Source organism: Poromitra crassiceps (assembly GCF_964638095.1).
Source record: "Poromitra crassiceps genome assembly, contig: HAP1_SCAFFOLD_276, whole genome shotgun sequence".
Taxonomy (NCBI): Eukaryota; Metazoa; Chordata; class Actinopteri; order Beryciformes; family Melamphaidae; genus Poromitra; species Poromitra crassiceps.
The window spans coordinates 176,696-248,784 of record NW_028152124.1 but is presented as its reverse complement, the minus strand read 5'-3'; positions in this window follow the sequence as shown (position 1 = coordinate 248,784).

Genomic DNA, 72,089 nt, shown 5'->3' with positions numbered 1-72,089 from the left:
CTCCATTAACTATGACATTAGCAGTACTCTTGCGTCCAACTAGCCCTTTTGGAATCTTTCTGGCAGGTTCAACCCTCTGTTCTTTTAGCATTGCTTTTGTTTTAGTGCTTTGCTTTTGGTTGGGACTATTCTGTTCATCGGTTCCTATTCGTCCCTCCACAGGAGCCGCTCTTAGTTTAAAGTGTCACTGGATGGGTTTTTCTTATCCCAAGCCTGTTGTTTTTCTTTCAGCTCTTTCCTCTTAGCTTCTACCAGTGTAGGGTTTGGAGGATTGCTACAGCTGGTGGCGATATGGCCATCCTCCCCACACTTAAAACAATACCATGGCCTTGGCCTAGCTGGTGTGGGCTGGACTGATGACTGATATCGTGGGTTAGGCTGGTTTTCATTTGTCCTTGTCTTATGAGTCTTGGCCGCTTTAGCTTTTACATTTTTATCGCCTTTGGAAACTGAGAGAGCTGCAAACTGAGTTTGAAGACTGGCCATCTGTTTCTTAATCTGCTCCATAGCTAAAGGCATACTGTTATCCTGGCTTTGTACATCAAAACTGTCTACCTCGTTGACACATACAGCTTGTGTATTAGCCTGCACTTTTGCCTTTGTGAATCCTAAGTGTTGCTTCATGCGACTAGCCTTAGCTGCTTGCTTATCCTCTTCCGTGCGTAACAACAGCAAAAACTCTGAGAAGGTGGGTGGATTATTTTGTCTCTGCTCTAGCTGGAGCGTTGCAATTAAGGTGTTGTTCCAGCACCCTCTACAGAATTGTTTGAGTACCGGTAACTGCTTGTCTGCGTCACTAGCACTTACAGCTCTTTTTCTCACAACTGCACTCAAGGATGATTGCAGCCTATGAAGATAGCTAGACGGCTTCTCTCCTGAATTCTGGTGAGTATTGAGGAATTTAGCGAACAACTCATCTCCATCTTCAACTGTTGCATATGCTGAGTCAAGCAACTCCAGGTAAGCGCGTGGAGTAGCCTGGGGACCTAAAGGCTTCACTACATTAGCAGCGGGAGGTAAGAGGCTGTCGACTATTCTTCTCACTAACTGTGAATGGGAAACAGTGGGGTCGGTCAAATAGAAATCAACACTAGTTCTCCAGGTGTCGTAGTCGACTTCATAGTGGGGGCAAGGGACTTTTCCTGAGAAGGACCTGAGTTTAGCAGGTGAGTGGTATTGCGATGCCATTTCTGTGTTTTTCACAATGTGTTCCACTACTACTCGCTGTACTTCAGGTGTACTGAGATGATCGGGAGACAAGGCGAAGCTATGCATGGTCTCTCCTACAGCGGGTGACGCAAGTGGAGCTGCAGATTCAGTATGAGACTGAGTTTGAGTGGTCGGTTTTGGGTCTTTGTAGTAAGGATATTGTTCCACTTGAGCTTGTGTGAGATTGGGCTGAGCTCCGGAAGTTGGAAGAGGAGTTATCAGGTTTTCAGTCTGTGGTTGGATAGTAGTGTGCCCACGAGCTACTTCAACTTCTTCCTGTCGGGGCCGTTGTCCAGTAGTTTCTGTTATTCTGGACAATTCCTCTTGCAAAACTTCCGCAAAAGGCTTTCCACTCAATTTGGCTATGGCTTTAAGCTCAGACAGGAATGTATGAGTGGTTGCTGTACCTGCCTTACTGCTGTAAATACTAGCCAGGGTTTTCACATGGTGAATGATCAAGGGGTCTGTTGTACTTGGCCTAACTAATGGCAAGTTGGGTTCAAGTGTATGTACTGCTTCACCTGAATCAAACTCAACAATAGCATGTTGGTGGAATTCAGATTCAAGACTGTCAATCTTAATTATCCTACTAATTGACCCATATTCCTTTAGGATATCGAAAATTTCCTCATCTTCAGCGGTTAGCGCCAATCCACTAATTATGAGCGAGTTTGGCACCTTGATATTTTCTCTTTCAACTATCTCCATTTTAAAGGTGTAGTACTGAACCCTCTATTTTCAACTAGAAAAATACCAAAAATACCAAAATACAATTCAATATGTTGATCTGTGACATTCATGTATGGTCACAGTCTATCCACAGAGCTCCTAGGCTGGCTCGCCAAGTTTTATCCCATGTAACCCACTCTTGGAAATTACACTCTACTCTAGGTCCGGAATGAGCTCAAAGACATAGACTGTAGGAACCATAGATGGATATCAGACAACCAGGTAACTTGGAAAAGTATAAATTTAGTGAATATAAATTGGCAGAATGATTCACAACAGGTTAATGACAATTCAAGAAAAATAACAAACTAAAATAAGAAAATGGGCCCTCTATCTAATGTGTCTGTCCGTCGCTTAGTCAATGTCCGTATGTTCTGTGATCACTTTTTGTTATTCGTCTTGTTCCAATATTTTGCTTTGGTCACTGTTCCTGTGACACAGTCTCTGGCTATAGCTAGACAGAGTGCACTCTTTGGGTGTATCGCCCTGGTGACTTTCACCACCCTACCACCAGGTGGAGTTGGAGATGGTGAGTAGTCGATTCTGGTTCTAGGTGGAATCCACTGGGAGGCTCGCCATCAATGGAATCTTCTTCAAGGTGGTTCTCATCTGTCCATAAGAAGACCTGACCTGTTTTATGCAAACAGGACTTTAAGTATTTTCTAACTATTTGTTGTTCAACATAGACTAAAGCATAATATCCATGTAACACTAAGCATCACTGTACAGTATAATACTCAATGATAACATGTTAAGGCCTTTCATTAAACTTCAGTTCAATACTTCTCAAATCAATATCAAGATCCTTGTACTTATAATTATTGCAGCATATAGTCATTATATACCATAGTACAGATTAAACATAAATGAATACGGTAGCTTAACCATTTGGCTACAGCATTAAGCTTTAGCTCAACCAACTGTAAACTACTGTAGTGTAGGCATCAGGCACATGTTCTACACATTACCCTGAGAATATTGCAATGCCCTCTCTGAAAGTATAAATAGCAGCAACATAACTTAAATTACCCACAGTAAATACATTCACATCATCAAAATAATACACAATAACAACATTAACATTCACCTCACAATTGAATAGCACTCAATTGCTACTATCAGTGGCGTAAGGCTTGACTAGTTTAACAACACATGGTGCTGGACCGTAACGTTCACACAATTGAATAACCTGTAGGCCACGAGCCGTGGCACCGCACCCATGCTACTAGCAACATTAGCCACATTAGCACATTCAACTAGCTTACCGAGATATGGAAGGGGGAAAATGGGGTTTTCCACGCTCCCGGCTCCTTCTACTTCAAGTGGCTATCTTCTGTAACAGTTAGTCAGCTTGCAGATTTTACAGACTGCTTAACTTTTCAAGTTATAAATCAGATCAAGGTGCTATAATCTCAATTCAGACGAACATTTGTTGCTGTGCTCTGAGCATGGTCTCGCTGTGTGTTTGCTGCGCAGTGAGCATGCGTGGCTGTCGTCTCTCAAACGCAGGCACGTCAGGATCTGTCAATCATTTTTAGCTAGAGGCGGGACTTAACCATGTGTGTGTTCTAATAGGCTGGTCATGTTTCTACTTGTCCAATAAGAATCAAGACTAGGGGAAACGGTAACAGTAAATAAATACATTATTATGTTAACCCTTTGTTGTCACTGGGTTACAGTGACATCAGACAATTGATTCTCCGTGAAGTCGGGGTAGATTTCTTCCCGTCGGGACTTCGACTTTGAGTGGCGTTCCAGTGTACTTTCTCTAGTAGGTGGTCAGAAAATCCCAGCATCTGAGTTGTCTGGAATGCAGCATTAGTCCTGTCTGTCTGTCTTTGTCTTTCATACTGAACAGTTCAGATGCAGCCAGGGATGCTCTGTATATGTTAGGCAGGCATAAACTTTATATAGGCAGACGGAACGTCCGTTACATAATGTCACTATATACTGCAAAGGCTTGAATCAATGGACAAATCAATGAATCAACATTGTGACATTATTTTTATTTCAATGAATTTGAATGTCGTGGGTCCCTAGATTTCTGTGACGTCAAAATACGGTCACGAGCCAAAAAAGGTTGGGAACCACTGCACTATATCAATCCAATCCTTCGAATCACTGGTCCACATTACTGGTTTATTGTGTATTAATTCCTCTGCTATTTTAATACTGGTGTATGGATTTTATCTATTCATTGTGTATTTTTTAACATCTGTCACAAATAAATTCATTCAGTCATAAATCCCATAACATGATGCGTCCATGGCGTATCGTCTCCAGAGTCTCCACCCTAGAAACCCAGCATTCGCAGCGCACGAGTTTGCTGATTTTAGGAAAGTGAATTATATGAGACGCTGTCTGTTGGACAGCTGCTCTTTTACTGTATTTCAATTCACATGAATGAAACGTTAATATTTCTTCAGTAGGTTTTAGTCGTCAGAGAACTGCTTGGATCCTACAATCACTGTTCAGCTACATTATTCTTATTAGTATGATTGTTTTTGTGGGTGTTCCCCGTCTTACCTTATGTCTCTGTTTGATGATGTCAGAGCTGATTGGCAGAGAAGAAGAGACATCTGGCAGAGGAGGAGAGGAACACTGTCAAGATGAATTCTTCAGAAGAGGTGAGAGAAATATATCACTGATGTTGCAACACACACACACACACACACACACACACACACACACACACACACACACACACACACACACACACACACACAGTCTCTGTCCTGATTCTTTCTTTATATCTGTTTTATGGAAACAGAAAGACACCAGTGGACCCAGACGTCACCGCTGTGATCAGTGTGACAAAACATTCACAAGACTTCACCTGTTAAAGCGACATCAGAGAGTTCACTCAGGGGAGAAGCCTTACTCCTGTCAAGAGTGTGGGAGCTGTTTCAGTCGGTTAGCTCACCTAACAACACATAAACGCATCCACACTGGAGTTAAACCCTTACTCCTGTCAAGAGTGTGGGAGCTGTTTCAGTCGGTTAGCTCACCTAACAACACATAAACGCATCCACACTGGAGTTAAACCCTACAGCTGTGACCAATGTGTGAGCAGGTTCAGTCGGGTAGATAACCTAACAACACATAAACACATCCACACTGGAGTTAAACCCTACAGCTGTGACCAATGTGGGAGCAGGTTCAGTGAGTTAGGTAGCCTAACAAAACATAAACGCATCCACACTGGAGTTAAACCCTACAGCTGTGACCAATGTGGGATCAGGTTCAGTCAGGTAGGTAGCCTAACAACACATAAACACATCCACACTGGAGTTAAACCCTACAGCTGTGACCAATGTGGGAGCAGGTTCAGTGACTTGGGTAGCCTAAAAACACATAAACACATCCACACTGGAGTTAAACCATACAGCTGTGACCAATGTGGGAGCAGGTTCAGTCACTTAGCTCACCTAACAAGACATAAACGCATCCACACTGGAGTTAAACCCTACAGCTGTGACCAATGTGGGAGCAGGTTCAGTGAGTTAGGTAGCCTATCATCACATAAACTCATCCACACTGGAGTTAAACCGTACTACTGTGTCCGCTGTAAGAAAGTGTTCAGACACTCAAAGACTCTGAAGAAACACAGCTGCATCTAACCTGCTGAAGAGCGCCTCCACTGTCCGCAGCAGGAACAAGCTTCTCTCTGTCCTATATGAGTAAGCAGGATGTTGGTAAACAAACGCCTTCAACAGACTTTCGGTTACAACTGCCGTTCATTTTAAACAGCAGTTCATGGTGAAACCATGCCCTCTTTGAACTGTAATGACTCCTTCATACTTTAAGCTGGAGGCTCCATTCACGAGTCAGCACTTTTAGGACTCTATAATATTAATTCAGCTTTAATTTATCTTTTGCTCTGTTTGAGATTTTACAATATGCTTTTTTCAGCCTGTCACGGAAAAATAAAAACTCCACAAATTGAATAAAAATCCAAGACAGCAGAGCAAGGTTAAATTTGCTGTTACACAGCCTTTAATGGGACCCATTGAGTGAATGGCCTCCCTTGAGTGTGTCTCACTCTAGCAGGCTGAACTTTTTACTAAATTCACACATTTTAACACTGCGACAGTTCACACAACTTTAACACTATATACATAGAAGCCTATAGCTACTTCTGCTCTCACTCAGAATGTCAAAATATAAGCGATGTGATGCATAGTTTTTTGAGATATTAACGTTTGTTTGGCACGAGCTTTTCAGCTTTATTTCATACCGCAGTGGCACCCAGAAGTGTTTTGTTGTTGTTGTGATGTCACGCTGATTCGTCCTATTCACCTTATGTAGCCACGCCCATTTGACCTGGTTGTGTGGCCGTATCAAAACTTCCGGCTAAAAATAATAATAAAATAAAATAAAAAATGGCTGCGCTGCTCCAATATCATCTAACTCTGAATTAACTAATAATTTAGCCAATTGTATGTAACATACCAAATAAAAGCAAATGGCAATGTCTAAGAATGCAACGCCATGTAACTGGCTCGTTAAGTCTCGCATTCCAGGGAATTACGTTAACATTTGCGGGTCTTTATTGACGTTAATGGCTCGCGCTGCTATCGCGCTGCCTCGGAGGAGAGACAACTATCTGAAGCTTTCTTTGTTGGAGTCCAGGTATGTCCAGGTATGTCGGCGGTTAAGAAAACTGAGACCATCTCGGCTCATGCTCTATCTCAAACCCTCCACTTTGTAGCTCTCACTGAGACCTGGATCATTCCTGAAAACACTGCTACTCCTGCCGCTCTCTCTGCTGCGTACTCGTTCTCCCACACCCCCAGAGCCTCTGGTCGTGGAGGAGGCACTGGTATCCTCATCTCTCCCAAATGGACCTACACTGTCACCTCTCTCTCTCATCTGTCTATCTCATCTTTTGAGTCCCATGCAGTTGCCGTATCCCTACCCATCAAGCTCAACATTGTGGTAATCTACCGCCCCCCTGGTCCACTTGGTGACTTTCTGGACGAGCTGGACACCCTCCTCTCCGTCTTTCCTGAGGATGGCACTCCACTCATCCTTCTGGGAGACTTCAACATCCAGCCAGTAACCTTACAATCTCTGCCTTTCCTTAACTTCTTCTCATCCTTTGACCCTTACCTCTCTCAATCTCCTCCCACTCACAAAGCAGGGAATGTGCTTGACCTGGTCTTCACCAGATCCTGCTCCACCTCTAATCTCACTGTGACTCCTCTTCCGGTATCCGACCACCACTTTATCACCTTCTCCCTTCCCATCCCCCTCCCCTCCTCCCACCCATCTCCCCCTCACTCTACCACCACCCGACGCAACCTAAAAACTCTCTCACCCGACTCCCTCTCTTCTACCGTCCTCTCCCTGCTTCCCCCTGCCGAGCAATTTGCTCTCCTGTCCACTGACGAGGCTTCCACCACTCTTCTCTCCTCTCTCTCCTCCGCTCTTGATTCTCTGTGCCCACTCACCACTAAGCCTGCCCGATCTTCTCCCCCTTCTCCTTGGCTGACTGAATCTCTGCGAACTTTTCGAACTGAGCTTCGGGCAGCTGAGAGAAAATGGAGAAAATCACATCTCCCTGAAGATCTCTCTTCCTACCACCTTATCCACTCCAACTTCACTGATGCTGTCTCCAAAGCAAAAACCTCCTTCTTCATCTCTGAAATCCAGTCCTCTGCATCCAATCCCAGTAAACTGTTTTCCACCTTCTCCACGCTCCTCAACCCTCCCTCCCCTCCCCCTCCCTCCTCCCTCTCTGCTGATGATTTTTTAACCTTCTTTACTAAAAAGGTGGATGACATCAGCTCCTCCTTCCATCCTCCAGGCACCCCCACTAACACTCCTGACTCCAATCCTGCTTCCCGGCCCCCTGTCCCTGGATTTCCTTCCTTCTCTCCCCTCTCTCCCGATGAGGTGCTTAAACTCATCAGCTCGAACCGAGCCACCTACTGCCCCCTCGATCCTATCCCTTCCTCTCTCCTCCAAACCATCTCACCTAACATATCTCCCTTCCTCACGACCTTCATTAACTCCTCTCTGTCCTCTGGTCTTGTTCCGCCTGCTCTAAAGACTGCAAGAGTCAAGCCTCTGCTTAAGAAACCCTCCCTTGACCCTACCGCTATTCAGAACTACAGACCTGTCTCTCTCCTCTCATTCCTTTCCAAAACCCTTGAACGAGCAACGTCCGAACAACTTTCTCTCTATCTCTCCCAAAATGACCTCCTGGACCCTCTGCAGTCCGGTTTCAAGGCTTCTCACTCCACTGAGACAGCTCTTCTTGCTGTCACAGAGGCCCTTCACACTGCTAAGGCCTCATCCCTCTCCTCTGTTCTTGTCCTCCTTGACCTGTCTGCTGCCTTCGATACAGTCAACCACCAAATCCTTCTTTCCACTCTGTCTGACCTAGGCATTTCAGGTTCTGCACTCTCCTGGTTTGCTTCCTACCTCTCGAACCGCTCATACCAGGTCTCATGGAGAGGGTCCCTCTCCAGATCCTGTCCCCTTACCACCGGTGTCCCCCAGGGCTCAGTCCTTGGCCCCCTACTTTTCCTTCTCTATATCAGATCTCTTGCCTATGTGATCTCTTCTCATGGCTTTTCTTATCACTGCTATGCTGACGACACCCAGCTTTTCCTTTCCTTTCCCCCCTCAGACACTCAAATCGAGGCTCGCATCTCTGCATGCCTCAAAGACATTGGCGACTGGATGTCTGCCCACCACCTCAAGCTCAACCTTGGTAAGACAGAGCTACTCTTCCTCCCAGGAAAAGACTGCCCTCTCGTAGATCTCTCCATCTCCATTGACAACACCACTGTACTTCCCTCCCAAACAGCTAAGAACCTTGGGGTGATCCTTGACAACCAGCTGTCCTGCTCAGCCAACATAGCTGCTTTCTCACAAGAGAAGCAACTCAACTCCTGGTCCAGTCTCTTGTCTCCTCCCGCCTGGACTACTGCAACGTGCTCCTGGCCGGCCTACCTGCCACCGACATCCGACCGCTTCAGCTCATTCAGAACGCTGCAGCCCGTCTCGTATTCAACCAACCCAAATTCTCTCACGTCACTCCCCTCTTCCAGAAGCTCCACTGGCTTCCCATCTCGGCCCGCATCAAATTCAAGACACTGGTACTGGCCTACCGGGCAGTACACCAGTCAGCTCCCCTGTACCTGCAATCTATGGTCAGGTTCCAAACCTCTCAGCGCTCCCTTCGCTCCTCCACCAGTGCAGGTCGCCTCGCCCCTCCTTCGCTACGGGGGCTCAAAAGTCGCTCATCCCGATCTCGACTCTTCTCGTCCCTGGCACCTCAATGGTGGAACGAGCTTCCACCTTCGGTCAGGACGGCTGAATCACTGCCGATCTTTCGGAAAAGACTAAAGACGCACCTTTTCAGGCTCCATCTGGGCCCTTCTTGATCTAACTTCGTTCTCTCTCTTTCACCCAAAAAAAAAAAAAAAAAAAAAAAAAAAACTAACCTTAACTTGTACCACTAACCTAAACTTGTACCACTGTTCCTTCAGAAGTTGTAGTTATCACAGACTGTGCTCCATAGTAGATTGCTCTATTGCTGACAAAAATGTGTTATTGTAAGTCGCTTTGGATAAAAGCGTCTGCCAAATGACGTAATGTAATGTAATGTAATGTTTTACAAGAAAGTGCTCGTCATTGTCGACGATAACGTTGACCTGGCTAACAGTGGATACTCGCTTGCTTGCTGTGTACCGGCTCAAAGTAGTAGGCTACGTTCTTTATTTTACCCCTTCACTGTCCGCTCCAAAAACAACTATTTTATTTTGCGCCGTGACCGCCGGAAGTGTTAGAAGGACCCGGAAGAATTTGGTCCACTGTAAGGTCTGAACATAAGGTGAATAGGACACCAGAGATACTCAACTTGCAGGCTGGGGCCAGATGCAGCCTGCGATAGGGTGCCAAGTGGCCCCCCAAACATTTTCTAATTCACAATGAAAACTAACGTTAAATCAAGTTTGACTGAGCTCCAGATAAATTGTCAAATATCGCCGCCTGCTCGCAGTGTTGTTGGGGGTAATGCCTTACAAAAGTAACATACTGTATTACATGTAATATATCACTTTTACCAGTAACTCACTATTAGAACTTATTACTTATAGGAGTTCAGTAATATTATACCAGTTACTTTGTCAAGTTACACACATTTAGTTACTTTTTCAAAGCACATATTTAAATAAAGATACAATCATTTCCTAATCAAATTGTGTGTTTTTATGCAAATAACCACTATAGATGACAATAACAAAGGAAAAGAATAACATTTAGAATTTTGGATGGTTTACACTGACTTCAAGAAGGTTGAAATAAGTTTTCGGGATATTCAGTGGTGGCGATGTCATTCTGCTACTGCTGTTATTTCGGTGAAAGTAATGCAAATATAGTGTAATAAGTAATGAGTTACTCTAATCAAATGAGTAATATGTAGTATATTACATTTTGCTATGTGAAAACATGTTATTAAAATGTACCCGTAGGCCTAATCTGTACACTAGAAGTCTCAGAGGTGTTGTTATTAGTGGCCGGGCCAGCGAAGCGGCAGGGCCACTTATTGTATTTGCCTGTATTATTTATTTTTTTTCTTCCTCCCGGGAAGTTCGACTTCCCATGGATGAAAACTAACCAAACTTTGCACAAAGGTCCAGTCCCATGCCAAACGTCTTTGACACAAATTTGGGGCCAATAGTCCTAACGGTGGCACGACAGCGACCGTCTAAAGTTTAAAACTTAAAAAATTCATAAAAAATCAGGCATACGTGCTACGGCTTTGCAACTTTCACCGAAATGTGTGCCTAAATGAGGGGAAACTTTTGTACAATGCAACCTATGGCCAATTATGAAGTTTAAAGACCGCAAAACTGCAAAAACTGCAAAAACGAATTAAACCCTACTCCTCCCACATTTTTTCTTCAAACGACACCAAACTTCAGTATCTGCATCGTTAGACTGTTCTACACAAAAGTATCAAACCAGATTTTCGATCGGTCAAAAATGGAGCCCACAGTGCATCAAAACGTTGAATTCTGGCCCCGTGTATAGCCTAATTACCTTAATTACCTTTGGCAATTAGGTTGTATTTGTGATGTCATCAGTCAGTCAAGCAATTGTGATGCCATCACTAATGTCACTCGAGCAATCGTGATGTCATAATACCTTAAAGCCTTGAGACTTGCATGGGGTTTCGAAAAATCTTGCAGTAAATTAGCTGTAATTCAGAAACCATAACAGCTACAGCTACGAAACTTGGTAGGGAGGTGCACAGAGGGGCCTTTTATTCTACACGAAAGAATTACACAAATTGAGCAGATGGTGGAGCTATAACAGCCCTCTTTACATTCTGGTCCATAACTTCTGAACCGTATGGTCTATCATCAAACTTCTTTTTTCCCTGGATTCCTTGGGTCCTTCCGCATCTACTCATCTAGGTCACGCCCATTTCCGTCTGACTAGATTTTCCGCCATTTTGAATTTGGTCCAAAACAGTTTTTTTGCGATTCCCCCTTGAAATTTTGTCCAGTCTTCACCAAACCAAAGCACACATCATGTGATGAGTGTCCTGCACAACACTGTTTCGTGGTATTTGAAAAAAGCACACCGTTGCGATATAATCGACTTCCAAACTTCTGTGGGTGGGGCCAATTTCACAAGAATCACCATAACTCTAGAACACAATGTGCGATCCTAACCAACCTTGGTCCAGGTGTGGAAGGATGTACTCTGAGCCTATAGGATAAATATTGTGTCATTTCGCCTTTAGGGGGCGCTATAGCAGCATTCAGTACCTGTACCTTCTAAATTGTTTTATTTTGAAGGGCGGCAGGAAGTGCTGATTCATTGTCATTATGGCCAACCTTCCTTCTTGTATTGACACTTGACACTTCTGAGCTGATTTCAAGGCTCAAGGCTCAAAGCCTTGAGACTTGCCCGGCCACGACCCATTGCTGCGCAGCAGCTATAATTATGCATTGATTTTCTGGCTTGAAACCAAATTGGGTACATGGCCTAAAATAAGTTTGACCCCTGCCGTAAAGGCTTTTTGTTTGGGACAGCAGAGCCGTATGTCTTGGACAAGTCATATTTTCAACATATTTCTAATTCTTTGTATAATTAAAGGAGAATTTCGGTTTTTTACACCACGGTCCTCATTTCCAGCTTAAAATATGTTTTACTCACCCAAATACGTTTGGCTTCATTCGGATGCCCACGGAAGATTTTGAGCTCGGAGTAGTATCCTCAAACAGGCTATAACGAGAGCAAACGGGGCAAGGTGCATGCGCTCTGTAAATGTCACTTTTTCTGTCACATCGCGGTTCATTATGGTTGTAAATATAATTATGAGAACATGAAATCGATATCTAACTAACCATCCTCTGCTGCGAGTCCCGACAGACCACTCCGTTTGCTGTCCGGGTGTCCATCACATAGATAACATCTCCTGCTGCTGTTTGTTGTTGTCGATATGTGGCCTGATTCCACATGAGCGGTAATGGAATTGAAACGTCCATAATCTTGACATCAGATATCTATAATAATGCCAAGCTAGAAGCTAAGCTAACAACAACACAACAGAGAGCGAGTCAACTCTGTAGCCTGTACTACGAAGCTAGTTTAATGCCTTATCCGAGTAAGTTTGAGTTTAAACCTGGTTTAGCCGTACTACAAAGCAAGTTAACTTTCAATCACCATGGCAACTGACGCTGCAAAGCTAACCTGGTCGCGACCAGGTTAGCTTCAGAGGATAAGATCAAAATCCATGACAGACCCATATAATCGGCTCTCTGGAGTCACATATAAGATCGCCATATGAAAAATAGATTGCAGTCAACTGAGAATATAACAAGAAAAACATTTGTGGCTCTGTAGGCTACATAATTAAATTAAGCCTACTTACCACTTTATGTCTTAACAGCTCAACGATGCGTGGAGAAATATGATCACTATTAATCACCGCGGCGCATATCATGAATGGACCCTCAAATATATGCCAATATATGAGCAAAAATAGGCTAGTTTTTATCAATGATAACTATGCCTGCATCGTCTCAATTCAGTTCAGCAGTTTTCTCTTTTATAGTAGGCTATTAGGCTTTATACTAGGCTATTTTATATATGAATTATTCGATCAGTGCAACCACACACATGAGTGATAGAGATCATTATTCATTGAGCATGCGTTTCTAAATCTATGGTCTAAATAGGCTTACAGATTGTGGAAATGTATAGACTGAGATTACATTTGTTGCTGCTGTATCAATGTATGCAGCTGTATCAGACAGAAATCGCTGATCAAAGTAGCCTAAATCAAATGACTGATGTGAATACAAGCTGCTGCTTTAGACAGCCCTTCAGCAGACTATCCAACGCGGATTTTCATTCTGACATTAAATCGCAGATACATTAAATATCCGCTAAAACTCTGATCATGCACTGCGCTTTCATGGAACGAGGAAATGGGTGTGGAAATGGGTGTGGGCGTGGATCAACTCAGCTGTTCATAATGTGATTGGCTAGCACACCTCTTTCGCGTGGACGCGCGCCTGTGCACGAGCGAAAAACGTGCGCGTGCACAGGCAGATCCCAGGTCCACTTACCTAGTAAAAAACCAGCGTCGTAGTATCAGTTAACTAGATAGCTTTGATCCTGTTCAGTCAAACCAGATCAAAGGGACTTATCGCGGATCTGTTAAACTAGTTTCGTAGTACAGGGCTCGGATCTGCCCCGGATGGGGTTACAGTGCTTATCTTCTTCTTCTGTGGTTTCTCTGAAGAAGCTTGTGTGGAATCAGGCCACAATCAGGCCACATATCAACAACAACAACAACAAACAGCAGCGAGTCCATCTATGTGATGGACCATCTATGTGATGGACACCCAGACAGCAAATGGAGTGGGCTGTCGGGACTCGCAGCAGAGGATGGTTAGTTAGATATCGATTTCATGTTCTCATACCGTATTTCCCCAAATAGTAGCCCGGGCGTTTAATACGCAAAACCGGCAGCTGCAGAGAAAGAAACAGCTTGCATACTGCAAGGGCTCCAGTGAGGTTGCTTTTATTGCACCAGTGGTGACGTTTCCAGCAGGGTGACTGCTCTTCTTCAGACAGAAAAGCCATCTTAAATAAATACCCACATGATGTAGTCACATGATGCAGTCACGTGAGTTGACAGTCATGTGACAGTGGAGTATGAAAAGCAGGAAAAGTACATATAAATATATCCATACAGTACAAGTAGGTGCACATGTCCTGTGCATACATTTGGTTTCAGCTAATAAGGTTCAGCCCTGTAAACATTTCTGAACCGATGACTCCGTCTGGCATGCAAATCTGCTAGATCTGGTCTGTGCATTGGCGCAATATTCTGTAGCAGTCTACGCCGGGGTCTCCGCTCTGTGCGCGGCTCGGTGTAAACCACAGCTGGATCATCTTTCAACACCAGTACACGCTGGACCAGGTCTCGGCGGAAGTTCTGCGTTGTTGCTGCAAAATATGGCTTTACAACCCATTCATGGCTTTGTCTGGACCAGACATGCTTCCATCTATCTTCCCCTAGTAAAAAAAAATAATAATAATAATAAATATTAGTTACAAGTTTTCTTTATTTCTTCGACAGATACCGGTTTCCGAAAATTGCCACAATAACAATGAAAATATATGCTAGTTAGATATGTATCTCTACCAAGCCCATCACATCTAGTTACCTTTCTTTGTAGTAGCCTGTGATCTTCCTACGTTTTCATTATGGTCCAGGATGGCCAGCTGGGTACGGGCCCTCATCGAGTCATAGTGGAAGTGTAGCCTCTTTGGAGCGTACTTCAACATCACAGAATGGTACACCTCAAGTGATCCTGAGTGTTGTAAGACAGACAACCACATATGATAGAATGGATTACTTTAGGTTTGCATCTTGCACAGCTTCTGTCATCCAAAGTTGTTATTACTGTGTGTTGAACATCTATAGGCTGTCTTTGTGTGCGTAATGTAACCTTTCCAACTAACTACAACTGGATAGCTGAGTAGTCAAAGTTAGCGGGCTGCAATCACTCCCAGCTGACAAAAAGGGTAGACTAAAATGTAGAATTTGATATTTATTTTTCTTGACTCTGAAAAAATCATACCTGTGTGTTTGAAGAGTGCCATCTGCCTCAAATCTTGCACGAGATTCTTATCCTCCACAATGACTTGCAAGGCTTTGAAAGCAGGGGAATCAGCTTTCAGCCACCTCCTCATCCTCTGCTGCTCCACTGTCATGGGAGGGTGATGGCAGGTGAACTCCACACTGTTCTCCTCCCATCGATGGACACCACAGATGTGATGCTGCAGCGAGGTCCAGCGACGAACACATTCCTACAGAAATCAGAAGGGACACATTTATAGTTGAATTAGTTATTGGGGGGTGATAAACCTATGTTCAGTTGTTGTTTCTGACATTAGGAAAATAGGTTGTCATAATTACATCAGAAAGTGAAACCCATTATACTCTTTTCATCCTCCGTCACGTTCCCATTTTTCCAAAAGTAACATTACATGTTTTTCTTAGAAAGCATAAATAATGTATTTATTACCTCCTGATCACCATGGGAAGACTCGCATGACCAGTACAGGTGATTGGTGGTAGACTTTAGCCATAGCATGAGGTCTTTCTGGTCCTTCTTATTAGAGGCAGCCACAAGCTTCTTCTTCACTCCTGAGCAAAATAGAAGAAAAGTTATCAATAAACATACACAGAAAATGAAATATATGTAGTAGGATAATGTTGGCCCTAACCCTAACCCTAAATTATGTCCTCATGTAGTGAATAACATTGTACATTATGTCTCCATCACTACTAATATGCAATCTATTCCCCATTTTATGTAGGTTAGAAAGGAGAACTTATTGTCGTATACATTGACTTGCCTTTGCTGACATGCCAGGGGTCATATTCATGGCGGATATTTGGATAATCCTCTCTCATGATTTTCCTGATGGACGGCGATCTGTCTGTGGTCATCACACCAACATCCACCCCCCACGCCAGCAACTGGTCCAGGCCTCTCTGGAAACCCACGGCTTCCATAGCGACAGAACTTGTAGCTTCTGAAACCTAAGACGTGAAGTCTTGTCAATAAATGTATTGTATGTGCATTGTTGGATAAATAAAAAATAAATAAAATTCTACGGATCTTGAATGTTGTACTTTACCTGGACCAGTTCCATATGAACTATTTGCTTGGTCGCGTCATCTTGGAATGAGTAGGTGGAGTACTTGGCACTATATCCTGGAAATCAAAACAAGGAGACTGCGGTGAGCAAGGATGACTGCAAATACTTACATAGACATATTTATTATCTGATTCCATAAAGTCTATGATGGATTACATTATTATGACAGTTAGACAATATTTACCTGGACTATCACATCTGGCATCGCCACAGAGTTCGACCTTCTTCCTGGCTAGTGATGATTGACAGAGCCGGGAAATGATCAATTCTTGTTGTTCTCTGTATGCTTGCTGTATGGCTGGGATGTGGTAGGTTTTCTGCATGGCGTAGAACTGTGTTGTCTTTGGGATTGGAACATTGAGGAGACCTGCCCAGTCTGAAATGTCAGTGTATGTGGCTCCTGTGAAGACTGTTGAGGCGCTGATCAGCAGGTTATTATCTGGCATGCCTCTTCTGTTGGGACAAGATTGCCACTGACCAGTGTGATTGCTGTCGCAGGTCCAACTAATTTTAATTTGGCTGCCTCTGGAGTTGATTACTCTGTTTGAGATCATCGAATCACACTTAGGCTCGTGGCACTTTATGAATAGTTGCAGGAGGGCAGACTCGTTCACTAGCCACTTCTTCTCCTCCCATGCTTCTGGTCGGTCGCCACGAGAGCTCCCAGATGCAGACGTTGTTCCTGGACTGGAAGGCGAGTCAGTACTTGGTGGTGCAAAGCTGACATCTGAGGGATCCAGGTCCAAATCCCCAAAGCTCATGCTGAGTTCACCAAGTGCAGCTTCGGGTTCTAGTTCACTCTGGAGACAAACGGGAGTGGTGGAAAGGATAAGAGACTGCTCAATTGTCCTGATTTTCGATTTATTTTTCTAAGGAAAATATACAATAGTAGTATTCAAGAAATGATGTAAGCTGGATCTTCTTTTCATTTTCCTGTATTTTTCAGATAAGAAATGATAGCCTGTCGACTCACTTGGATATCTGGTTCACTGCCAGGTTCCAGCTCAGTCGGTGGAGCGGAGGATGTCGAGGCAAGCTGACACAGGATATCTGTTTTGGAGGTAGACGGGGCCTCATCCTAAAAACACATAAACAAAACAATACACATAGTGTCAGTGTAGCTAGGAAGGAGGGATGATGAAAACTGACACAAATCATTACTATTCATGAAAGGTGTTGGAACTCCAGGGCTTACCACAGATAGTGACCAAGTAGGAGGTCGGCCAAGATAGATCCCACTGAGTGACCGCCTGGTCCGCGGGGTAGGCGTTGAGGGACTTGTGAGGACTAGAGTCACTGCTGTTGTGAGATCTGGCCCAACTGATGCAGGTTGATCCTCGTCAGCACTTGGTCGAGGCTTTGTAGGAGTGGACTGAGGCAGAGCTGTAAAGTCAACCTCTGGTGGAGAGACCTCACCACTGGCTTTGTCCTAAATGGTAATCAAATAGAAAAATAGTTGTGGGCACAGCCTTGTAACAAAATGCATATCATTACTACTCTGTTTTTACTAGCAAATTTGAGATATCAGGTAAGAGGTGTACACACACACACACACACACACACACACACACACACACACACACACTCTCTTGATAGGCTATATGTGTGTGTGTGTGTGTGTGTGTGTGTGTGTGTGTGTGTGTGTGTGTGTGTGTACACACGGAGTGTGGCATTTTGGATTCATCAACACAAGCAGGAAAGACTAATATAATAATACTCTCAAGCATTGCAGATGATATACTGTTGTGTAAGTTATCTGCAATATTCTCAAGGAAAAAGTTTGAACTGGTGAAGGAAAACATGGACGCCTCTTTGTGTGCCCCCCCCCTCCCCCTTCCCCTCCCCCCACCTACTTTATCCTGTTGGATAACAAAGACATACTCTGAAATTGTAGGCCTCTTACTATTATTCTATATCTATAGGCTATATATCTAGAAATATATAGATATATATGTCTATCGATATATAGAGATACATTGAGATATATAGATAGGCTATAGGCTAGATATACACATATATACACGGGCACACACACGCACGCACAAACGAACAACCAGACACACAAAGTACGCTACTGTTTGGATCAATACATACCTCCATTGGGTCTGGGACATACTCCACTCTTGGTACAGCATTCCTCTTCAAAGTAGTACGCGTTCTTTTCTTGGTGGTGTCTCGAGTCCAGAATGGCCCACGGTAATCCTCAGGAGTAAAATGTGCACTGCAGACGCGGAGGTCGGCTTTGACCAGCTCTGCGTGCGTTGTGTTTGGGTCCTTCTGGAGGACGACTAACCATAATTTCGCGATGTCCATATTATGTAATGGAAGTCTGTGGAAGCTGAGTTGTGTCCGCCTCATCTTGTTGGTGCAATTGGGATATGCACAAAATCGAACCATGTTGGAAGATTTCTACAACTATTCGCAAAAAACGTGTGGAGCTATTCTTTGGTGTGTATCCTGATCAAACGCGCGGGGGTACTGTGAGGTGAAGCGTTGAGTTCAGGTAGGCTATTCCCAAGCTGGGAGTAAAGTATCGCGGGACTTCACGAGACTTGAGGAGACTTGGTGACCGAGATCACGTTTGAGCTTATTTTGGTCCCTGGGAGAAAGCAGGAAATAGCCTGGGGGGAAATATTACTCTGATGGATGTTGACTGATCAGATTACGGCGATATGTGGCGAAAACGGGAAGAAAAATAGCTATTTAGATGCAGGAAATACAGGCTTCCACTTGGCCCCAAATCAACTCCATTGTACGACTGACTTGGACGATATTGATCTCAAAACAACGCTAGGACGCCCAGAAACGCCGCAGACATCACTAGGTGAGTGGCCAAATCTTAATTTATGCCAGGAAATGGCTCCAGGTTCAAAAAAACCGAAATTCTCCTTTAAGTTGTTTGCTGCTCAGCTGCGCCAAAACCTCAAATCAAGATCTTCTTCTCTGGGGCTTTCGGCAGGCTAGACACTACTATGGCTCATTACTGCCTCTCAGGTTTAAGACTGGATTGCGCCTATACACGGAAGCTTGGTTTACTGACTGTGCAGAGAGCCAATCATATGGGGTGGCACCTGGGGTGGCCAATCAGATTCTAGGGGTGGCCCATGCCACCCTAGACACGCCACTGACTTATAGCCATTTATATACACCCTGTTTTCACCAAAAAGGTCTCTCTGAGAAGAGAAATTGATGAAAAAGGCATTTTTGTAAAGGACACAATCTCAGGCAGAACTCGCTCTCAATTCTTTTATTTTGAACTGTATTGACATCAGACATGTAAATACTATTCGTTATGACACAAATGACAAAAAAAAAAATATATATATATATATATACATGAAGTGCTTTTTTTACATTCAACAATACAGTTTACTCAGTGTGAGTGAGTGTGAATGTGTGTGTGTGCGCGGGGCCCATGTGTGTCTCTTTACATTACATTACATTTTGTCATTTAGCAGACACTTTTATCCAAAGCGACTTACAATGTCACATTCTGTCAACATTAGTGGAATCAACTGTGGAACATCATCTACACAGATACACCCTTGCAGCAGTAGAGTAACTGAAACTAAAATAAAAAGTTGAAAAGAAAAAAGAAAAGGAGTTTTCAATCTTCGGCGAAAGATGAGTGTGTGTTTCGAAATTTGCCCCCCCCCCCTTTTCCATGCACCCCCTCCCCCCACCACACCCCTTTTAGCCAACGAGACAATTTTGGATTACTAGGAATCTCGTGCGCTACAGACAGACAGACACCGCCCACCCACCTAGGTGCCATCGTGCAACTGTGTGCCATCGGCTCATACTACATCACAGTTGCTCGAGTGACATCGATGATGACATCATCACTGATGACATCACAATTTGCTCAAGTGACATCACTGATGACATCACAATTCTCAAGTGACATCACTGATGACATCAACACTGAGAGAGAGAGTTCTGTCCACAGCTGCTGCTGGATCGCACCTCCTTCCCAGGGAACACTATTGATCTCCCCGCAAATTAGCATAGGAGGAGAACACCAAACTGGACTGAGATCAGCGTCTAGCCTCCTCTGCCTCTGCATCGTTGGCAATGCATATATATCAACAACAAAATGTGTGGCGAGGCTGCCAAGCTTTACGGGCTTCCCGAACTACAATTTTGCGTGATCTGTGTTTGAAAGAGCCTATAGTCCACAGTAAAATTTGCAGTGTTAAATCAACACTTAAAGAGTTATTTTTAACACTGGCTCGGATAACATATGGTCCCACACCACAGGGTGTTGAAGTAACTCTTGACATAGTGTTGATTTTTCAGAGTTAATTCAACTCTGGAAAGAGTTCAAATTTAACACTGCATCACCCTGCTCAACACTGAATAGTGTTAATAAAATGTTACACTATGCGGAAATTAACACTCATAGTGTTAATTGCAGTGTTAATTGAAATGTTACACTATGCGGAAATCAACACTCATAGTGTTAATTGCAGTGTTAATTGCATTTGACTCCGAGAGTTAATCTTAATTTAACTCTCCATCAACGTTAAAAGTAGTTAACACTGAGTGTTAATTTAACACTTACTCTCACCAGTGTGAACGAAAATTAACTCTTTCAAAAATGTATTTACTCCTTGTGGGAGTTATTCCCACTTTACACTAAGTGTTGATTTTTAATTAACTCCTGTCAGTGTATATATAAATCTACTACTATACTGTAAAATTTGCATGTAATGTAAAAAAAACAATAAAAACTATTAATTATGTCCATGTCTTTATTTATTGAGCATTCAAACTACTCAAACTTTAAAGTGCAATGTTGGTTGAATGAACAACATGTAACAGCTTTTGGTTGCACGAACACAAAAAATACATTCTTCTTGCCTGCAGAGAACATTGACTTTACATACACACAAAATAAAAAGATCTGATACATTACAGTATAACAATAAAGTGCATCTGATACATTACAGTATAACAATAAAGTGCCTTAGACTTTCTCTTAACACTTGAGGATAATCCTGATGTTGCTATTCAACACGTTCTCACTCCGAGCACGTAGCATATTGACGCTTTGTCCCGTCCCTTGTGCGTCACTTGTTACTAACATGGTACCCTTGAGCGACCCATGAAATGACTTAAACTCAATGCAAACCCATGGAAGTAATCTTTGACACTTATGGCAACTGTCCTCCATTAGCCTAACTGCTCCCCCATTAGTCAACTGCTCCCCCATTAGGGTCTGGGGGGAGGTTAGGTTTAGGCGTGGGGGGTGGGAGAGGTTAGGTTTAGGGTTAGGGGCTGGGGGAGGTTAGGTTTAGGCATGGGGGGTGGGAGAGGTTAGGGTTAGGGTCTGGGGAAGGTTGGGTTTAGGCATGGGGGGTGGGAGAGGTTAGGTTTAGGGTTAGGGTCTGGGAGAGGTTAGCTCCTCCAGACCCTAATGGGGCAGCAGTTGACTAATGGGGGAGCAGTTAGGCTAATCAGTTGCCATAAGCGTCAAAGATTACTTCCATGGGTTTACATTGAATTTGGTCGGAAAGCCCAAGTCGTTTCATGGGTCGCTCAAGGGTACCATGTTAGTAACAAGTGACACACAAGGGACGGGACAAAGCGTCAATATGCTACGCACTCGGAGTGAGAACGGGTTGTGCCATTTGATAATATAGATAATTATCCTCTGAAATGTTAGAGACTATCTTTACATAGAAAGGTTTTCGTATCCAAAAAGAGAAAAAAAGGCAAGAACAATCATTATAAAGTTGAATTGTCAAAGGGAACAAATTGCCTTTAGTTAGGAGATCTGGAAAGCAGGATTACTAAGCATGATATCTTTAAATTTAGTCTAAAATTAGATAATATTTGACCTTTCATATTGAATATTTAAAGTTTAGTTTTAGCGGTCCAAAATTAGATATTACTATTTTACGTTTCATAATTTAATATTTATGTATAGTTTTAGATATCCAATCTAAAATACAGCAGCAAAATGACGGTCTAATCCTGTTTCCCGGATTAAAATCTTTCCACTGCAATGAGAACTCAAGTAAAATGTGGACAATTAAGATTTTTTTAACAGTATTACAATATGTTATATCCTTTGTGACAAAATCCAAGGTAGAAATTTTAAAAGCCAAATCCAGATTCAAATTAAATCAAACGAATGATATAACCACCATGAGATGCGACACCATAGAAAATGCATCAGGCTACTACACCGTCATAGATCTAGGAGTCATTCCTCAGATGGATTAATCACCTACCCCGGGCAACAGCAGTATGCAGAAAACCATCACTTCACACTTAAAACACTGCTCAATGCTGCATTAGATGGCAATATGGCACTATATAATGGAAGGAATCAGTTGCTCCATATGCCATGAGAACATCAAATGGTTTGAAGTACAACAACTCTTTGACATCAAACAGTTTAAGCAGCCCGCCTCGCTTGAATGCAACTTTGAATGCATGGTAATGCTCATCAAAACAAATTGTTTCTATGTCTGAAGCAATAAGAACAACTTGTTCATCTTTCACAACAATAGTCTTGATCTGACAAAACACTGGCATGTCAATGGCTACCTCAACACATACAATCAAGTCACGGCGATATTCAGTACCATGGTGCTTTACCCACTTCACTGAGAGAACATTGGTAGTTAATGGAGTTTTTAGTTTGGCTGCGATCTTAGGACCTTCTTTCAGTTCACTGAGTCCCACTGTCTTTCCTGGACCAATGGCTAATCGGTCTTGGCAAAAGGATCCCCAATGCAATGCCATGTGTCGTTGGTGCTTTTTGGCCAATGTCTTGGTGATATTTTTGAAACTCTTTAGTTGAGTCTTGAAAAAGTTATGTTTTGCCTCATAGCGCATACACCACATATGCAGAATTGGTCCAACATTCCTTATGCATCGAGGATAATGAACCATGAAGTGATGTTTAGGTAAGAGATTCCTAGCAGGAAACAAGTCCTTGAAAAGTCGATGATGCTCAACAATAATGTGTTTAAGATAGATGGTAATACCCTGTGTTAGAATAGGACTAAACACAATATTGACAATCTGTAGAAGCAACATTAAAAGATGCCAGTACTTATCATCTCTCTGCACTAGATCACCAAATATCAATGGCATGTTGCGCAAAAAACACCAGGACTGTATGGCATTGAGGCCTAAATCATTACTTCCATCAATCAATTTAACTGCAGGAGGACGATTTCTCCTCTCAGTGTAACCATAGTTAAAGGCCTGTATTCTACCAGCCAGGTCTTTGCTGGTCAAAAAGTTCTCTTGCAGATACTGCAATGTGAGTTTGACCTCAAACTGTGCAACGCCTTCTAAAAGGTCATGCATTAAATCGACAGCAAAGTTATCAGAGGTGTTGAAATACTGCAGAGAGTTCAATAAACATGAACGCTTCACACCGTAGACATGAGGTAGTGTTGGGTTTGTTTGTATAGCATGGCAATGTTCTGCATGCATTTCTTTTGTGCGCAATACCACACGTTGGTCATCTTCACAGAATAAGATTTGAATATCCGCTTTCTCAATTAGACAAAAACGACAGCAATGCCGAGCACTGAATGATTCCACAAACCCAAACAATCCATGTATTCCCAGATTATCTCCTGTGACTTGCACAATGCTGCCACGAACAGGACGTTCAAACATGGGAACTTCAATCCCATTAGTTTCAAGCACTTTTAGGTCATTGATAATTGGCTCAAGTATTGCGTTAAACCCATAGGTTTTAATGTCCTGGGCATGAAAAAGTGCACACAAATGTATGTTGACTAAAGATGAATTAAACTTGGGTGGGAAATTTCTCAATGTAAAATATATAGCCCCTAGCTTGTGGATACCTTTCTTACTTCCCAACGGATTCGAAGTTTCATATTCATCGAAAAAAAGTTGGATTTGCAATGCATCATTTTCAGCAGAAAAAAGAGGATGCCTATTCATATATGACCCATCTTTCAAATCAACATAAACACCATCCTTGGGGGTGTGACTGGCCCTGAACATATCACTGATGTTTGGATTTCCAAGAATAAACTTCAATGTTTCAAGAATAGGAACATAAGCAAATTTGTCAGTTACTACTTTCTGATCATAAGTTCCAGTAGATCTATTTCTTCTACTGTCAAACCTAACGCCAAGTACTTTTTCCACAGGTTCAACCATTCTCGATTTCTGCTGAAAATATGCATTGCGTTTTGATTCAGAATTCAATGAAGTGAAAGGGTTTTCAATTTTCTCAAAAGATTCTTCTATTTTGTCTTTAGTACTTGTATCCTGTGAAGACAAACATTTCAAAGCTGCATCTTTGGCTTGACTGTGTATCTCTAGTACTACTTCTTCCATAGACGATACAAAACTATTTACAGTAGACTGCCCGACACCTGCAACCTGAAGGTGCGCAATAGCAGATGCACACATATTAAGAGTATTCTTGTTCGATGCACATATATCAAGAGTATCGTCGGATACTGGAAAAACCTGAGAGCTAGTGGCTGTTTCTTCTAAATGTGACTGTGACTGTGCATTGTCATCAGCTACATCATCTGGTCTGACATTTACTTCATGCTCAATTTGCTCTACATGTTTTGTGTTCAAATGCTTCCTAAAACCTGAGAAGGTACCACAAGCATAACAACATCCTGCCTGAGCACGTTTTAGGCGAAGTGTTTTACCAGGACATAAACCATGAATTAATTTAACATGCCTCACAAGCAAGTTGGTATTCAAAAAATGGGCCTTGCAAACAAAACAAATCATCCCCATGGTATCAAGGGCTGAGTGACATGGGAAATGCTATCCCGTTAATGAGAAGGATTTTTTTCTATGATTACACGCTGCTATATTTATGCCGATATTGCTGAGCCCAAGTGTCAAATTAGCCTAGTGTAGCACTCTAGCTCTGATCTCCGCAGCACGTGCGCCCTCCTTGACTTTGCCGATGTCTATTTCATACACAGTTGTCTGCATGAAGGTGTACATGTTGTACAGCACCTGATTGTAAGAGGTTCCAAACACAAAGTGTGCCTTGAAGAGTTCATCGAAAGCACCTAGCGCACTGGTAGACGCACATGGTATGGCCTGCTTGTCGAGAATGATGAAGTAGTCATGGATGGTGTTCTTCTTCGGCCCAACAGCAAGGAGATAGGGTTGAGTCGTGGCGCTGATGGAGTCAAGATGTTCTTGGATGCTTGTTCCACTCTGAGGACAAAAGGATGTTATATATTTAAAAATCTAGAAGTAAACTGGTATAAATTGGGCAAATCTTATCAGAGCTAATAGGCTAAATTCCTACCAAAATTGTCCCGGAACAAAACATCAATGCTCTTTGCATGTCGTAAAGGAGAACTTTACTGAAAAGCCATACCGATTTATTTTTCACATGATCTCACAAATATCCAAAACAGTTTTGCAACCATTAATTTCGTTTGAGAGTTATTGAGAGTTGATTTGAGTTACGTTGTGGACCAGTGATGCCCTTTGGGCATGAATGACATCACCGGTCCACAACTTAAATCCAATCACACTGAACTCGTTCTGTATAAAACAGAGATGCTAACTCATGGAGAGTGAAAAAGGTGACAGATCTACCAGGGCAGACACAAAACCACTAGAAATCATTCATATAAGCATCTTATTTTGGGTATTTTGGGATGAAAAAGGTGACTGTCACCGAAAGGTGACTAATTTGCATCCCTGATAAAGCGTATCATCCCAGAATTGTGTCGTAGCCCATGTATCTAGATGCATATCGGATCGTCTTAGTATGGAGAGAAGCACACCCCTATCTCCCATATATATATCAATAGACTGTCAACTGACTTAACCCCTACAGGGCCTGCCTTTATTGTGTGACAATGTCAGTTTAACCACTTTTGCAGAAAAGTATTTTCCTCCAAGAATCCTATGTTAAAATATTGTAATTTTTGCCTTAAAACACATTTTTCTTTTTACATTTGCTGTACAGGCTAAAATACTAACCTTCTTGAACACCACAAGATGCTTTTCTGCTGCGGCTGCGGACATCTTGCCGGGTCTCTTACGGCCTTGGGCTGTAGGCGGAATCAGGTGGAGCACGAGGAGAATGGAACATAAATCACTGTCCCAGCAGCCTAGAAAAGAAAAATAGTAAAATTGTCAATATGTCTTGTTTCTTCCTTGTTACTGATAGAGAGTTCAATCATCCAATGCACCAAACAACACCAAAGAAAAATCAATACCAACAGGAGAATACATTGTTCAGTAGTGGCGGGGAGAAGATTTGACACATTTTACATGAGTGCAATGCGCATACTCAGCTGTGCTGCTCATTCCACAAATGCATGTTCCTTACAAATGGGGCATAATTTAAAAGGGAAATAAACAGGCTTTCCCGTTGGAAAACATGTTTATTTCCCTTTTAAATTATGTATGAAATGAATTATGTATGAAATTATGTATGAAATGTATTGCCAAGAAGCATTGTTACAACAGAGAAATAATCTACCAAACACAAATTTCTGAACTTTTTGTTCGATGTTTATTATGACAAACTGATGTCCGTAATGCAGCATGGCCCACTACTAGCTTTGTTCATATTTGAGATACTGGTTTGAAGAGGATTCTTTTTTTACCATGGTATTTTTTGCCTGATCATTTACAGAAATAATAGGGCTGTAAAAGTGGTAATTTGTAGTCATGTTAACTAGTATTTTGAGCTCTGATGTGCTAAGAAAGTCCATCAACAAAGTCAAGAACATGTTTGAATACAACCAACCAACCTTTAAATGTTCAAACAAATCACCCAGCGCACTCCCCGAGTTTGAAGTCAATCGGACGAATGTTTCTCAAGCTAACCTGCTTTTTGTGTTGACAGTAGGTGGCGCTGTCAAATTGCAAGAAATTCAGGACTGCACTACGTCAAGTCCCCAGCAGCATACTCCCCAAGTTTGAAGTCAATCGGATGAACGGTTGTCAAGATAAACCACTTTTTGTGTTGCCAGTAGGTGGCGCTATGCCGAATTGTACGGAATTGGCACTGCACTGTGTCGAGTTCCCATCAACGCACTCCCCAAATTTGAAGTCGATCGGACGAATGGTTGTTGAGATAAGTTAAGATCAAAAAAATAAATTGCCAGTAGGTGGCGCTATGCGGAATTGCCTGGAATTCAGCTCCTTGCAGTCCTTTGGTTCCCCATAAGCGCACTCCCCGAGTTTGAAGTTGATTGGACGAGCGGTTCTCAAGATAAACCACTTTTTGTGTTGCCAGTAGGTGGCGCTGTGCCGAATTGCACGAAATTGGGCACTGCACTGTGTGGAGTTCCCATCAGCGCACTCCCCAAATTTGAAGTCGATCGGACGAATGGTTGTTGAGAGAAGTTGTTGAGCTAAAAAAAAAGAAATTGCCAGTAGGTGGTGCTATGCCGAATTGCACGAAAACAGATCACTACACTCCGTTCATATACTCCTTAGCACACTCCCAAAGTGTGAAGTCGATCCAACCAACCGTTCTCGAAATATTGAGATAAGTTGTTGAGATAAAAACAGAAATTGCCAGTAGGTGGTGCTATGCCGAATTGCACTAGAACAGGTCACTGCACTCAGTCACGCACTCCTTAGCACACTCCCAAAGTTTGAAGTCGATCTGACCAACGGTTCTCGAGATACACGAAGGCCAAGCTAGAGGAGAGGAGGAACACACAGACAGGGAACACGCACACACAGACAGACAGACGCAGCCGCGAACATGATCTCCTGGCGGAGATAATAATAAAAGATCATGATCTCCTAAACTTTGTATTCAAATTTGTGGAATATTAAAGGGCAACACCCCCAAATTAGGAATTCAAATGTGTTGTTTCGATGTCCTAGGGAAGTTCAATCAATATTTGTTAACATGAGGTACTCCGTACCAAAACTATAAATTCTGGAGTTGCATCATTGAATGGGAGACTGATTTTGTGGATCCATAAATTTGTTTTAAAAGTTTTTATACCCAATTGAGCTTTATCCTAACAGAAAGTTTTGGATTTGCGAAAGAGTTGGTATATTTTTGGACACTCATAGACCATAGGAATAACATGAATTATTAAATTGGGCATAGTTCACCTTTAAAAATCCTACAGACCAATCAGGGCAACTAATTAGCATTTTTCACTTCCCACCCAATTCACCCATTTTGTGTCTGAAAGGCAAGAGGTAACGCAGGTGCAAGCAAAACATTAACGAGGGCCCCGGCACTGGATCACCTAAATGGATTGGAAGTTGGAAACCCTAATTAATGTTGCTTGAACCTGTGTTACTTCCTGCCTTTTAAGACGCAAAATTGGGGGAATTGTGTGGGAAGTGAAAAAGGTGAATTGACTAAGAAGGGGCATGACTAGAAGAAATACATTAACCTACCAGAGTCATCCAAGTCCTCCTCATCTGATGCGAGTTCTGCCACGAAGAGCAGCTCTTGCAGGTCACTTGTTGTGGGAAGAGTCCTGCTTTCTCGGATGATTTTTTGCTTGAATGCAGTAGGCCATCTAGAGAAAATGAGAATTTATTAATCTTGCATGGACAATTTTCAAGCACTTATCAAATCTTGAAAATACCACGTCAAAATTCAAGCATTTTCAGATTTACAGCACCTATAGGAACCCTGCACAATATGATATTATAGAGGAATCCACTTGGAAGAGTGCAAACCTCCATCAAGGCCTAAAATCTGACTGGGCTGATGAAGTCATGAATATTCACAGCACACTTTCTAACTGTATGACAAATAGGCAAGGAGATCAGGCTATCTTGGCTCAATTGTTGAGTGTCTCTGGGGTCAAATAAAATAATCATAGGCATCCAGGAATTAAGCAAAAGCAAGCAAGTAAACTAAGGGGGGGGCAGCATTTTTCCTAGCTTGTAGTTTTGTCTTGGGGGAGGCAAACAGTTTCAGACTTTGGAAACCTCTGGCCTACAGTATACGCACCTTCAGTGCTTTGCCCCCAATAAAGAAACCTTCACATTCCTTTATGCAAATTCATGGCGTCACCCAAAGAGGGTTTTACCTTTTTAATTAAAACAACCCACTAAATTGTGAGGGACATTACTTCATTCTTTGATCTTGGGTTGCAAGAAGGGAAAAAAAATTAAAACATTTTACTGGATAATTTTAGAGAATTTTAAAGTTAAAGTCAGAGTTTTTACATTGAGATTACTTTGCCTGAAATTTTGGGGTTTAAAAACACATTGCTGCATAAGTTTAGTCTCTATGCAGACCGATCAAGCTTACTCTTCTGTATAGTCACCCCAAAAAGGCCCATTCTGATACAAAAAAAACTCTGCTTCTGTGCTTGCTTAGTCCCAAATATCAAGTGAGATGTACAGTAGTGCATATAAAAACCATATTGTGAATATTCTGTATCCATAGAGTGCCAAAGTAAACGTCACTTATTGCTTCAGTATGCATACCAGAGATTTTCATCCGCCTTTTATTTTCCAATAGACATTTTGTAAAATGCTTATAAAAAAGAGTTTTACTTGTTCAAACCAAACGGTTCAACTATATTTAGAAACGGGAGAACACAGAACATTTCACTCGGACCAAAACATTTTAAAAAAGCAGATTTAAAGAAATAAAATGTTTTTTTTTGTTTTGGTCCCAGTGAAATGTTATATGGTCTCTCAGGATTCTGGAGCTGAATCGCTTGGTTTGACCAAGTAAAACTATTTGTATAAGCATTTTACAAAATGTCTATGGAAAATAAAATGACAGATGAAATCCCTTTGTACGCATGCTGAAGCAGGAAATAGCGTTCACTTTGGCTCTCTATATGGAACAAATGAGTAGGTTTATAGGCGATACGAAAAATAACGAAGGGCTATAGGAGAACAACCTCAACTAGCCACAAGCTGGCTGAGACTAGGACTATAGACCCTTTTCACGGGGGCCATTTTGTGTCGAAAAGGGAGAATAAAGACAGGTGCAAGCAAAACACTAATGAGGGTTTCCAAATTCCAATCATGGAAGTTGGAAACCCTCATTAGTGTTTTACTTGCACCTGTGTTTACCCTGCCTTTTCGACACAAAATGGCCCCCGTGAGAAGGGTCTATTGTAGTTAGACGAACCTCTCTAGAAACCTGGATGCTGCATCTTCTCCAAAAAGCAGGACAAAGTCTTGTTCTATCTGCAAAACATAAATGACATATCAAGAGAATACATTTCAGAAAACCATTATAATCAGTATTGCATCAACATCAAATTAACATTAAATTAACAAATGTGTGTGTGTGTGGGGGGTGGGGCAGCTGACCAGGCATGTTGAAACAATGAGGGGTATACACAGTAGGGATGGGAGCGAGTACTCGGGTACTCGAGCACTCGTTCATAACGTCAGTAGTCGAGTAACGTTTCTGCTGTTCGGGTACTCGCCCCACTCCCCACCCCTTTAAAAGTGGCCTATCTACGCACGCATCGTCATGTGGATCTGGCAGCATGAACTGCACGGGCGTCAAGTCAGCCAGAATGTACAAGTAGCCTACGTCATCCACTTTGTTGCTTTCAAACTAAAATGCTTATTGTAACGTAACCTTATTTTGATTAATGCGTTACAGCCTCAGTTTCACGCCATATAACATCACAACGAGTATTTTGATACAAGGTTTGCTGCTTCATTCGTTGAAATACCTTTTGTCCTCCAACGTGCATCAATAAGCTATTTACTCTTGTTTAAGTAACATTATTTTGAAACTTTTAACCGGAAGTTTTCCAGCTCATCCCGAAAATGGTGGCCAGAGATATTCGAGACGCATGCTTCCTCATAGCGCACGCCCGATAAAACTCATTCACAACTTTGCACTAGTTTACTGACTACACTGTCGTTTCCCATAACGTTAGTCACAAGAAATGTGGAGAAATAATCACTTTTTGGGAGACAATCGCTTCATGGTGATCACTGTTCAGCTGCAGCTGTAACGTTAATCACACTGGTCAGTTTTCACTTTTTGGCAGAACACCGGACCTTGTAATCCGTGGATTTACGTTAGTGTAACAGTGATCATAAAGTAAAATGGATGATACTGGACAATGGACATGTATTGGAATTGAGCCTTCGCTTGGGTTGTTTCACAACATTGTCCGCTCCGAAGCGCAAATGCCATCCATCCAACCATCGGAGATGCTGTCTGAGGTAGGCTTTACGTTAGCTTAGCGTCGCCTCACCTAATATCAGTCAGTCAGTCAGTCCCTCTCCTCGCATGCTCCAGGTAGCGCTTTCTCCATGCAAAAATGCAAACGTTATGTGTGAACAGCCCCACACACAGCAGATTACCCCTGCTCCGTCATTACCATAGTAATCACACAGACCCCCCCCCCCCCCCGAGTACTCGAGCACTCGTTCATAATAGAAGGAGAGTACTCGACTATTTAAATTGCTTAAAATGCCCATCCCTAATACACAGAGTATTTAAAGCTGCATTCAGCGATGTTTGTGTTAAAATAAGTGTTAAATGACTATATTCCGACAGCAATCACTGAAATAGTGTGGTCAGTGACTCGTACAGACTCAAGGATGGCAGCATTGGATTCGGGGGGGGGAAAGTACATAGTATTTTATAGGCATCGCCATCTGACATTCCGTTTAGAGAAAATGCAAACTTTTCTCTGATTGGATAGTTTGAGGTCGGCGCCAATTTTGATCCAATCAGTGGCGTAGCCAGACTTGGCACATTGGGTGTGCCACAGAAAGAGAGGGTGTGCCAGGGGGCGGACCATTTGGCGGCGAATTTGGGGCTTTTCAAGCCAGATTTAGAGGGAAAATGGTGACATCTAGTGGACAAAAAAAATCACTACATAGTGTCTTGAAGGACCATGACATACCAATGTTTGCTCCTTTTCGCACTCATTAGCAGATAGAAGCAGTCAATTAAATTGTATTTTTTGGTAACATGTAAAACTACTTTGGTATCTCAAAAAAGTCTGCTGCTGCAGTGCAGGGAGGGTCTCGTTTCTCTTCTACAAAAGCAAACGGTGAGGATACAGTATATATCTTTGGAGGCTCTCAGAGAGATCTGTAGCATCAGTGTCCTCTGGCTCTGCACAAACCTCCGGTGTGTTGTTGGCTGCGTTCCCCGCTGTTAACGCCATTGTTTCGGCTGCGTATTCTTCATCATCGTCTGTCTCTTCTCCACTGTACACCACCAATACAGTGTGCGGGAACGGGTGCACTACAATCCGCACTTGTTGAGGGGGAGGGTGACAACGAGTCATCTTCTTCCTCGTCGTCAATGCGACATTTCTTGCCTTTGCCGAATAAGCTTAAAAGCGAGCTTTGTTTCATGTCTTCTTGATTTGGCGCTGCTGCTGCTGTGCGTGCATTTGTTTACTTTACGTGGACGACAGCTTAACTAGTTTCCCATGATGCTCCGGGGCACATAGGTCAGCGGAGCGTGATTTCTATTCGCACATAGGATAAGTTGGACAGTGCATGACAGCGTTGACATGTGTTTTGCAGACAAACAAAAAACTTTTTTTACCCCATTTTTTTTGGCCTGTCTGGGTGGCATTTGCACACCCTAGCGCACCCGTGGCTACGCGCCTGGATCCAATCAGAGAAAAGTTGACATTTTCTGAGAAACGGAAGGTCCAATCGATGTATGAGTATGTATTTTTTCCCCCCCGATGCCGCCATCCCTGAGTCTCTATGAGTTACGTTTGCGGAGATACGCCTGCCCTGCCTGCAGGACTACAGGAGATAGATAGTGGGGGGTTGGGGGTTCCAAGTCACTGACCAAACTATTTCAGTGATTGCTGTCAGAATAAGACATTCAACACTTTTTTGAACACAAACACATTGCTGAATGCAGATTTAACACATTTGTCAATCAAAATAAAAATGTAATTACCAGGCCTTTGATGTCTTTGAACCGAGGAAATTCGGTCAAGACATCAGATGATCTCTCTGGGTCGAGGACCATGTTGTGTCGGTATTCAAATGTCATCTTCATCTTCTGCTTGATAGTGGCATCATCAGAGGAATGTTTCATCAAAGAAACTGCCTCCTTGCATTGGGCTTGGCTCAGAGTCATCTCAGGAGTATATGAAGAATCTCTTCTAGCTGTTGGTCCTCCATCAGTCTCAGTCAGCAGGCTTGATGACTCGCCGCGCCTAGATGAAGAGCTGTTCCTCTGGATCGTTTTGAGTCTCCAAGCAATGAAACCACTGGCACCTTTAGCATCGTAGTAATGTTCCTTTGAAAATTGTAACAGTACGTGTTATCAAAGTTATGACATTAACACCAAATATTGCAGTTGTTTGAATAAATAATTATAAGTTATTGGTTTGTCACACCAGACCATTTGAGGCTATAGCAGAATAAGTGAGTGCCATGTTGAAGCGGCAGTGGTCTCGATTTGTACTATACCCCCCACCAAACTTGATTACTCAATAGAAAAGGGGGAAAAAACACTTAGTATCCATGTAGTAGGGGTGGGACGATGCATCGTCAATATCGTATTGTGTATCGATCAAAAGTGAAAACCGATACATATCGCCATATCGTCACCTTGTAAATCCACGTGGTGGAGCATACGTTTTTTTTATACGTATGGCATATGTTCATAATTGAAAGGTCATCAAGGGATCTTGATCTCAAGTTAACCGATCAAAATAATTTGCATTTAAACATGAGAAAATTGGCACTTTATGTCGAACAACAGATCTATTTTTTAAATGTCTGGAAGAGCTCAGAAATAAAATTGTCAAATCATATTTTAGTTACTTTTTGTGAGTTAAAATAAATGCAACTGATTGTGTGTAAATGGGCATATGATATCGTCTCATATCGATCGCAGGCCGCTGAATCGAATAAAAATCGTGACAGACTTTGTGATATCAGCAAATATCGTATTGTTGTCTGAAGAATCAATATATTGTATCGTGATGAAACTTGTGATTCCCACCCCTAGCATGTAGCATGTATAGTGCACAGATCCGTTTGGATGTCTGATCTAATAATCCAAGGTTCTGCTGAATAGACTCAAGATAGCCTAGTTACACCAACCCTTTAAAGTTTGTGCTTACATATCCATTTTCGGCTTGTGGGTCAGCCAGGTAAGGGAACAGGGCAATTATCCCTCGAGCATACTTCGTTCTCACAGGGGTTGGGGGTGTTGTCCTGACAAGAGCAAAGTGAATAATACAGGAAAATATATTTTATCATATAATTTCAATTCAATTCAAATAATTTCAATTTCAATGTCTCCTAATTTATTTTACAACAATAATAAGATTCATAACAATGACGATTAAAGAAAATGGGCGAACATTTAAGGAATCACATGTTGCCATACGAGTAAAAGATATTTCATGGTAGTTGCATCAATTCTGAATAAGATAAAGCTACGGTGACAATATCATTTTACCACTCAGGTACAGTTTTGGAACTCGCCGCCAAAAGTCCCCAGATAAAATCAAATTGGAGTCGGCACAGTGCTTGCAAATTGTTGCTTAAATGCTGTGTGATTCACAGATCTGAGACCTGACATATCTAGCAGGCCAAATTATCTGTTCAGGTCGCGAGAGCCGTCAACGTGCTACATTAATGAGAGCACAAGACACGGGGTGAGGAAGACACAGCTGGGTGATGTCTGTAATACTGTCAAAGTATTGCATTGTCATCTATTTTAGTTTAGTGCGGTGATCCTGAGCCAATATTATACATTTCATTTTAGATGGAATCCATGTGTAAATAAATCTACAGCAGTCACAGTCACTCATTTACATAATGAAGTTGTTTTGTCTGTAGGTTATGACCCAGGGAGGCAGGTTGTGTACTCCTGGAAACCATCTGGACACCACCATCATTTCCAGCCAAGCAAAAGGCAGTTGTATTGCTTTGTGCCTATTTAACCTTGGCAACACTGTGTACATTGGTAGTTATCCCAATATTTCTGTATGAATTCCTAAGATTACTGGTATTCATATTTTAACAGCCACAATATTCATCACTTGACTTTTCGTTCAATAAATGTATGTGTTGCTTGAAAAAAAATATGTTAATTACCCATGATTTTCAGTCATGTCTGCACAGAGGATCTTAACCATATTTCGCCTTGTGGAGTCAGTCAGGCCTTTCGTTCGGTTATATTCCTTGATAACGCGATCTCCTCCAGGTTTCTTGGTCAGTACAGCTTCTACTAACTGTGGAAAAAACAGAGCAGAAGCACATTTCTGTCTGTCTCTCCTGAAGGAGACGTGGAGTTGATTTGAGTTAAGTTGTGGACCAGTGATGTCATTCATGCACAAATGACATCACTGTTCCACAACTTAACTCAAATCTAAATAACTGTCAAACTAAATGAATGTCTGCAAATTATGGGCCCTATCGTTGTACGGCGCTATCGTTTGCGCTGCGTTTGCGCGCCCCTTATTGCCATCTTCCAAGCTGCCTCTCCCCACCCTGGCCGGCCCAAAACAACCAGGGCACCGCCACCGACCCACACCCACCCCACCACCAAGCCTGCATACCCATCCACCTCCCACCTTCTCGGTGGTAGGCTAGAGAAATAATTATGTTTTCGATTGGGGTGTTTTGAGAGGGGACTTGTTTTTGCGTGGGACCCTTACATCACCTCACAACTTGTTTTTCACTTCGAGAAACATGTCTGAGAGAGCCAAGTCACCAACCCCTAAATTAAAAGTAAAATGGAAAAAGTTGAATTTGGAGAAAAAAAATTACAGAATTTTGAAAAATTTCAATATGGAATGCGCTGTCCATGCCCACTAAATAGCGCTTGGCCTGGCCTTAAACGCTATTTTAAGGCCAGAGGGAAGATAGGGCCCCTAAAGTCCAAATGCTGCAACTTGCAGCTTTACTTAAATATGGTGCCTGCCAGAGGGAGTAATCTAAGGAAAGCTCTACTTAATTGCCTACAGTGTGGGCTTGCCTCAATAAGAAGTTATCACTACAACTGACACTTTACACAGTAACTTACACGTTTTGCTTCTTTCTCCTCATTTATGGGACGGCGAGGCAAGATAATTGTGGCATCGGAATCAGAGGCTGACGCCTCAGCGCGTGATGCCACTGAACTGCCAGATGATGAAGCCACAGGACTGGCAGATGAAGGTGTCTCCTGGGAACCTAATGCAAAATGGCAATGTTCAATGCTAATGTAATGTCTACTAAGAAAAACATTCTAATGAATTCAGAAACTTTCAAGGACCTGTGGGAACCTTGACACCGGGATGGACCTACACAGATCCAGCAAATGGAAATCAAGCAATAAAGCAAGTTTACCATCATCAAATCTGATTGTGAATACACCAGCATTGGGAAGCTGCACCACTTCTTCAAAGACATCGGCGTCCACCTCGGTCCCTGCCTCATTGTACACTCTGACGCCTTCACTGACGGCTGGGATGGCGAACTTGATGAAAGCTATAGGGGGGGGGGGGGGGGCGGCAGGCGAGAAGAAAAAACAGAGCTTCATCCCTTTTCAAGATTTCAGGCTGTTAATGGAGAGAGAAGAGAGGCTTTGGTAGTGATAGCAAACTTATTAGACATCCATCCAATAAGCATGTCAGTCACTCAAAAAAGTATTCTTCACCATGCTCTACAGCAGGGATTTTCAAAGTCTGAGACTGTGGGCCTCACAGACAAATCTTTGAAAAGGAGCCCCCCTCAGTCAATTCCTGAATGTCTATGGGATCATGATGTTATTTGATCCCATAGATTAGGGATGCACGATATATCGGCAATCATATCGGTATCGGCCGATGTTAGTCATTTTTTAACATATCGGTCATATCGGTATCGGTCAGATGTTGCAATGTTAATATCGGTTATCATTATCAGCCAAATTCTTCACATTGATATGAAATAATGCAGTAAATCTATGAGTTATGGGCTTTTCCAAAGGCTTTGCAAATAAAGAAATGCATAACTTTTTCAAATTCAGTGTTAACAGGTGTTTTTCAGTATGTACAAAATGTGATGATCATAAAAATTTGGTTTTATACAGATCATATCGACATCGGCAAATATCGGTTATCGGCCATAACATCAATGTTAATATCGGTTATCGGCATCGGCCAAAATTTTCATATCGGTGCATCCCTACCATAGATGCAACAATTTGAGCCAAGATAGCCTGATATTGCTGTTTGACATACTTCAGACTACACCAAATACATCAAAAGGTCTGTCTGAAGGCATTTATTGGTTTCTGACTCTGGGAAGGTGTGTGTGTCAGGGTTCATACACATTTTGACCAATGGATTTCCATTACTTTTCCATGACTTTAAACCAAATTTCCATGACCAAAACATTTATACTATTTTTATGCTCTGAACTCGGTGTAAATGAACGTCATGAAAATTTAAAGTTAAACCAATTTCCATGACTTTTCCAAAACCTTGTGGGATTTTATTTTTCCCCAAAACTTTTCCATGACCTGGAAATTGAATTTAAATTTCCATAATTGTCCATGACCGTACGGACCCTGGTGTGTGTGTGTGTGTGTGTGTGTGTGGGGGGGGGGGGGGGGGTTCACTTATAACATCATAAATCATCATGAATATTTTGCAATGAAAATGTAAAAATGATCTTTCCCTCGAATATTGCCAATCATATCGCAATTGCAATATCAGTCAAAATAATCACAATTAGATATTTTCTCAAAATCGTTAAGTCAGTTTTGGTGGAAACCTTCAGTTTCTCAAGCTGAAATAACAATTGAGGCTTGGGGGGCTTATCTACTGCACTTGTGTTTGCATAATCTGTTGTATTTTCTTGCATTTTTCAAATGAGTGATTGATGGCTTACCTGCATTCAAGAATTCCTCCAGGCTTGGTTGATTAATCTTTACAAATTTCTGATCATCGTTGATCTTAGTTTGAATCAACATCATTGCATCTGGAAGAGTAAAGCTGAGTCAGTAATGGGAATACAAAGTTAGGCTTAAATCTGGTGACATATTGGAGCATATCGACCTACAGTAGCAACAATAATGTGGAATATATTATAAATAAAAAATATTAGCTGTTCAGTCCATAATATCTCAGGATAACTTATTCCAGGATGTTTCTCACAGTCTCGCAGTGGTTAAAGGGTTCAGTACATTTCACTCCCCACCCAATTCACCCATTTTGTGTCTAAATGGCAGGAAGTAAAACAGATGCAAGCAAGACATTGATTAGGGCCCCAGCATGGAACACCAAATGGATTGGGAGTTGGAAACCATAGTGTTTTGCTTGCAACTGGTTGTCTTCCTGTCTTTTAGACACAAAATGGGTGAATTGGGTGTAAAGTGAAAGGCTAATAGGAGTAAATGCACTTTTTATAATACTCATAACAATCCTATTCAGAAATATAGACAGCTGCCAGTAAATGATGTAACCTGCAAATATTTACAAATCCTGACTTCAGTTGTTGAGTTGCTGAAATAAGGAACTTTAGGTCCACTAAAGTTAGCCTATATTTTAAAGCCTATATTTTAAAGCAAATATCCTGACAAAACGCAACATGGTTAGGTGTTAAGCTGGAAGTGCATCCGTGCATGCATTGGTTTAACATGGATGTGAACAACGCAAGCATATTTTACACTCAGGACCACCTCACAGGTCACGGCTAACATGGCTGTATGCCAATATTATATAACGTTATCGGTAATGTGGAAAAGAAAATGACAAGACCATACTCTAAAAGATGTCCGCCAGAAATTAACGTTAGCTTGCCAGCCTGTAAACTGTGTGAGCTGCGGGCTATTGAACACACCTGTTGCTCTAAGTTACAAAGCGTAGCACCCCAGTTTGAGATGTCACGTTACAAATGTTACCTGCGTGCAAAATAAAAGACTAGATGGTGGAATATTTGCAAACCATGCATGAAAAACATGCTACCTTAGCGCACCTGCTGTTGAATTGTCAGAGATAGCATTATCTCAATAACCTAACGCTAGCTAGCTAGATAAAATAATGTACCGCATGGCGGGTGGGCGAATCCACGTTAGTTAACTACTTAGAACAGATTGAATTTACGTTATCAAACGATGACAATCACATGGACAGTATACTTTACAGCCAGCGAACGTTAAATGATTAGAAAACCGAACGACATCGACATTTATACACTTAAAAATTGGATTCTAGTCTTACCTTCAAAAGCCTCCAAGTGAGCGAAAGATGGCGGCGTCACTGAACTGAGTTTGTGGGTGGGGTTAATACTGGATGGCTACTGCATCTGCGCAGAGTTCAGAGTAAATGACAATTCCACTACAGTGATTGACACCAACACTAGGGGTAGTTGGTGCGTAGTTTGACACTGTCATTAGTCAAGATTAATCTGACAGAGTAGATTTAATCTGACAACAGTCGATCAACTCTAGGAATTTTGCTGTGTAGTCACTTTCAATGTAATCCCGGCGGGTCTTTGCACGGCGCAAATGCCTCTGAAAAATGGCTCCTGTCTGTTGCTGTGGTTTCCTGGTTCTCCTCCTCCTCCTCTCGTTCGGGCTGGGACACAGGAACGGGGTCCGGCTTGGGTTTGGGACCAGGCGCTGGAACCGGATCGATCATGTTGGTCACGGGTTTGATTACCGCGAACAACTCATCCAGGTTCGCTGCCCTGCAGCAAGGCGACCAGCGCAGCGCGCCGAGGGGCGTTTCAATGGCGTTTCTCCTACTCTGCAACAGGCAGCGTTTCTCCGTTTTCTGTTATTTCCTCCTCCCCCATTTCAAAACAACAGCTGCGTAGTTGTTTGTTCACGTGTTGTCGGCTTTGTCTTTGAGGCCAGGGACCTGATACCATGTCACAGGCTGGGGAAGTCTTTGAACTACTGTAAGCAGTAATAAAAACAAAAACACGTCAAACACGTATTTGGCTGGGAGGCACACTCCTGATAAGACGTTAAAGACGTATATGGCCAGGAATGAGTTAACAGAAAGCTGCTATAGCCAGAACCTTCAAATAATCAAATGCACAGTTTGTAGTACAAAATATAACAATCTTTGGTAACGCTTTAGAATACAGCCCGCAAATAAGCATGTAGTTATAGTATAACAACGGGGTTTAGGGCTGTAGTTATAGTCTAACTACGGGGTTTAAGGAGTGTAGTTATAGTATAACAACGGGGTTTAAGGAGTGTAGTTATGGTATAACAACGGGGTTTAAGGAGTGTAGTTATGGTATAACAACGGGGTTTAAGGAGTATAGTTATAGTCTAACTACGGGGTTTAAGGAGTGTAGTTATAGTATAACAATGGGTTTTAAGGAGTGTAGTTATAGTCTAACTACGGGGTTTAAGGAGTGAAAAAATACTTTAACTAGAGGGTGACAAGATCTGTACTTATAGTCTAACTACGGGGTCGCGGGCTGCATTATGAAGCAGGGGACAAATGTTTGTACTTATAGGCTAATTACGGGGTACCACACTGTACTTACAGGGTAACTACGGGGTTAGAGTATAACTCCTTAAACCCCGTTGTTATACTCTAACTACACTCCTTAAACCCCGTTGTTATACTATAACTACACTCCTTAAACCCCGTTGTTATACTCTTACTACACTCCTTAAACCCCGTTGTTATACTATAACTGCACTCCTTAAACCCGTTGTTATAATATAACTACACTCCTTAAACCCTGTTGTTATACTCTAACTACACTCCTTACACTCTGTTGTTATACTCTAACTACACTCCTTAAACCCCGTTGTTATACTCTAACTACACTCCTTAAACCCCGTTGTTATACTATAACTACACTCCTTAAACCCTGTTGTTATACTATAACTACACTCCTTAAACCCCATAGTTATACTCTAACTACACTCCTTAAACCCTGTTGTTATACTCTAACTACACTCCTTAAACTGTTGTTATACTATAACAGTTATAGTATAACAACGGGGTTTAAGGAGTGGCACGTAAGTGCTAATTTTTTGCAGCTTAGATCATTTCTATGAGGTGTCCAGAACAACATACTAAAAGTCCTAAGAAATCCTAGTTGAGGAAATATGTTTAATTCTCATCAATCCAAGATGTGTGCCAGTAAGGCCAGAATACACCCCAATGGGGCTATTTTTTTCCTTTACTCCTATCAAAAAAAAACTTTATACAATGAATGTATCCATGAAAAGTAACATTTTTTGTATTACAAGTTTCTTTGAAAATGAATTTGAATATGCAAATGAGCTATACACTAATCGAATATAGGCTACCCAAAATATACCCGCATAGGAGTAAAGGAAAAAATGAAGCCTATCACAATCAAACCTCACACAGTGAAAGTATACATGAAAAGGAACTTTTTTGTTTTACAAGTTTCTTGGAAAATCTATTTTAAATATGCAAATGAGCTCAACACTAGGCCTAATTGACTTGTCCAATAAGCCATAAAGTCACGTAAGTAAAAAGTAGAACAGGGTAAAACAGGGGCCAAATAACTAACACATTCATGTCTATTCAGTAAGTTAACCTATGCATAAACAAGATAAATTTGAAGTCACTTGCCACACTTACCTGGGTCACTTGCCACAAAAAGGCAATGCGATGCTACTTCAAGATGAAAAGTAGTTAAGCAAAATGTGTCTACAGTAAAATGTCTAGTTAGAAAGGAGTTGGTAACTTAACACATTCACTGCCAATGACGAGTTGAGTCGTCAAAAAAAAAAAAAAAAAAAAATTGACGGTGGGACGTGGATCAACGCCCCCCCACGTCTCCTATAAAAATATTGGAGCCACCGAACGTGTACAACCCATTCCACTGACCCACTAAGTGGCGACAGTGCTCTCCAGACTAGAAAAAGCCGAACCAAAACTGCAGGGGAACGCGCGAGGAAACCATTCTCATACTGTAAAATGGATTGGCGAAAACGCTTTCGCTTTCACGCATTATCGCGCTGGGAGCTGGCGGTGGGGGATTGCAAATTTGCATAATAGATTATGCGTGCAACACACTTTGAAACACGGCAGAAAGCCCACAATCGCACGCAGCTTCATTGCAGCTGAGCTCACAACCGAAACGACTCATGCGACGATTTCAGACGGCAGCCCATCTTTTATTGTCACACAACACACTACAACACATGCACGGAGGGCCACAACACACACATGCTGACGGTGGCCGGTGAAATTTGTCCTCTGTCTTTGTCCTTTCCTCCTGGGGCAGGCCAGGAGCAGTGGTCGCTTTCTCGTACAGCGCCCGGGGACCGACTTCGGATGTTGTCGTCGCTGGTCGGATGACGATGACGATCTGATCTTCTGCATGTTTTTAGTGGGGGGGGGTTATATACGGAGGAACCCCCCTGGGGGAGCACGGGGAGAACATGCAAACTCCACACAGACAGAAAGGCCCTTACGACGAGATACCCCACCTGGGCAGTAGGCACTGAAGATATGGGGGGGAACACAACCACAGCGCCCACAGTGTCCCAGGCGAGAATCGAACTCAGGACCTTCTGACTGCGAGGCGACAGCTCTACCACTGAGCCACCATGCCCCTCGCCATGCAGACTCGCCCAAAGAGCAGCCGCCAGCAGCCAGGCAGCACAGACAGGCAGAGCCTCGCTTGTGACAAACGCTGCAAAGCCACCAGAGACACACCCATGGAGGGAGGAGTTTGAAGGAGAGGGGGGTTTCCTGCTGCTATGGAGGAAATTACTGTTCAAAACTATTGTTTAGATGTCTGACGTCAATTACGCCAAAAATAAATGGTTAAAGTGACTGTTCTATCGAATTTCACAAAAAGCCATTTATCTCAGAATAAATTTTCAGACGCTGAAACCATGCTGTATTCTACTGCTAATGCCTACATAACTACTAACTCTACAAACTAACTCTTTTAGACAGAGAAAGCACACATTCTATTAGTTCTTTTGAGATCATTTGTGTTCACAAAATCTTAGCAGAAAAGAATCCTCGGCTCTTGAAAGATGAGCCAGAATCCTCAAAAAAAAAACTTGGCAGAACCTACCTACAGTATTGAAAAAACGGCTGGCAGTGAATGTGTTAAAATGTTCCGATTGGGTTTCTAGCCTAGATATTGCTGTTGCTAGCTTCTCATAACACTGCAAAGCTACTTTACAAACGGTGGAAGTCTGATGTGCCTGGTCTGAAATACTTGCTTACTACAAAAAGAGAAGCAGTTTTGGTGTCTGGCAAAATTATTTAAAGAGCTGGAATGTCTGGAAAGTGTGTCTATCTGGTTTTTCATCTGTCTTCTGTGTGAGAGTGAATCGTTTAGTTGGTAAGAATGACTTCTGCCATTAGGGAGGTACGGTGGTGCAGTGGTAAGCACTATCGCCTCACAGCTCGAAGGTCGGGGGTTCGATTCCCACCTGGGGACGAGGTGAACGCTGAAGGAATGCGTGCCCGTCCGCATGTCCTCGAGTGCCCACCGCCCGGGTGGGGTCAGCAAAAAGGCCTTTCTGTGTGGAGTTTGCATGTTCTCCCTGTGCCTCCCGGGGGTTTCCTTCATACAGGAACCCCCTTCACAAAACCATGCAATATCCTGGTTGCTAATGTGGTTCCTCCTCTGGTCGTTAAGGGCGCCTGTTCAGAGGGAGGGGAACTGGTTGGAATAGCGTGAACCTCCCACGTGCTATGTCCTACCGGTGAAGCTTCCTCTGTCAGGTGAAAAGAAGCGGCTGGCTGACTGCCCATGTCTCGGAGGAAGCATGGAGCCAGTCTCGGCTCTCCCCAGATCGGCAGAGGGTGGAGTAGCAACCAGGATTGAGAAATCAAGTGAGCACTAATGGGGAATAAAATGGGATAAAAAAATCGGGGGAATGACTTCTGCCTGTTATCTCGTAATCTTACCAACAATACCTATTATTTGTAAATCTACCAGCCCAAAATGTAATCTCACCACGTTACTAATGACTAAGATGGCTATTCTGACTTTCTGTCATGTCATTAGGTTAGTTAGGCTTGTTCGCAAATAAAAAATAATAATTTAGAAAGCAACTGGAGGCAAGATTGTCAATCAATTCTTAAGGTCAATATAAGTCTTTTTGTGGCAAGTGACCCAGGTAAGTGTGGCAAGTGACTTCAAATTTATCTTGTTTATGCATAGGTTAACTTACTGAATAGACATGAATGTGTTAGTTATTTGGCCCCTGTTTTACTTGTGACTTTATGGCATATTGGACAAGTCAATTAGGCCTAGTGTTGAGCTCATTTGCATATTTAAAATAGATTTTTCCAAGAAACTTGTAAAACAAAAAAGTTCCTTTTCATGTATACTTTCACTATGTGAGGTTTGATTGTGATAGGCTTCATTTTTTCCTTTACTCCTATGCGGGTATATTTTGGGTAGCCTATTCAATTAGTGTATAGCTCATTTGCATATTCAAATTCATTTTCAAAGAAACTTGTAATACAAAAAATGTTACTTTTCATGGATACTTTGATTGTATAAAGTTTTATTTTGATAGGAGTAAAGGAAAAAAATAGCTCCATTGGGGTGTATTGTTGTCTGGCCTTACTGGCACACATCTTGGATTGATGAGAATTAAACATATTTCCTCAACTAGGATTTCTTAGGACTTTTAGTATGTTGTTCTGGACACCTCATAGAAATGATCTAAGCTGCAAAAAATTATTTTACAATTATTCTGTCGTAAAACGCTACTTTGCCTGGACTAATAGGATAAGCAATAACCACGCCCTGTGGCGCCGGGATTGGCCAGGAGCATTGAAGCTTGGGACTAAAGCACCTGGGGTTTTTCATCTTTTAAAATAAAGATGTTTAAAAACTATTGCTTGTTACATTTTCAGTGCTGTAGCCTACCTTTTCTCTGGGTAAGAATTGAGCTTGAAATTAACGATATGATACATTATATTATATGAGCTATGAACGTGAACACAACACCGTTTATATTATTGCATGTTTTTGTAGATTGTGTACATTGTGTAGATTACAATTATACATTATATTATAATGAGCTATGAACGTGAACACAACACCGTTTATATTATTGCATGTTTTTGTAGATTGTGTACATTGTGTAGATTACAATTATTATGCTTATTATTATTATTATTACTATGCTAAGGAAGGTAGGTGACCATAATTCATTTCAATGTCCGCTCTCAATGTCCGCTCTCGAAATCGCTGTCCGTTCTCAAGAGCTATTCAGTTGGTTCATGAAATCGCTGGGCTGCGTGCCCTCCAGTGTTGCTCCTGGCCAATCCCGGCGTCACAGGGCGTGGTTATTGCTTATCCTATGTGGGGTTAGAAATCACGCTGTAATGGTACCTCCCAGCAGCAACCAGGAAGTGTGTGTATGTTATGTCCAACTGAGAGTAACGTTAGCACTAGCAGTAGCATACTAGCCTATTTCCCGTTTATAATACTTTAAGAAGTTTAATTTACAAACAGAAGACTCGTATGTGCGGACGATATTATCAGGAATATATGAAGTGGAACCAGGGCTCCGTTGATCAGAGGAATAAGACTCACTGGACTCAGATGAATGGTTTAGCTGTGAAGCTAACGTTAGCTGTGAAGCTATTGGAGCTTTGAGGGAGGTTTGTCAGTAAAGTTCAGGAGGAAAAGTTCCTGTCAGTGTGTGAAAATTAAAATGTCTAAAGTCCAGAAGCTGAGAGCTGTGGTGAAGCAGCACCTAACTGTGGCTGATGAAGATAAACTGCTGGACGCTGTGCGGTTACACAGAGAAGCCTTGCCTCCAGACCTCCAGCAGCTGTTAGTTCCCACTGAGCAGCAGGAGTGGAGCCCCAGTCTCGACCAGGAGGACCCAGAGCCCCCACACATTAAAGAGGAACCCCGGACCAGTCAGGAGGGAGAGCAGCTTCAGGAGGACCCAGAGCCCCCAGACATTAAAGAGGAACAGGAGGAACTCTGGATCAGTCAGGAGGGAGAGCAGCTTCAGGAGGGACCAGAGCCCCCAGACATTAAAGAGGAACAGGAGGAACTCTGGATCAGTCAGGAGGGAGAGCAGCTTCAGGAGGGACCAGAGCCCCTAGACATTAAACAGGAACAGGAGGAACTCTGGATCAGGAGGGAGGGAGAGCAGTTTCAGGAGGGACCAGAGCCCCTAGACATTAAAGAGGAACAGGAGGAACTCTGGATCAGGAGGGAGGGAGAGCAGCTTCAGGAGGGACCAGAGCCCCCAGACATTAAAGAGGAACAGGAGGAACTCTGGATCAGGAGGGAGGGAGAGCAGCTTCAGGAGGACCCAGAGCCCCCACACCTTAAAGAGGAACAGGAGGAACTCTGGATCAGGAGGGAGGGAGAGCAGCTTCAACGGCTGGAGGAGGCTGATATCACCATGTTCCCATTCTCTGTTGTCCCTGTGAAGAGTGAAGAGGAGGAAGAGAAACCTCAGTCCTCACAGCTTCATCAAAGCCAAACTGAAGAGAACAGAGAGGTAGAGCCTGTAGCCACCTGCTCAACTGAACAGATGAAAACAGAAGCTGATGAAGAGGACTGTGGAGTATCAGAACCAGCCAAGAACTTTATATACTTACATCTGGATAGTAATTCACAAACAACTAGTGATGACAAGACATCAGACTCTTCTGAGACTGAAGACAATGATGATGAATGGGTGGAAACTAGTGAACTTCAGTCAGGTTTAGGCTCACAGAAAATCAGTGAAGTTCCAAGGAAGAAACACTTCAGCTGCTCAGTTTGTGGTAAAAGATTTGCTAATGAAGCACACTTGAAGAGACACATGATAGTCCACACAGGAGGTAAACAATTTAATTGCTCAGTCTGTGGTAAAATATTTGCTAATGAAGCATACTTGAAGACACACATGATAGTCCACACAGGTGACAACCAATGTATTTGCTCAGTCTGTGGTAAATGTTTTGGTCATAAAGCAGACTTGAAGAAACACATGATAATCCACAAAGGAGATAAACAATATAATTGCTCAGTCTGTGGTAAAAGTTTTGGTCATGAAGGATACTTGAAGACACACATGATAGTCCACACAGGTGACAACCAATGTATTTGCTCAGTCTGTGGTAAATGTTTTGGTCATAAAGCAGACTTGAAGAAACACATGATAGTCCACACAGGTGACAACCAATGTATTTGCTCAGTCTGTGGTAAAGGTTTTGGTCATAAAGGAGACTTGAAGAAACACATGATAGTCCACACAGGAGATAAAACAATTTAATTGCTCAGTCTGTGGTACAAGTTTTGGTCATAAAGGACACTTGAAGAGACACATGATAGTCCACACAGGAGATAAACAATTTAATTGCAGTCTGGTAAAGGTTTTAGTCAGAAAGGACACTTGAAGAGACACATGATAGTCCACACAGGAGATAAACAATTTAATTGCTCAGTCTGTGGTAAAAGTTTTGGTCGTACAGGATCCTTGACGAGACACATTCCCTCTAGCTTTCCTCAGCAACAGATTCAACTCTTTCTGTGCTGCAGCTGCCCCCATTCTTTCCCTATTTTCAAAAGCCAGTTTCATTTTGTTAATACATCTTTTTACCTCCTTAGTTATATGTGGCTTATTGTTTGGGTAGTGTAGAATATCTTTCTTGGGAACAGTTATCTCTGTTCACGTTTTAAAAACTGCGACAGTTCACGACATGCATATATTATACATCAAACTCTTGAGCTACTTCTGCTCTCACTCAGAATGTCAAAATATAAGCGATAGTTTTTGAGATATTAACGTTTGTTTGGAGCACTCGTACTATTAACTGCCGCGGGGTTCAGCATTTCTGGGTGGCAAGTGACGACACGCTGATTCGTACTATTGCTGATATGTTGATTGATGAACACAATGTAACCCTGCTGTACCTACAGAGCTGCTTGGTGGTAAGAGACATCTGGCAGAGGAGGAGAGGAACGTTGTCCAAATGAATTCTTCAGCAAAGGTGAGGAAAATATCAGTCACTGATGCTGAGAGCACACACACGCACACACACACACACACACACACACACACACACACACACACACACACACACACACACACACACACACACACACACACACACACACACACACACACACACACACACACACACACACACACGCACACTCTTACTTAGCCTCTGTCCTGATTCTTTCTTTATATCTTTCTCTACAGAAACAGAGAGGCACCAACGGACCCAAATGTCACCGCTGTCAGCAGTGTGACAAAGCATTCACAAAGCTGCACCTCTTAAAGCAACATCAGATACTTCACTCAGGAGGGAGTGGTCAATCTTCCAGTCAGTTAGGTACCCTAACAAGACATCAACGCATTCACACTGGAGAGAAGCCCTACAACTGTGACCAATGTGGAAGCAGCTTCAGTCAGTTAGGTCACCTAAAAACACATCAACGCATTCACACTGGAGAGAAGCCCTATGACTGTGACCAATGTGGAAGCAGCTTCAGTCAGTTAGGTAACCTAAAAACACATCAACGCATTCACACTGGAGAGAAGCCCTACGACTGTGACCAATGTGGAAGCAGCTTCAGTCTGTTAGCTAACCTAAAAAGACATCAACGCATTCACACTGGAGAGAAGCCCTACAACTGTGACCAATGTGAGAGCAGCTTCAAGGATTCAAGGATTCAAGGATTCAAGATTTATTAAGTGTCCCAAAAGGGCAAATTGGATTGCAGGAAGCGTAGTACGAAGTACATACATAAAAACAAATAAGACAAAAAGAACATTGTAAAAGCAGTCTAGAGCAGCAGTTTAAAGTGCAACACAATAGTTAAAGTGCAAATGACAACAGTAGCAACGATCTAAAGTGCACAGTAGAGATATAAAGTGCATAGTAGCAAAGTGCAGTTCACTCACAGCAGCACATTTATATCACAAGAAAGAGCTACAATGTATCATTGTATTAAAGCACAAGAGAAAAAACCTCAGTCCAGACCAAAGGGCAGACAAAGTATATAATACAGATATACTGTATTGTACCCCTAAGAATAAATAAAGATAAAAGAATAAAAGAATAAAAGGATAAAATAAATAAATAACAGCAACGGCAGATGGGGAGACATTACATTTGTACCCCAGCAGCGTTCAACGCTCTGATAGAGACAGGCACAAAGGAATTTCTGTACCTGTTCTTTTTAACTATGGGGGCACGAAGGCGGAGCCCGGAAGGAAGCAGCTCATATTCGAACCCCAGAGGGTGGGCATCATCTGATCGGATGGACTCAGCTTTCTTCAGCACCTGTTTATTACAGATCTGGTCCAGGCTTCTGAACTGGGTTCCGGCTATTTTTGAAGCCACCTTCACTATTCTCCCCAGGGAGTTCTTGTCTTTAGTACAAAGATTACCATACCAGCAGATTATGGAAGCTTCAGTCTGTTCCCTCATCTAAAAACACATCAACACATTCACACTGGAGAGAAGCCCTACAACTGTGACCAATGTGGGAGCAGCTTCAGTGAGTTAGGTACCCTAAAAACACATCAACGCATTCACACAGGAGAGAAGCTGTATAACTGTGACCAATGTGGGAGCAGTTTCAGTGAGTTAGGTAACCTAAAAAAACATCAACGCATTCACACAGGAGAGAAGCCGTATAACTGTGACCAATGTGGGAGCAGCTTCAGTCAGTTAGGTAACCTAAAAACACATCAACGCATTCACACAGGAGAGAAGCCGTATAACTGTGACCAATGTGGGAGCAGTTTCAGTGAGTTAGGTCCCCTAAAAAGACATCAACGCCTTCACACTGGAGGGAAGCCCTACAACTGTGACCAATGTGGGAGCAGCTTCAGTCGGTTAGGTAACCTAACAACACACCAACGCCTTCACACTGGAACAGGCTACTGGTGTGACCGCTGTAAGAAAATGTTCACTCAGTCATCTAGTCTGAAGAAACACCGCTGCATCTAACCTGCTGAAGAGCGCCTCCACTGTCTGCAGGGGGAACAAGCCTCTCTCTCTCCAACCAAACATGTAATGAATCAAAGTTCAGTCACAGCAGAGTCTCTCTATGCATAATTATGTTTGTTTCTCAGCCATAAATCTTGACATCGCGTTGCTACAATGTTAACAAAAATGTAAAAATCTCATCACAAAGTAAATGATAATAATAGTTTGAATGGAGAGCTGTGATGGTTAACACATTGAGTGCCAAGGACGTCTGTGGACGTCCTAAAAAAAAGTAACGAGGAGTGCCAAGGACGTCTGTGGACGTCCTAAAATCATAATTCATATTATTCCATAATTCTGCTGTTTAAGGTCGTACCTAGCCAGTGAGCATGAATCCCTTCAAGGGATCACACGGCGCCACCTTAAACATCGTCACAGGAGCTGCTCCACCCACCTCAGATCCTTTACTTTGTACGGGAGACAGCGGAGAAAGCCGTGATCAAAGTGGAAACCGATGCATGCTTTCTGCCAGAGCCGTATATATTGCTCTGTCTACAGCGGAGAGTGGGCTCGGCTGCATCCGCGCTCACAACTGAGCTCTTATGCTTCTATCTATCTCCACACGATTTCCTAGAAAGCCAGCATCCGAAGCCGAACGGCCAAGCCTTTTCGTTCAGTCGCGTTTGCCAGCGCGCATCATTTCCTTGATGGGCGCTGGGATCTGTCCGGGGCAAAAACGGAGTCGAGAAAACAAACTCTGTGCGTGTGGGAGGAGCCCGCAGCTCAGGGGGGGAGAGGGGGGGGGGGGGGGGGGAGAGGGGTGTGTGGCACACAGGCTGCACAGAAACCACACCACACGCCACCACATCAGAAAACACCAGCCAGAGTCAGTGAATGTGCTCGAAATTAGAGTGCAAAAGGTATTCATAAAAGGGACTATATCTTGGAAAGTAAAAAAAAACGACAGAAAACCCTTGAAAGTGCACTTTTTTGAGAGGCTGTCATTTCATAATGGAACTGTCTAGAAACAAAATTTCTTCTTTGGAAGAAGCAGGAGTGTTCAATGTTTCATTAAAGTCCAATATATATAATAATATAGCCATAATAGAAAAAATTCTATAGCTGTTTTCAACTGAATGGAAGTGAATCTGGCACAGGCTCCAGACAATTTTACTGAAGCGCTGTGGCACTCAATGTGTTAAGGGTCTGATTTGTGATGTGATTACTCTAATTTTAGGGTGAGCTGTCCCTTTAAGGATCTGATTTGTGATTACTACAGCAGAATAACATGGAGCTAATATCACCATGATTTTTTTCTGACCCACCAGAGCGTCATGTTCTGTATTGAGATATATTTAATTTAGTATTTGTCTCTAAAGTTGACTCATATGAAGTAAACATGAACAGTGACATCAACATAATGAATGTAAAGCCCAGCTCTTCAGTGTATTACTTCTAGCCTGCCATTAACTCAAGTGACTAAGTCACAACAAGCATCACTTCTGACATGAATCATCTGTGGCAGCATCTGAACAGTCCTCTAATGCAGCCTTATGCAGGGATACTCAACTTACTTTGCCCGGGGGCCACTTTTGCAACATGACAGGAGGCCAGGGGCCAGTTACTAAACATACAATAATATACTTTTCTCTGTAGTGGATTGTAGGTTTTTGAGGTACCAGCCAGAGTTTAGTCTGATAAGTTGGTCCACACAGGATAGTTAAGTTAAGTTAGTTAAGTACATTGATATAAGTGCCTGGGTGGCGAGCAAGCAGTGATATTTGACAATTTAGTTGGAGCCACTTGGCACCCTATCATGGGCCACATCTGGCCCCTGGGTTGCAAGTTGAGTATCACTGATCTAATGTTTAGCTGATAATTAAGTTTAACAAATTGTATTGTCATTTGGTGGTAGAGTTTGCTGGGTCAGATTGAGTCAATCACTTTCCATTGCCCCCGCCCCCCAAATAAACTATATGGAGTTAACATCCATTTGTTTGCTTTGGAGTTTATTTCTTGGTTGTAGTAAACTTGTCACACACACACACACACACACACACACACACACACACACACACCCACACTTGTACAGAAACCCCACACCGCTGTGTTGTTTATTGATTATTACAAGACGTTATATCTGTGTTCAGTAGCTTGTAGATGCAGGATAATGACCTGTTTATCTTTTGTCTTATTGATGTTACATTAATATTGTTGGAGTTAAATAAAACATTGTTACACCTTATAAGCCTCTATTGATTGTTCATGTGTAAATTTATATTATTGTGTCCAGGCTTGTTTACAATCCAGTGTGCTTTACATATACATAGTCTAGGTAGACGATCCCCCCCACCTATATATATATTTATAACAGTCGCTCTACATCTCACTTATTGTATATAATGTAAATAGCAGTTAACTTGCTTTATGTACGTTTGATCGCTGTCCTTGTTTGTTTTAGCTTGTATGCATTCTTTTGAGAGCAACGTATACCAAAGTTAAATTCCTTGTATGTCTACATGTGTGACCATTAAAGCTGATTCTGATGCTGACATGTTCAACATGTGCTGCATGTATATGAGGAGCCACCTGTAGCTGGATGCCATATACATCCAGCCTGTGTGGCACTAGCTATGAAACTATAATGACCCTGCTACAGACCTATTGTAGGTAGAATGCAAGATGCCTGTTTCAGATCTATAAACACTAGGTGCTTCTTTGTAGCAGGTAGGCTAAGCTGTTGTGGCAGTAATGCTGATGCCAGTGCTCAGGAAACATTCTATCAAAACTTACTAGATTTGAGTTACCATCAGATTGAGGTGGTTTAAAAAAATATAATATGTGACATCCTGGTAAGTGCTGAAATAATATACCTGACTGTTATTGGACCATGAAGCAGTCGCTCCAGCATATAATGCCACTAGAGGGCAACGTTTGACAAGTGAAATATTCAAAATGTTTAAAGCCACATTAATAAGCTGCCTGCACTTGGGCATTTAACATTGCATTGTACACAATACAATGTCAAACACAATGTATGCTTTGTACAGTAATTGATCAAATGTGATTAACAAAATAAAATGTAATTGTTTTTACAACCACATTTTGCATAATTGTATCAAAGGTGTTGTAGCCTGCCATGTTTCTCTCTACATTATATGTATTGTAGGTAGGCTATGTTAGAGTAAAATGTGATGCAGAGCAGAATGAGATGATCTGAAATTATATGGTATTGTATGTAGGGCTGGGTTAAAAAAAATCTATATATCGATATTGAATCGATATTCATGTGAAGGAACAAGTATCGATACATAAATCCCAGTATCGATCTTTTAAAATGCATTTTACAATTTTTTATTTTTTTTAAATAAACATAGGCTATAATATTATAGGCTGTGTGTGGTAGTTAAAATATAGTTTCAAGTTGACGTTTATTTATGTTTGTAGTTGAAACAAAAACATAAATACTGTAGGCTACATGTGCATTGTGCATGCACCATGAGCCAGATGTACAGACCTCAAATCTGTTTGCACTATAATGTTTGTGAACTGGAAATGTTCATGAGCTGTATTTAATTTAATTTTTATTTTATTTACAAAGCATTTATACTTTATGAAACATTGTTTACAACATACTGCTGTTCAATGATTCTGTTGTATAGTGGAAATCTAAATTTGTTTGGCTTCTCACAGAAGACTGTAAAGAAAGATACAATGTTGAATGATTGCAGTATGTTGGTCATGTTTAAAAAAATAATAATGACATGATGTAACTGCTTGCTTTATGGTCAATTGTTAATGTAGATATTAATATTTTTTAACAATGCACCAGGTTAGAGGGTTCCTTGTACAATTTACAGCATTAGTTATTTGAGAATCTCTTCCATTATCAAAGCAAAACTGGTATTGTAACTAAAATATCGATATCGAATCGTATCGGAAATCGTATCGACTTGGGACCTTGTGTATCGGAATCATATCGTATCGGGAAGTCAGTGGCGATACCCAGCCCTAATTGTATGTGAGGGATGGTTTACTACCTGTCTAATTTGTCACTAAATGCTAACTTAAACACACTAAATATACGCTCCAGAAATCTGCTAGGTATTAGGCTACCAGGCCCGTAGCCACCATTGTGGATACCGAGGTCATGACCTCGGTATTCTTTCCGACCAAAAATAACTTGATATTCGTGCGGCAAAGATATTACAATGCCAAAATTACGATGGAGTGACTCCTCTTCTCAATAGACGATCTTTGGTCGACGCGGTGCATAATTTGTGGGACGGCCAGTACTAATGCTTGCTTCGGGTGATGGAGTGAGTGGTCAAGTCATCATAGACGATCTTCGGCAGTATTTTGTCAGCAGTGACTGCAGCAGCCAGCGTGTGTGAGGAGGAAGGAATATACAGCGACCTGAGGTAACATAATAGTGTGGGCTGCTTGCTTGCTTCTTGTAACTGTGTCTTAGAATTAGTAATAGGCATTGCCTGTGCATGATGAAAGTAACGTTAAAATGAATGAATAAAGCCTAGCAGTGTGCGGTGGGCGGGAGGGCGGCTACTAGGCCTACTGCTAACGCTAGTTAATTCAAACATTCATTTCAATGGTAGACCGTCGTTCATTCATTTTAACGTTACTTTCAAGTTTCATGCAAGCACAGCCTGTGCTTGCATGAAAGTAACAGGCAGCCTGTGCTTGCATGAAAGTAACGTTAAAATGAATGAATGAAGCCTTAGCCTAGCAGTGCGGTGGGCGGGAGGGCAGCTACTACTGCTAACTAACGCTAGTTAATTCAAACATTCATTTCAATAGTAGACCGTCAATGACATGTTTCACTTTCAATTCAGTGTGTGTGAATGGTTGAAATTCATCTTGAAATGAGGTCCCCTCTTTTTTCATTGCTAGATTATCCTAGCAGAGGCTGGTATTCCCACATGAATATCAATTGACCGTGGATGTGTTTGCTTTCTTCACTAACACAGATAGACCATGAAAATATTCCATCAAACATGAGAGGCTATCTGGACTTGCAATGATACATGTGCATAGAAGAAGAGCTCTGGATCCTGAAAAAGTTCTCAAGCGCTGGGATGCCTCTGGACACAGAAGAATAGCATTGGCGTTCAATGAAAAGGCAGGTTGCATCTATGCTGGATAATCTTTAAAACATTAAGGCCATTCATGTGTTTATAATGGATGGTGTGTTAACAATCAACATTCATGTAGGCTAATTAATGTAATTTCAGTGATTCTACATGAACATGGACTGCCCTCTCTTCAGATGATCTCCACTGCTCTCAGGGGGTTCCTCAACCACCAGTTGCAATAAAAAGGTAAGTAGCATCTATGCTAGAGAATCTTTGAAACATTACTTATTTGAGGCCATTCATGTTTGTAATAGATGGTGTGTTCTCAACAATCAACATTCATTTAGGCCAATTCATGTAATTTCAGTGATTCTACATGAACATGGACTGCCCTCTCTTCAGATGATCTCGATCTCGATCTCGACTGCTCTCAGAGGTTCCTCAAGCGCCAGTTGTCAGCAGCTACAGTAAATAGCCGCCTACTTTTGTTTATGCCTACAATGCTACAAAGCAAATGTTACTTTGTACTTGCGTTCTCCCCAGCTGTAAGTGATGTTGGTGTAGATGTGCCATCGTATTTAATCCAGCAGTATTCTACAAACTACCATATGTGACCTGTATGCAGAATATATGTGGGGAGAGATTTATTTTTAATGGTATATAAAAATATACCATACCACCATAATGTGTAATGGTAAAGCAATAGCACAGTAAAGATGATATTAATCTAATATGATGTGTGTAGTTCTTTATAGATCTAGCCTCTACATGTTGCTGTCAAAGTGCACCAGATTGAAGCATTTGGCTTTAAAAATGACAAAAAAATTTCATGGGGGGGCACAGCCCCCCCACAACCCCCACACCACGGTAAAATGACCTCGGTATTGCTAAAAGTCTGGCTACGGGCCTGTAGGCTACTACTACAGAATGTGTCCATCTGTCGCATGTACCTCATCATTTCAATAGAAAGTGATAACAGCCCCACAACATGTCAACCCTCTCCATGTCAGCACAAATCATTGAAACTGAGGCCAACGGGACACTTTTCATCTGTTGATTTATGTAGCCTACAAGTTCAGGCATCTCATAATGTTATGTAATTAATGATTGAAAAAGAGGAAACCGCACATTCTGGCTCAGATGCAAAGACTTAAAATATATTTGACAGACAACAGCCTGGTGGCCTTTGTCAGGTAGTGCAGACAGAGTGAGAAACAGCCTCAGTAGCACAGACACACCTAGTGAGCACACCTGCAGCTAATCAACATGATAGAGGATAATTATACTGCAATAGAAATGAGAGCATTTAGATGATCTAAAGGTAAGATAAGTGCAAACATACAAGAGTACAGCTTTCCCAATCCCAATGACAAATAGCACAAATCTAAATCTTTTTTCAATTAGACCAGCAATAGTACAAATTATTAGAAGGAGATAATGTAGGTTACATGGTGCAAGAGCACCCCATAGTCAGAGATGGGCGAAAATACATCATAAAGTATTTTGATACAAATTACAAATACTTGCTCAAAAAATGTATCACAATACAAATACAAAATACCTGTCTGAAAATGTATTTGAGATACAAATACGTATTTTGTATTTTGAAAATACATGAAAATACATTTTATAAAAACTTATAAAGAGCTGCAACGATTAGTCAATTCAGAGATGAATTGCCAAATATTAAATTAATTGCCTATTTTGATGATCTATTAATCATTTAGAGACATTTCTTTAAGGAAAATGTCCTAATTCTCTGATTTCAGCTATTCAAAAGTGAAATTTTCTGGTTTCCTTAGACAGTAAATCCTCTCTTTAGTCCTCTGTCACAGTATGTGTACTCCCTAACACACTGCAGTTCTTCCATTTTAGTTTTAGTTGTTTTTCAGTAGAACTAATTTCTCCTTCAGCTCAGCTGTTAATCACCTTCTGTGAGGGCTTTTGACTTAAAGGCAGCATTTCTGCATGTTAACCTCAAGTTTTGGAACTTTGACTATGTTTAGCCATAGATATCTGACATCATAACACAATATATAAATAACTGAAATAGGTAAAAGGCATAGTAGGTCCCCTTTAAACAACTTCACATTCACCACCATGTCAGTAACTTGTCGTCACAGTATTTATTTAACGTGCAAACATATTTATACAACTAGAAAAGGTTACATTTCAGGAATTGAATGCCCTGATGCACATCCTGTCTAAGGTTGTGAAATTGTGAATCGGTGAGAGGAACGATGAGAAACTGCATCTCAAACAAAAAAGGCCTTCCATGAAATTGGACTCTTGTTCAAATCCTTACATCCTTAAAATGACTTCCCCTCCTTCTGCTTCATAAACAAAATCCAAAACAACCTGGCTATCTAGAACATAATTACTAAAGAACAATCACTCACTGAATACAACTTTCCACTATCAGCAGTGGTAACACCATTCTAGTGTCAAAATATGCACAGCCATCATTATGCACAGAAGCTCAGACATCCTTGTAGCAACAGAAAGACATTTTTGATTTTCATTAGGGTACTTTGGTGTTCAGTTATAGTTTTTCAGTATAACTAATTTCTCCATCTATTCAAATCAGGTTTATGACAGTTAGTTGTTTTTCAGTACAACTAATTTCTCCTATTCAAATCAGGTTTCAGTTTAGTTCAGTTAGGTTTTTTTTCAGTACAACTTATTTCTCAATCTATTCATATCAGGTTTTAGTATAGTTCAGTTAGTTGTTTTTTTTCCAGTACAACTTATTTCTTCAGCTATTCACATCAGGTTTCAGTTTAGTTCAGTTAGTTAGTTTTTCAATACAACTTCTTTCTCAATCTATTCTGAATCATATCAGCTTTCAGTTTAGTTCAGTTAGTTGTTTTTCAGTACAACTTATTTCTCTATCTATTCTGAATCATAGGCTATCAGGTTTCAGTTTAGTTCAGTTAGTTGTTTTTTCAACTTATTTCTCCATCTATTCATATCAGGTTTCAGTTTAGTTCACTTAGTTGTTTTTAGTACAACTAATTTCTCCATCTTTTCACATCAGGTTTCAGTTCAGTTAGTTGTTTTTCAATACACCTTATTTCTCCATCTTTTCATATCAGGTTTCAGTTCAGTTTAGTTCACTTAGTTGTTTTTAGTACAACTAATTTCTCCTATTCAAATCAGGTTTCAGTTCAGTCCAGTTAGTTGTTTTTTAGTACAAGTAATTTCTCTGTTTATTCATATCAGGTTTCAGTTTAGTTCACTTAGTTGTTTTTAGTACAACTAATTTCTCCATCTTTAGTTTAAACCTGTGTCAATGTTTACATGTGTCAATTTGAGAATAAAAAGAAAAATGTATTTTATGTATTTGAAATACACAAAATACAAGATCTGAAAGTATCTTGATACAAATTACATCTCATTTTTCTCTGCCCAGCCAAATACAAATTACAAAATACAAAAAAGGAGTTGAAATACGTATTTCAAATACAAGTATTTCAAATACTGCCCATCTCTGCCCATAGTGAGGTTAAGAAAGCTAGTAGGCTACCTCTCCAGATACAAAATCACAGGCTATTTACACAATATTTACAAAATAGGCCTATAGGGGCAGACTCAACATCGGACCCCAAAGAGGCATCATAAATGGTGCAACCTAGTCAAGCCTATGCAATGAGTGAAGATCTAGACGCCAATGTCCCTGCAAAGAAGACAAAGGATTATAAGAAACATTTAAGTTCAAAATCAACGTTCCTAAATGGACAGATTATCCCTGAAGTTTGACTGACTTGGTGTTATCAGTAAAGACCATGAACAGTAATATTCCCGACCTGTGGGAGGCAGCAATGTGCCGCAAGGCATCCAGTCTGCTAAGCTATTAGAAGAAGAAGAACGGCCACGCTATGAACTGTGGGTAATTTCCTCAGTCTGCAGAGAGCACAGAAGAAGCTAACTTTGTGCTATTCCACTCCAGAAGGCCGTTTCTAAACGCGTGAATGAGCAGCTGTAAGTCTGGTAAGTAACCATCAAACATGTTGACGCTATTTTGCGGTCATGGTTTGTTTACTGTGTTTGGGCTCGCCTCGACGCCAGACTTCTGAGTCTCGTGTTGATGCTAGGCTATTGTTGAGAGAGTTCGTTCGGTTAGCATGTAAAGCTACTTTAGCCGACGCGAGTTGACAGGTTCTCTTCACTGTAACCGTTCCTTTATTGCAAAATAACTGGGATGTGGAGGCTAAATGACATCACATCCGTTTAGTTAGCGTTCCATTTGCAGAAAACTTGAGCTGGGAAGTTCACTGTTCATTGGTCAGATCCAGTCGCTAGCCAGGCTAGCCATTGTTAGCAATAACAATTGACAACATGGCATTTTGCGCATACAAACACTGCAGCCTCATGTCCACACAGGTAGAAGTTAGGCAGTGCTGTGTGTACAGCTGATTTAATGAGACACAAACAAAACAGAAGTGCTAAATAACATTACTACGATTATAACTAGGCTAGTGTTGTTGCGCGGCGCAGCCATCTTGGATTTTTAAAGGTTGGGGCTGCTGAGGCTCCTACGAGTTTGGAATGGGAAATACCAGCTCTGATCCAAGGAATGCACGATAAACATACCTAGGCGTATGACTAAATTCAGTCAAATGGCGGTGTCTGTAAGGGGCACACATTATTTGAACAAGCTACCAGCACCAATCAGGGACTGTGACAACTATTTAACATAAAAAAAATGTTAAAAGCAAATCAGTTATGTACCCATAATAACAGTTTCCTCTTCTGGTAGTACCCGTTTCTGGTGGACTTTCGCATCATTAACCACTCCTTAACTTTTTACTAGGGATGCACGATAATTATCAGCCCGATAAATTATCGGCCAATATGGCCATTTGCGTTATTATTTATTATTCCGATAATGGCCTTTTTCCGATAAATTATCCCATAATAATCCTGCTTTATTTTTTGCCTCGGAAGCGGAGCTTTTGTTGTCGCACATTCGTGACATCACAGCTGCGACGCAAACATGGCTGCTGCCAGTGTGTTGCTGTTTTTCAGTTTCAGAATTATCAAGCTACTGTAATTTGCAATCCATGTCCCACACAGGTTCCGAGAGGAGGGGAAACCTCTAAGCTGGCATTACGTTAAACCAAAGCTGGCGATGATGCAGCGGATATGTTTGTTGTTATTGTTAGCGAGTTTTGTTAGCGAGTTAGCATTAGCTCGTCGTGCGGCCTACCCTGCAGGCTCGTCCGCTTGGCAGACAAAATGCTTGTGACATTTACAGTCTGGCTTGTGATCAAACAGCCCCGCAAAAGCACTTAATACACAGAGCTTGCGTAAACTTATAGAAACTAATGGAAACCCCTTTACCCGAAATTAAACATCCAGGGATTGTGTATTTAACTCGCAACCACTCGCTAACGTTAAGCTAACCGCGCTAGTTAGCGTTAGCTGCTGGACCATAGTGCTGGACAGAGCCATCTAACAGCCAATAATGAAAACAAAGGCGCAGTCGCGCACATTAGGCTACATAAAAAGCATCAGTCAGTCAACATAGGGTTATTTTCTTTAATCTGGTGGCAGCATTTTTCAGTAAAAAGTGAAACCACACAGATGGTTTATAGTGGCTGCGCCATTCATTGGGCCCAGGCTACAATTCACTGAGAACTGGAACCCATGCAAAATTTTAACAGATCAGTATGACAATAAGAGTCTAAATTACTATGCCTTTTGTCATTGTGTTTTATCTGCAGACTAAGCAGCTTGGCTTTCCGTTCTATAAAAGCCTTTATTTTTGTATTGACTATAATTGAGTGATACACTTTATTAAAACAATCATATTATATCAGAAGTTTTCTTTGTTTTGCGTTCACAGTGATGTCAGTTAGATTTGGTTAGGTCAGAGCTATGCTCACTACATCCATACATCTACCCTAACCCTTTTTTAACCCCAGGTGTGCATAAAATACAGGTTAAAAACTAATATATATATATATTTATTTATTTATTTATTATAATAATTATCGGTTATATCGTATCGGCTCTAAAAATCCATATCGTGCATCCCTACTTTTTACTATGTAATTTCTTATCGCAGTGGTTCTCAAAGTGGGGTTTGGGGACCCCCAGGGGTCCTTGAGTGGGTTCCAGGGGGTCCCCAGCAAAAGGGGAATACTTTATTTTCACAATGACAGAATTTATGATTATTTTGGTCATGGGGTTCATACACTTTCTGTATACACCTAAAAGCAAAAACCTTATCAGATCGGGGACCCTGGCTACAAAACCTTTTCAAATGGGGGTCCGTGGTCTAATTTGTGTCAGTTTAGGGGTCCTTGATGTTGATGATGGAAGTTTGAGAACCACTGTCTATAGTAATGCTGTCTGTGAACTGTCTGTGACCTGTCTTGTGATTTATTGTTGTACTGTTTGTCATTTGTCTTTTGTGATTGTGAGATGTGTTGTGATCTGTTTTAGGGCTGCACGATATATCGTTTACACATCGTCATCGCAATGTGCGCATGCGCGATAGTCACATCGCAGGACGTGCGATGTCAAAAGCAAATTAACTCGTCATGTTGCTTGATAAACTCTCACTTTAGGGGTAGCCTACTGAGTGAAATGCAGTCTCTCTCAAAGGAGAGAGACGCCCCGCTACTGTACTCACTCATTTAATGCTTAGCTTCAACACATCAAACATGCACAGAGAGCTCAATTGAATTGTTTGTGCTTATGTTGGGTTGCTGACAGTAGCCTGTATGTAAACGATGTGATTGTGGAGGCGGACTTGTCCACAGCTTGCAGCTCACTAGCATACAGCAGGCTGGCTGCTGTAACTCATGTCCATGGAGTGGAGAGATTTACTCTTGAAACACCAAAAAGCAAGACCGCAACTTATAATGACACAAAGGCTAAAGTGATTACTGAGAAGTTGTCCGTGTTATCACTGCGGCTGTCTCTCCCCCTCAGTCTCTGATGATGCATCAGATAATAGCAGTAACGTTACGGTAGAGTTAATCATACATAGCGACCCATTTACACAAAACATGTCGGTGAAAATAAAAAGACAATAGACATAGCTGGGCAATTAAATGTATATTTATTACTTTTCACGAATGAATTGTTTGTCACCGGTCGGCTGTGTGAATCCTCGTCTCTCTGTACTCTGCCCTGCGTGCGCTCAAAAACCGGAACTCCCCAAATGCGGAGCGTACCACTTGGTAGTTTCTGGAGGGGGGTCAGACCAAGTGTGTGAAGTAACCATGTGTGAAGTGGCAGCGGTGTTTCATTGTTGATTTATTGAAACGTTAGAAGAACGAAAGAAGTTGAAAGCAGTGATTATAATCAATTAAATCTAATGTTTTTCTGCAAATAGCATCATTGGGAGGTAGATTTTGGCACTCAATATTAGGGGTGGGCAATATTTAAAATTTATATCCATATTGTGATTTGAGACTATGGTCTTAGATGTTGGATGGTAATATGGTGATACAGCATACATGTTGTCTTTCCCTGGTTTTAAAGGCTGCATTACACTAAGTGAAGTATAGGCTAGTGACATTTTAAAGTAGAATGTCATAACTCACTCACTTTTTCATGTATGTAAGACTTACATTTCCATGACTTACATTGTAAGTCATGGAAATCCATTGGTCAAAATGTGTATGCACCCTGATAGATGACGCTCTGAGGTAATGATGTTGTACCAGTAGGCCACAGCCCAGTGGTTGAGAAACATTAAAATACCTAATTTCCCCTCCAAAATCAGATGGACTCCTCTACAAAATCATCCCAATCATTCTAGAAATATTATTTTCTTTCAAATAGAGCTATTCTGGTAATCTGGTGAAAATCTGTATTTTTTCATATCGCAATATATATTGCATGGGCGGGGAATATCGCAATGTCAGTTTTTTCCAATATCGTGCAGCCCTAATCTGTTTCATGTTTTGTGTGTAGTGTACCTGCCCTGCTGGGACTACAGATGTAATGTAGATTTTGTGCTAATTCTGCCTACTAGGGCTGTCTTCTAAAAGTGGACGATTCGATCGTCAGTGGAGAGACCCCTGAGTCGAGGGGTTTTCCTCAAGTCCAGCAGTCGTGTTTATTTTCTCTCCCTCCCCTCTAGTCAGTGTGCTGTGCTGTGCTCTTAAAATACTGAACACAACCTTGTCAAAGTTGGCACATGTCTTAATTATAGTTAGTTTCTCTCTGGATGTGTCATTACATTATTAATATCTTACCTGGATAAGCTCAAATTATGTTGTTTATGTTATTAGTCCGACTAACACTCTCTGCTCAGCCGCGGGCACAAGCAGTCGGTTTCCAACCGTCTCCCATAGCCCAGAGAGGGGATGAGAAGAGGGTGACATAACGTCATGTTAACGTTAGGGATGGGCATTTTAACCAATTTAAATGCTGGAGTACTCTCCTTCTATTATGAACGAGTAATCGGGTACTCGCTGGGGGGGGGGGGGGGGGGGGATTGGGGGTCCGTTTGGAAACACACGCTTAACCCAAGTTTGGCTATGTTAAGCAGTTAATTTCGAATATCTATTACTATGCAGGGCTCGACGTTAACTTTTAAAAGTGGTTGCCGGAGGGGCAACCTGGCAAGAGCTTTTGGTTGCCCAAATAAAAATATGGTTGCCCGAATAAAAATATGGTTGCCTTTTTAGTCGCCTTATATTTTGAGTAATTAAGATACTATGCAGTCATAACCGGCTTAATAATGACGATGTGACAGAAAAGTAAGTATAATAGTCTAGTATATAGTATAATAGGCCTATTCAGTGCGCGCAGCGGGTGTAGTAATACATTTGTGTAATTTCGTTCACAAATTCAAGGTTTACTAACACCCTTAACAGTCACTGTGGGATTGAAGGACACCTTTTGAAATGTGTCTCTCTGGTGTTAGAAGACCACCATATTGACTGAATGTTTCTGTATTAGAAGAATAACTAACTGAATGTTTCTGTGTTAGAAGAATAATGCCATATTAACTGAATGTATCTCTGTGTTAGAACAACACCATAATGTAGGCCAGTGGTTCCCAAATGGTGTGCCTGGGCACACTGGTGACTTAGGACAAGTCCAGGTGTGCCTTGGGATTTTGCATTAATGCAATTGCAAATACAGCCTAAAACTATACAAAAAGTGGGTGTGTTGCTGCTTTGATGTAGTAATTTTGCAAAGTTTCAAATTAATTCCTAGAGTAATATATTTTGTCAAATTTTATTTGACATTAGTAAATAAAAAACATTTAGAGTGATAAGAGTAATAGAGGCTATTTTGCACAGATAGACTTAGGCTATATAGGTGTGCCTTGAGATTTTGTAGTGCCATTTGGTGTGCCTTGGGCACGAAAAGTTTGGAAACCACTGATGTAGGCTATCTCTATGTATCTCTTAATACAATATTTCTCTTTACACTCTTTACAAATTATATAGCCATGTACATTGCACTCTTCACTACATCCTGTGATATCAGTCATTGTTTGAGACAGGTTATTTACCGTAAAACTGCCAATAAGGGCCCGGGCGCTTATTATGCTAAATCAATTTGGACCCGGCGGTAAAAGGAAGACCCGGCGGCAATTACAGTCAGGCGGTTATTTCCATTTGGCCATAATTGAGCCAGGCGGTTATTATTTTTTTAACATAAATGCTTGCTCAGCAAAAACGTAAAGTATCAAATTGCTTATTTAAACCAGTGAGATAGTACTTAGTACACACAAGAGGGTAGGTACAGGCAGTTTAAACCAGTGAGATAGTACTTAGTACACACAAGAGGCTAGGTACAGGCAGTTTAAACCAGTGAGATAGTACTTAGTACACACAAGAGGCTAGGTACAGGCAGTTTAAACCAGTGAGACAGCACTTAGTACACACAAGAGGGTAGGTACAGGCAGTTTTGACAAAAACAACAATAACAACGGTAACCAAAAAAATATTCCATTTCCGGCCCCGGCGGCAAAAAGAGTCAGGCGCTTATTATGCTAAATCAATTTGGACCCGGCGGTAAAGGGAAGACCAGGCGGCAATTAGAGTGGAGGCACTTATTGGAAGAATTACGGTATTTTGTTGTGAAACATTACAGATGTCACTCAAAGGCCACACGCGCGTGGTTTACCGACGGCTCTTGAAGGCGTCATGTGCAGTCCTGGAGCTGGAGAGGATGCAGCTGCAAGTGTTTGTCTGCTCTCAACTCCGTGAATCTGGCTTTAATCTTAATAACAGCGGCTCATTACCCGCTGTACACAACGTGCACTAGTTCTGCACAAGCACTCGCGGGTCTCTCCTCCTTTTACAGATTCTCTCACTAATCTCACCGCTGTTTACATGCTTTTCAGACTAGAACTAGCTAACACGCTAGTTATACTTAGCTTAGCTGTTAGCTATAGACGGTTTTAACTTGACAACAAAAACATTCTAAATTGAACCCCCGCTCACTTCCTGTTGCAGTGTTTGCTATGGACATAAAAGAAAAAAAAACATTCAAGTGCAGGACTGACCATTCCGTGAAAACCGTCTATACAGCTGAGCGGCGAAAACAAAAGTAACGATGTCGAGTGAATGTTTCTGCAGTTTGCCAAATGCTGAGAAAAAGGAAGTGCTGTGGGGTTGCGCTCTGGTGAAAACCGTCTATAGCTCTCTCCCTCTCGGTAAGATGTTCATGTTCGTTACGCGCCTAACATGCATGTATATTTGCTGGTAGGGGGAGAAATCTCCCGCTAGTGTTGATGTCCAGTGTGATGGCAGAGACACTGGGAAATGTGCGTTTGTTACGTCGCGTGTAACGTTAATTAGAATCCCGTGGCAGAGACACGGGGAAATGTGCGTTTGTTGCGTCGCGTGTAACGTTAATTAGACGAGGAATCCTGTTAATCACCTGTCCGAGTCAGTACTCGTTAAACACACTGCACGTGCAGCATGCGTCACGTAGGTTCCGACTGGTAATTAGTAACATCGGTCCGATTGTAACAGCAATAAAATATCACATATATGTCACTCACAACAAGTATTAAAACATATTTATTTGGTGTATATTTTGCTGTTTGTTGCTGTACATATTTTTTTGCATATTAAAACGTGGTTGCCCCTGGGGCAACCAAAGGGCAAGAAATGGTTGCCTCAGTTTTTTTTGGTTGCCCGGGGCAACCGGGCAACCGTTAATGTCGAGCCCTGTTTTTACCTCCTTAGTTATATGTGGCTTATTGTTTGGGTAGTGTAGGATATCTTTCTTGGGAACAGTTATCTCTGTTTACGTTTTAAAAACTGCGACAGTTCACGACATGCATATATTATACATCAAACTCTTGAGCTACTTCTGCTCTCACTCAGAATGTCAAAATATAAGCGATGTGATGTATAGTTTTTGAGATATTAACGTTTGTTTGGAGCACTCGTAATATTAACTGCCGCGGGGTTCAGCATTTCTGGGTGGCAAGTGACGTCACGCTGATTCGTACTATTGCTGATATGTTGATTGATGAGCACAATGTAACCCTGCTGTACCTACAGAGCTGCTTGGTGGGAAGAGACATCTGGCAGAGGAGGAGAGGAACGTTGTCCAAATGAATTCTTCAGCAAAGGTGAGGAAAATATCAGTCACTGATGCTGAGAGCACACACACACACACACACACACACACACACACACACACACACACACACACACACACGCACACACACACACAGGCACACACACACACACACACACACACACACACACACACACGCACGCACGCACGCACACACACACACACACACACACACACACACACACACACACACACACACACACACACACACTTACTTAGCCTCTGTCCTGATTGTTTCTTTATATCTTTCTCTACGGAAACAGAGAGGCACCAACGGACCCAAACGTCACCGCTGTCAGCAGTGTGACAAAGCATTCACAAAGCTGCACCTCTTAAAGCAACATCAGATACTTCACTCAGGAGAGAGTGGTCAATCTTCCAGTCAGTTAGGTAGCCTAACAACACATCAACGCATTCACACTGGAGAGAAGCCCTACGACTGTGACCAATGTGGAAGCAGCTTCAGTCAGTTAGGTCACCTAAAAACACATCAACGCATTCACACTGGAGAGAAGCCCTACGACTGTGACCAATGTGGAAGCAGCTTCAGTCAGTTAGGTCACCTAAAAACACATCAACGCATTCACACTGGACAGAAGCCCTACGACTGTGACCAATGTGGAAGCAGCTTCAGTCTGTTAGCTAACCTAAAAAGACATCAACGCATTCACACTGGAAAGAAGCCCTACGACTGTGACCAATGTGGAAGCAGCTTCAGTCAGTTAGGTCACCTAAAAAGACATCAACGCATTCACACTGGAGAGAAGCCCTACAACTGTGACCAATGTGGAAGCAGCTTCAGTCTGTTAGCTACCCTAAAAACACATCAACGCATTCATACTGGAGAGAAGCCCTACAACTGTGAACAATGTGGAAGCAGCTTCAGTCTGTTAGCTACCCTAAAAACACATCAACGCATTCACACTGGAGAGAAGCCCTACAACTGTGAGCAATGTGGGAGCAGCTTCAGTGAGTTAGGTACCCTAAAAACACATCAACGCATTCACACTGGAGAGAAGTCCTACAACTGTGACCAATGTGGGAGCAGCTTCAGTCGGTTAGGTACCCTAAAAAGACATCAACGCATTCACACTGGAGAGAAGTCCTACAACTGTGACCAATGTGGAAGCAGCTTCAGTCAGTTAGCTACCCTAAAAACACATCAACGCATTCACACTGGAGAGAAGCCCTACAACTGTGACCAATGTGGGAGCAGCTTCAGTGAGTTAGGTACCCTAAAAAGACATCAACGCCTTCACACTGGAGAGAAGCCCTACAACTGTGACCAATGTGGGAGCAGCTTCAGTCAGTTAGGTCACCTAAAAAGACATCAACGCCTTCACACTGGAACAGGCTACTGGTGTGACCGCTGTAAGAAAATGTTCACTCAGTCATCTGGTCTGAAGAAACACCGCTGCATCTAACCTGCTGAAGAGCGCCTCCACTGTCTGCAGGGGGAACAAGCCTCTCTCTCTCCAACCAAACATGTAATGAATCAAAGTTCAGTCACAGCAGAGTCTCTCTATGCATAATTATGTTTGTTTCTCAGCCATAAATCTTGACATTGCGTTGCTACAATGTTAACAAAAATGTAAATATCTCATTAGAAAGTAAATAATGTAGTTTGAATGGAGAGCCATGATGGTTAAACGGACAGCTCACCCTAAAATCCAAAATACATATTTTTCCTCTCACCTGTAGTGCTATTTATCCATCTATATTGTTGTGTGTTAGTTGCCGGCAGGTGAGATGTATTTTGGATTTTAGGGTGAGCTGTCTCTTTAAGGATCTGATTTGTGATTACTACAGTAGAATAACATGGAGCTAATATCACCATGATTTTTTTCTGACCCATTCATTTCATTTTTCATTTATTTGTTTATTTGAATAGGGACAGGTACACGTACATATTGGGCCCTATTCTCCCACAGGCCTTCGGCACTAAAACGGGCCTTAACCGCAAAAAAACGTGCCTTGCGCCTGTTTTGGGACGATATCAATATGGCTTTACGCTGCCAAATGCGCTTTAGGCCGAATGGGCGTGGCGCAGTCCCAGAATGGGCCAAAGTGGGCGTGTCGGCCTTAAATCTCGGCGTACTGATATCTTGGCACCTGCCTTAAATTTAGCGCTTTGCGCCTTTGAAAACCAGGCCTATTCACTGCGCCAGTGCACTTGTGCCTCTCCCCTGTCACCCTTCTCTGTCTCTCTCTGAAACCAGCTCTATTCAGTGCGCCAGTGCTCTTCTGCCTCTGAGTCACCCTTCTCTCTCTCTCTCTGACTCCCTCGCTCAAACAGACACAACACATAGCAGCACCCAGCTTCCCATAGGAAATAGCAGTTGTAAGTTTACTGCCTGTGAATGTCCACTCCCAGCATGCAATTGGGTCCTCCATTTCGCTACTAAATAGAGCCGAAATAGATATAAAAGGTAGATCTAAAATAATGTGTAATGGTAAGACAACCTGCAATTGTCGAACATTTCAATATTGGACCAAATAAAACATGAAATGAAACACCACCCTATGTGAAACATATATGTCCTCTTGAGCCTATATATACCCTGTGTGGATTTAACGTGATTTAGGTAAGTGACAGCGGAACGCGCTTCGGAAGCTTCTACTGTCATCTGCTATACTGTGATGTGCGCTCCAATAACTTCGCCCTACTCCACATTTAGTTTTACAATAAAAACACATTTATGCAATGACTTTACATAATGTAGGGTATATTTATGTGCATCATTCTACCTGCAGCAGGGGAGAGAAAACGATATCTTTCTGGACAAGCTTTCACCAATCTAATAGGCTATATTTTTCTAGCTGATGCGTTTAGTACATTATTTTCACTTTGATCTTGCTATAGTGTAGCGTATTTACATGCTTGCAGTATTGAAACTGCAGTTAGATTGGTTTGAGAAGCATAATAATATGGAATAATAGCCTATAATGCAGACAGACAGGCTGGATGAAGGGAGGGGGGGGGGGGGGGGGCAGAGCGTTTGGCTTTCGTCTGGTTTTGCGGGATCACTGGAATTGGAGCTAAAAAGGCAAGCGTGCGATTCGTTTATTGCACTTATCCAATGAGCATGACGGTGCATAATTTTATGCCTAAAAGGCGTGGTTGTAATGCTTTGGGCTGCATCTAGCGCCAGCACGACGATATCAAGTGCGCCTTTCCACGCCCACTGCTTTGATCTGCGCCTGCCGTTCGGCCTAGAAACTGCGCCGATGCAACGATAGGGGCCATTGTGTTCACAACATAAAATGTCAATAAACCTATGATGTGTTGTACCAAAGCATGTATAGCCCAGGGCTAGTTTGCAATGCCAGTCCCTAGATGTAACCCGACATTCCTGTAAAATAAAAATAATAATACACAAAAATACAGCAAAATATAATAAAAAGACACATCAAAGAACAGATAGGCTACTAAACGTAAAATTCAGGTCAAATGTCAGTACAGTAACAATTCAAATATCACAGTTAAGACAGTTCAAATTATGTTCAGTTTAGTTAAAAGTGTGTGCTTATTGTACACACTCCTAAGAGTGTGTACAAACCTGTTGGAGCTTCAACCAGTCTTTGACGTTTTTATTAAAACCCTTAATTTCTAGGTTTAGTTTTATTTCCTCCGGCAGTGTGTTCCACATTTGAGACCCCTTAATGGAGAACGCGGACTGTCCGAAAGAGGTTTTGCGGCGTGCAATTTTGCAGTTTCCACTAGCCGTGCCCCTGGTAACCCTGATGCCGCTTTGTCGACTGACAAATCGGCTCAGAGGCTCAGGTGCTAAATTATGTAGACATTTAAAAACCAGTTTAAGATTGGAAAATTTGACAAAGTTATCAAAGCTTAACAGGTTATATTGTTTCAGTAAGCGGCAGTGATGCCATCGCATGGGTTTTTTTGCCATTATTTTTAGAGTCTGCTTATAAAGGGATGCAACTGGTTGAATTATGGTTTGGGAGGCTTGGCTCCACACAGTAATACAGTACGACATATGAGAAAAGACCATGGCATGCATAAACAACTGTGCTGCTTTTAGTGGTATATGATGCCTGATTATTTTAAAGCAACTTAGGTTGCGTTTAACCGACTTTGTCATCTTTTTCACATGTTTGTTAAACTTAAGATTGGAATCTAGCACAATACCTAGATACTTAAATTCGTTCACCGTCTCAATTTCTTCTCCCTGCACTGTCACTCTGAGTTGTTCCTGTTGTTTTTTAATGGAAAAGCACATGGTGACAGTCTTTCTCTGGTTCAGGGTGAGCCTGTTTTGGTGGAGCCACTCACACACTCCCTCCATATATGAGGTGAGTGTCTCAGCAGCCCCACTTGGTGTCTTAGCTGGTGTGTAAATCACTGTGTCGTCAGCATAAAGCTGACAACCAGCCCCTTTGCAGCTCCCTGGCAGGTCATTAATGAAGAGGCTGAAAAGTACAGGGCCCAGGATTGAGCCCTGGGGAATACCTGTTTTATTTTGTCGGAGAGCTGACCTTTTCGAGTCAATCTCTACACACTGCTCTCTCGAATCTAGATAAGATGTCATCCATCTGAGAGCTTGTCTGGAGAAATTAAAATTAGACAGTTTGGACAGAAGGATGTCGTGGCTGACGGTGTCGAACGCTTTCTTTAGGTCTAGGAACACCGCCCCCACGACATTACCCCTATCCATGTGAGACTTCAGCGTCTCTGTAAAAAAGCAGTTGGCTGTTTCTGTGGAATGTTTCTGTCTGAATCCAAATTGTTCAGAATACAGGAGTTCATTGGCTTCCAGATGCTCAACCAGTTGTTCTGTCACCACCTTTTCCAAAACTTTTGACAATACAGGGAGAATTGAAATTGGACGGTAATTGGAGACCTGATCACAGTCCCCTGATTTAAATATAGGAGAAACAACAGCTTTCTTCCATTGGTCAGGGAATTTGCCCGATGTGATGGAGAGATTAACTAAACGGGTTAGTGGTTTTACAATAAATGAACTGTATTTTTTGATAAAGACAGTATCTAGATTGAAGAGGTCCTTGGCCTTTGAGTTAGACAGTTTCTGTATTATTTTACTATTTTACTATTTTACCCACCAGAGTGTCATGTTCTGTATTGAGATATATTGAATTTGGTATTTGTCCCTAAAGTTGACTAATATGAATGAAACATGAACAGTGACATCAACATAATGAATGTAAAGCCCAGCTCTTCAGTGTATTACTTCTAGCCTGCCATTAACTCAAGTGACTAAGTCACAACAAGCATCACCTCTGACATGAATCATCTGTGGCAGCATCTGAACAGTCCTCTAATGCAGCCTTATGCAGGGAGACTCAACTTACTTTGCCTGGGGGCCACTTTTGCAAAATGACAGGAGACCAGGGGCCAATTACTAAACATACAATAATATACTTTTCTCTGTAGTGGATTGTAGCTTTTTGAGGTGCCAGACAGAGTTTAGTCTGATTATTTGGTCCACACAGGATAGTTAAGTTAAGTTAAGTACATTGATAT